Source organism: Drosophila guanche, unplaced genomic scaffold (genome assembly GCF_900245975.1).
Source record: "Drosophila guanche unplaced genomic scaffold, DGUA_6, whole genome shotgun sequence".
NCBI classification, from domain to species: Eukaryota; Metazoa; Arthropoda; class Insecta; order Diptera; family Drosophilidae; genus Drosophila; species Drosophila guanche.
Genome location: NW_022995745.1, coordinates 4155694 through 4225394, shown reverse-complemented (window position 1 = coordinate 4225394; position 69701 = coordinate 4155694). Strand labels below are relative to the sequence as shown.

Sequence of the window (69701 nt, the reverse complement as noted above, 5' to 3'; positions counted from 1 at the left end):
GACAGCCTTCTCAATGAATTCGGTGATGGTTTGGGACTTGAATTTTGCATAAGAGCCAAAGGAGAAGGTCCCTAAAAGCACAGTCATTAAAGGAAAAGGATAAGGATGCGCCCTAGCATATTTAGGTATAGGTGGACTCACCCTGATCCTGTTCAATGCGCACATGTCGCACACAATTGTTCAGCTTGAAGCTCAGCGAGAAGATGTAATGATCGTCGGAGCTATCGCGTACAATAAACGAACCATCCGGCTCATTTGAGAGCACTTTTTCGGCCGCTTCCCCAGACAAGGGACCCCAGTACCAGCCGTACTGCAAAGGCAACAAAGATTTCAAATAGATAAAGGTATAGAACGGCATCAAAGGGCAGTGGACAGTGTCCCTTGCTTACATCTTTGACTTTTTCAATGCTTGAGGTAAACTGCAATGCACGCGGCTCTGGGCCACCAGGTTGCTTCTTTTGCTGTTGATCTTCCTGTTCGGGCTGTTCGACAGCTTCATCTATGGCATAGGCGGCTGCTGCTTGAAAAAAAAGAGGAGGAACATGAGAGATTCTGTGGATGGCAGTAGAAGGTATCGACTTACCCTTCTTTGGTAATGGTGGCAGTGCACGCGACTGGAACTTCTTGAGTCCCTCGTCGGTTGACGACTCCCCTGGGGCGGCTGGTGTTGCTGTTGTTGCACCTGCTGCTGCTGGTGACGACTCCTGGTCCTGGCTCTCGGCCGTCAAAGCTGTTGCTTCCACAGCCAATGTGGCACTCGTGGCATTCGCATTTGCAGCCGCATTCGCTGCTGCCACAGAGGCGGCTGCGGCACGGCAACGACTATGATGATTCCGACGAAAGCGAAAGATGCTGCAGAATTTTTGCTTGAGATTGAGCGTAAACTGTGACTTCTTCTCCGAGTGCACCACATGCTTGTTGTTCGGATGTTGCTGTTGCTGCTGCTGCTGCTGGTGGTGTTGCATCTGTAGGTGCAATTGCAACTCTCCTGCGGGAGGCTTCTCCGATGACTGTTGCTGTTGCAGGTTCTGCTGCTGCTGCAGCTGCTGCTGTTGCTGTTGCGAGGGCGTCTGCTGGTTGTTGTTATTATTGTTGTTGTTGAGCTTATCATTGTCCAGATTGTGTTTGCTCTGTTTGCTGAGATACTTGCCACCATCGCTGGCAGATCCACCGCCACCAGCGCCCGCAGCATTTGTCGAACGATTTGAGGTGCCAACGCTGCTGCGCGTTCGCGCTGTGGTCGTTGTGGCATTCGTTGTGGCCGTGGACACACTCCAGATGGTCTCATTGCTGGACTTGACCAGCATCGGTTTGGGTCCACCCCCCGAGGATGCACAGGACTTTCCCGCATCCGAATAGAGTGTGTGATAGAATTGCTTCACCTCGTCCAGGGTCATGTGCAGCGGCTCCGATGATTCGCTCATTTGCCCCTGTCCCTGTCCCACTGGGGTGCGATATTTTCCATGTTTCCCAGACTTTTCTCCATCCCCATCGCTCGTCTCGGTCCCCGCTCCCGCGGCAGTCGTTCCTCCATGTCGCTGCTTGCGCTTGTTGCGTTTATTCCTTCTGCTGGCAGCCTTGTGGTATGGTGGGGCTCCAGATCCTGCCACTGTCACAGCCGCTGCCGTCACCAGCCGCTCTTTCTCCTTCTCCTTTTCCTTCTCTAGTTGCTGCTGCTGCTGCTCGATCATGTCCACGGGAAACGCATAAATATCCGAATCGATGGGTACATTATAAAAGTCTGAGATCTCGCGGGTAAACAGAGCATCGTGGGACATGGCCTGCGTTATGAAGATGGAGTCATCGGGCTTATTCGCCGACGAAACATTCAGGGAATTGTGCGAGCTGCTCAGGCGACTGTTCAACGAATTCCTCGAATTCGGACGCTGGCCGTGCCCATGGCTGGAGGCAGTTGTACCCCCGCTGTAGTGATGATGATGATGGTGATGCGGATGCGGATGGCTGTTGTACGGGTGGTTGTAGTGCCCCTGACTGCTACTATTGCTGTTGTTGTTGTTGTTGTGGTAGTGACAGTGACTCGTATGCCCACCCAATGGGCTGTAGAGGGTGGCCTGCCTCCGCTGCAGGCTCAAGCTGCTGTTGTCCGCTGGCGGCTGTCGTCGAGCCCCGTAATACAAATCGTAATCATGGATCTCCGAGAGACCGGCCGAATTGAAATTGAAACGCTGCTGAGAGGCAGCGGCTGCCGCCGCCTTGGCACTCGCAATGCTGTCCTGCTCCGTGGGTATGGCCTTGAAGTAGCGCGTATGATCCTGATAGTAGGGGCACAGTGTCTGCTTAATCTTGATGATGGAGACGGGCGGCGGCGGTGAGGGTAGTGGCGAGCAGCTGCTCTGATCGGAGCACCCCTCGTCCTCCAGCAGATCCACGCTGTTGCCCAACGAGCTACTGATGATGTTGTTGGGCTCATCGTAAATGTTATCCGTGTGGCTGTTCAGTATCGAATCACTCACATACAGATGCTTATTTATGGCATACGACTCCTTGAGACTCAGATGGGTGCTCTCTATTACCTCCATTTGGCAGATCTTTGCCTGGCTTTGCTCTGCTGGCTCTGCTCTGGCCATCACTGCCACTGCCACAGCCACAGCAGCAGCGCTCTTTGTTGGGGGCTCCACTGCCACTATGGTGCTGGCCGTCGTCGTCGTCGTCACATCATCTTTCAGATGCTCAAACGATGACTGCGATGAGGTCCAACGACGCAGGCTGTTGACAATGTTCTTAGAGATGGAACGCACCAGCGTTGTCTGTGGCGAGTCCTGGAACTCGGGCGGCGGATCAATGGGGGCCAATGGACCCTTTTTCAGTGTATTAAAGTTCTCGGCACTCATGCCACCCTCCGAGCAATTGTCCAGCGAATCGAATTGTGAGACCTCGCCATCGCTTTCCACCATCTAAAAAGGGAGCAGAGAGAAGGAAGGGTTTAGCATTCGATTGGAACGATCACCAACGAAATTTTCTCGGCTGCTGGCTCTTACCTCAATTTCGAATTTGCACATTCCGATGCGATAGGAATCACCGCTGGATATGGAGCTATTGGTAGTCAATGGTACACCGCTGTCATCGCTCAAGGAGGCGGCCGCATTCAGCTCGATGCTGTTGGCGCTAACCAGCTCATGATGTGGCGGTGGCATGATGCTGAAGCTATCGCTGCTGCAGATGCTGGACACACAGACGCCACCGCCACCGCTGCCACTGCCACAGCCACTACTGCCACCGCCTCCTCCTGCTGCTGTTGCTGCTCCTGCTCCATTGTTGCCATTCGAATTGCTGCTGGGATTGGAGTTGTTGTCCTTAAGCTTAATGGATGATTCCATTTTCTCAGAAGCGAGGCGATAGCTGTGCGGAAAGACAAGAGGATAGAGACGATGAGTAGGCGCCTAGAAATAGTTAAATTTTCGCACATCGCACATCCATCCGACACAGCGGACTGTGTGGCCAACTCTGGACTGTGGTGGACTGCAGGCGAGGCACAACCTATGACCTTTGGGTGCGGCGTCGTCGTAGTCGTCGTCGTCGCTTGCAACTTGCAACGAATGCAATTGAAGGTCAATGACAGTTGCGTGCGCCGTTTTTCGTCCTGCCACCCCCCACCCACAATTCACAGCCTCCCCCTGCCCCGCGAATGCTCCTTTACGTGCTGCACCCAACACCGCATCTCCATCATCGTCGTCGTCGTGCGGTGCGGCTCGTGTGCTGCTTGTGCGCAGAGAAAATTGATGGCAGGAATTTTTTGGGCGGAGATTCCCAATTTCGGATTTCGGCTTGAGGATTCTTCAAGGGAGAGGGGCCTTCTTCGAGCGATGGTACGGAAAGTGAGGGGGGGTGAAACACTCCCCCAACTAAAGGAAAAGCAGATTTCCAATTGGAAATTGAAGTGCGTAAAAAAGTACCGCTAGCCGCATGCAGCTTCCACAGAAAGACTCTCTCACACACACACACACACACTCTCTCTCTCGCTCACAAACTCACACATACGACTCAAAGAGGCGCCCAAAAGGAGTAGCCGGAAAAATCCAGCGCGCTGGTCGCCCCCACACACACACACACACACACACACACATGAAAGCGCGCACACACATCGTTATTGTCGTGTGCGTCGTCGTTTTCGTAGTACGTCGTTTGCTAGTATTTACCCCGCCTCTCCCACCTACCTCTGTGTAATAGCGCATTTTTATAGGTGTCGCTTTATGTATAATGCATTTGGCAAACACCAGAGAGAGTGGGAGCAAACGAGAGTGCAGCCACCGATAACATAAAAATTCTTATTAGAAATTTGTCACTGTGTATATACACATAAAGATACACAAGCCACCCACCCATTCACTCGCCGTGCTAATGCTTGTAGCACCTTTGCTTAATTTAATTATTGCTCTCCTGGCTCTCACGTACACAGACTCACAGCCACACACTCACGCCGGCCAGCCACTCACACACACACACACACACCACAAACGCACCTACAAAAATGCATTAGCATTCATTACAATTATCCTCCACTTCCATGGCATGGGGGCACACACCACACAATTTTTATACATATGTACGTATAATGCACTTGCCTGCCTCTGAGCTTTGGGCTGCGCCTTTTCCTATGGTTTGCACTTTTCACTTAGCATTAGCACATTGTTAACAACACACATATTGATTAATTGCACGCATTGCAATTGCTTTTCGGCTGCTGAGCTCAACAATTTCAGCTTTCTTCTTGTCTCTCTCTCACTCGCCTGCTCACTCGCTCTCTCGGGACTGCGGCCTTCCTGCTTGCTCTACCACGACATTTGCCTTCTTTCGCCTCCTACCACCCTACCAACACAACACACATACAAAAAATTACTTACATTTTCGGCAGCCACATCCCCACTCATTTTGCACGATTTCTGGTTGGCAGTGCGGCGCTCGGCTTCTTTAGTTGCAACTTCACTTTTCTGCTAATCTCACGTCAAGTTTATAGTTTTTACTCAATTTATGCTGACATGACATACATACAGTGTGACCGCGAAATTATCGATAAGATATGCCTTCAGACCCTTGTAGATATACCGAAATATACCCTTTTAATGGCAAAATATACCGTAAATCTTAAATAATTTTCCTCGACTTTGATGTTCTATGAAACGAACCTGTTTTGGCGTTGGGGCAAGGTCGGCTAGCCAGCATCCCAGGGCTGAGTTTTTCCCAAGCCCCTGGTCGCTCAACAAACCAACTGTTCAGACATCTCGAACAAATACCAAAACAAACGATAATTCAAAAAAAATACATCGGACTTTACTCTACATCTAACGGACAATCATCTCTTCGACACAGACGATGTTTATTTTCCCACTAAATGCATGCCCTATGCAGTCCCTCTCACTGCAGCTGATCCCATCTCTTCTATTGCCCTTGAACCAAGTTCAAGGGCATGGCATGGCATTTTTTTGAGGGTGTGGGTGAGATGGCTCGTGGATCCCGCAATGTTTTCGAGCCACTCTACTATTTTCCCCTTCTATCATTCTCCGGCACCATTTATCGCCTTGCCCCTTCGACTATCGACCTGCTAACCTCCAAAAAAATACTGCTAAATCCAGTATTTTGCCGATCTATTTCCTTCGAATGCAACATCTATTTAATATTACCAGCTAGTTAGGATTCTCAGCGCTTAAACTATAATTTCATCTGACTCATCAATCAATTTTCCACAAGAACGGCTGGCTTTCATGACTTATCATTATTGGATTGATTAAACAAAAGGCAAACAAGTTACGTGGGTGGGGACGGTATGTTACGACACTTGAAAGAATAAGAAATGCGGCGCGGACGATGTCTTCAAGGCAATTGGCAAAGCCAAAGATGTCCGCAGATGTCAACGACTTGGCCGCCACGCTGTGGTATTAAGTCGTAATTTTCGCAACGTTTTTCTTGCTTTGATTTTCATTACAAAATATTTTGAAAATGAGAAGGTATATTTCGCTTTCTTTTAGAGGTTTTGATAGTGTATTTAATAGATAAGTGCGCGGTCACACTGACTACAACTGATATTTGTCGCGAACGCCGCTTTATATTTTGTGTTTGATAAAATAGCTGTTTGTTGAACATAATGGCCTTTACAACCATCCGTGAATTCCAGTTTGTTGTGCAAAGATACAAGGTAGATATGGTGCTGTACCCACCTGCGATATTTATATAATTAACTATTCACTTGCAGTATAATGAGCAACGCATATTCTGCCACACCAAAGTGCTGCCGAGCCCGGTCACTACCGTTGGCAAGAAATCGTATAACTATCACTGGGTGACGCCTGCCAAGTGGAAATTGATTGCGGGGACCTGCTCGATATGGTGGGGGAGCAGCCTGTTCGGAAATTGCATGCATGTGGTCACATCCAAGTCCAAGTGGATTCCACCGAATATGAGGATTCCTATTCAGATGACCATTTGCCAGGTTTTACCCCATTGAAAAATGATTGCTATCTCAATATGCAGCTGGAATATATTGACGATATGGACAGCTCCAGCTCAAGCTCCAGCAGTCTAGAAATCTCAACATCCGAAAGGTGTGTGAATTACATACAAAACTCCACACGAGATGTGCACTCATTTCTTACATTTCTTACAGCGACCAAGTGACCCGTGACCTCTCCTGAATCCGAATTGGTATGCAGGAATGATGGAAAGTTCGTCCAAAGCTGGCTAAATTCTCTTCAATAGTATTTTTTCAAACACTTCCGAGTATATTGTCAACAGACTAATGGGACGGTATGATGTCAATTCCGTTTCTATTTTGTTTGGCTTTAGGACCACAATGATCTCTGCACATTTCCATTGACTTGGAAAGTGGTCTAGTCTGAGAATCGCGTTAAATACAAGAATGAGAAACCGAATGCGATTGTGGGATTCCAGAGAATACTACGAAATCAATTAAATCTGGAATTGTTGGCCAGTATGTGGGCACACCAGTTGACAAAGTTGTTATGTTATTGTTTCGTATGCATTTGTATAACTCCGATCCCTTCGGGTTAGTTAATCTGGATCCCCACCATGGATGTTTGGCATTGAAGCCGCCTCCCACGATTAACTTTGTTCCCAGTCCTTGGAAAACGTTTTTAAAATCGAGTTCTTTTATTGTGAATCTTGCGTTGGGGCAGCCTGCAAAGCGTTTTCCCTAGTACTGTCCATGATTTGAAATTTAAGGCCCTGCTTTACAATAATTGCAGCACCACCATGAGCTCTATCTGATGGATGGTCAGCTCCTACTGTGTCGTATCCAATAACTCCAAAAAAAGATTTGCTAGTGAAGTGTGTTTCTGAAATAAGCATAACGTCAATGGCATTCGTTTTTAAAAAGAAAGCTATTTCATTTACATGGTTGGAAAGCCCATTGGCGCCTCCACTCGGCTAGACGGGCACTTCTAACATCACATGTTATGTTAAACAGCGGCCTGTTCGCCACAACAGTGTGCTGTTAAGGAGCAGCGCAGCTTAACAGCTGCGAAAGGCGCTTTCTGATTTTTCAGTTCGCCTGGTAGCAAAAACATCGAAAAATATCATTTTTGCTTCGTTTCGAGGTTGAGAGTATTTTTTCGATGCCTTTGCTCGATGCTTCTGGAGTGGAAGTAAGATGAAAACAAAAACCGAAATTAATGGTAATGGTAATGGTAACCAAAATCTCTTCGACACCAGAATCTGAGTAACTCTATCTAAAAGTAGGATCAATTTGTGCACTCATTTATTACATTTCTTACAGCAACCACAAGGAGAGAGTTCCGCGTAAGGTGGTAATTCTGTAAGCTTTGGATAACTCTTTAGTGTCATGCATTTGCCAACAGCTAATTGATTGTTTTATCTCACAGTCGAATGGATCGAATGGAGAAAGAAGATGTATTGAAGACATTCTCGACGTACAAAAGCCGACTGGATCAATTCACTAACGATAATCACATACAAAGAACTGGCCACTTTATGGGTCTCTCTCGTGTAATCATGCTTCATAAACGGGAAATATGTTTCTAAAATTGGAAAATACGTATAGCATCATCCATGAGGACATCTTTGGCTGTGCCAAGTTTCTTGAAGACATCGTCTGAGCCGCTGCCCTTATTCTTGTCGGGATGTATCAGCCGGGCCAAACGCTTATAAGCCGCTTCGATCTGCACTTTGGTGGCATCCTGCGGCACTTCCAAAATTTCATAATAGTTTTCTCCACACAATTTGATTCTACGATTCCATTTTTCATTCGCAAAATAAATCAAAAAAAATATTTCAAATTTCGGTTGGTTTAGCTCGTATTATTCGAGTTTTAACTATGGATCCAGACTTAGTTGTACGATATATGTCGACAGATGTAGACGAATATGTCATGCACCATGGTAACTACAATTGACCTTTATTTATAGCACTAATGACATATTTGTCGAGACTTCGGCAGCATAAGTAGTGAGATCTCAGGTGATAGTGTCGTTTCTTCGCTCCTTTCATTCCAGTATTTGTTTAAATCATTTATCCCCAATTTCTCGATCATTTCCAATCGCTGTACTTATGTGAGCGTTAGAAGAATTGAAAACAAAAAAAAAACTATAAAATAAACAGAAAGCAATTATGAATAAGAGCTTATGGTATAATATTTATGTAAAATGTATGTTAAATGCAATATAGCAATATACATAGGTATGTATGTACATATGTATAGGACAATTGATTTTTGCTGATATAAGACTGCTGAGGCTACATTTTAGATTGCACGACAATTACTCAGTACCTACTTATGCACATACAGTGGCGGAAAAAATAATAGAAACGAAATGCGCATTCACCTTGAATCCAAATATTTTGTTTTTGGTGAAAGTTGTTTACATCAAAGCAAGTGGGCTTGGTTGCAGGATATTAGGGCTTTATATAGGACCCTCTTTTGGACATCTTTCGTAAGTTTTTTTAGCAGTGTATCCCGATTTGTATGAAGACCCCGCGTTCGTCTTGGAAAAAATAATAGAAACGAAGTCTAATCTTTTCATAACTTTTCTTAACACGTTTTTAAGCGAATTATATTGGTAACAATTCATAAACGAACGGCCAAAAAAAGATATAAAATAACTTTTCCTGTTGATCCGGTTGTGTTTTTTGTTGTTAGAGCTTCAGAATGGCTCGCGGAGGACATTGTGCGGATATTAAAAGAACAAATATCCTTACACCAGGATATGAAGGTCACACAACGTCAGATTGTGTTACGATTCTAAAATAGGTTTAATAAAAGCATTGAGATCGTTTTTCAAATTTTCCGAAGAAAGAAGGGATTTTGGATACTAATAGATATGGTCATTTCCTTCGAAATGGCGTATTTAGTTTTCTTTTTTTCTTCAAAATTGTAACTTTTGGAGGTTTTCGCTCATTTTTGAAATACACTGGTTTCAGTGCGAGCATATATAGCAGTCTGGATGCAAAATTTGGTGGCTCTAGCTCTTATAGTCTCTGAGAACTAGCCGACAAACAAGACAGACAGACATGGCTCTATCGACTCGTATATGGACCTTATGGGATCGGAAACGTTTCCTTCTGTGCGTTACACACAACCGTTATTATTTCTATATACTGTATGTATATATTTTTAATCTCATTCGCAATTGCTAAATATAATGCGGAATAATGTGATAAGAAAAAACCGTTACACACAACCGTTATTATTTCTATATACTGTATGTATATATTTTTAATCTCATTCGCAATTGCTAAATATAATGCGGAATAATGTGATAAGAAAAAATCCGCTGCATCAGCAGTCACGAACATATAAAAACATCGCCTTCGATTCGTCTCAATCAGTTTAATAAAATCGCGATGCTGGCTGTGTACACCGTTCTTTTGGGCCTCTCGGTCCTTTCTACACTAACTCAGAATGTTAATGGAGGCTGCTCAATGACTATAAACGATCCTGCCCCTCTAATCTTGACAAGTTTCGGATCGAAGCACCTTTTGTCGGCTGCCCCCAGCCAATTGTTACGGGAAAACTACGAATCGGTGCAGATGTATTGTGCAGGGGGGTTCGATGGTATCTATACCGACAGGTTTGTTTTACAAGTTGATTTAACATTAAACTCTCCGCTAAACTGCTTATGCACATGTCTCCAGAAATTATTATAATCATAGACAATTCAACTCTGAGAACACAACTAGAACTTTCTCTTGCGGTTCGGACAGCTTTGTGGTAAATATGGAAAATGAACCAGAATTGCTCGCACAAAGTGTTAGTTGCAGGGGAACGATGGTTTCCCAACTGTTTGAGAGTCGTAAAAGCCTACCAGACTGCGAAGACCACATGACCCTTGTGGTGGGCCAGGACTTCGGGGCCATTGGATCCATCAAGAGTGCTGGGATTTGCTATGACATTGTTGGATCTGAGCTCAAGTATGTCAGCTACACGGCATGTCCGTTAAAGAACAGGATTATTGAAAAGATGCAACCGGGAGAGTTGAATGGCCTGGGACTGGATATTAACGTGGCATACACCAAAAGTCTTTTCAAGGCCGTAAGGTGGGCATGAATAACATCAGATTAATGCATTTGAGATGCCAATACGAACTTTTTTCCAGTCCGACGACAATTGGCGCATACTTGGAGCACGACAAGCAACTCAAGCAGCTGCTGGGCGGAGTTACGTTCGAGCACACCAGCCTGGTGCAGGATGAGGCTATCAGGAGCCAGTTGGCCGGCTATGAGGATATGCTCAGTGTCGTTTGGCTGCGAACCCTGCGCACCGGCAACTGGCGGAACTGGCTCTACGCCCTGCACGCGGCCAGCCAGCCAGCCGGTTCCAAGTTCGACATTCGCCTGGGTGTCTCTGGTCAAGTTGCTTTGCCGCAGATGGGTGGGTGCAATGCCAGCCGCATTCTCAGCATCGATTTGGACAACGGCAGCACGCTGTCAGTGCCCGCACACATCTGGGCCCATGTGCGGGACCTGCACCCGACTGGCAATCCGCAGGACGAGCTCGTCGTCATCGGCCACAACTCCCCGTTTGTAAGTCGAAGCAGGAATCGGCATCTGTCCCAAAACTAACGCTTATCGATCGCTATATCGATCTTTCCCGCAGTTCAAGGGCGAAAAGATGAGCGACTTCTGTCCCACCATGTGCGACCAGGTGGCTTGGATGAAGAATAGTCTGTTCGGCAGTCTGCTCGACTATCCCGCGTATGGCTTGGTCCAATGCTGCCGCGTCCAGGATGTGGCCCACAAGTTGGATAACTTTCCCGGAGGAACCTCCGGTGGTGTTGTTGCTTCATCCACTGCCATACCCCCCCCTGGGGAATCCGGCAGTGTTGCGTCGGCTTAATCTTAACAAAGAGAAGGCGAACTAATTCCAGTTCCTTTTGGAGCATACAACAAATATTCAATTCAAAAAATGTAATCCAATTACTATTACAAATATTCGAATATTCGCATATTTAAAAGCTGTTCCAAATTATGGGTTGATTTAAATCTAAGGTCGAGAAGAGTCGATACACTTTCGTAGTATGCACTCGTAATTACATATGTACATACAGACATATGTACTTATGTATATGTACACTATGTAGATTAAATAGGTGACGATCAATGCGAGATTGAATGGTCCGACGCGTCGGTGCGAATTGAGCGTTGCCCATGCACATAAAGCAACTATATGAGGAGGTCTCGTCGGAAAAAATTATGGAAACGTGAGAGTGAAAAGTGCTAGTGAAAGGGGTCGACGCGGAAGGTTGGTTTTTCAAATTTTTTCAAAATGTTTATTTCTTCAGAACACAGACTACTATTATGTAGCAAACTATTAAAAATTAAATTATGAAACAATTATTATGTTTTTTCACATTGCCTTCAAATGATTAATCAGCACACTCCATTGTCGTTGCCCTTACACTTACAGCGAGAGCCCTTTCAGTCGCACTTTTCACTCGCACTAGTCCATAACTTTTTCCGACGAGACCTCCTTATATAGTTTCTTTATGTTTATGCCCATGCAGAACATCTTAGAGAGTGCGAGTAACGGTGATAGGCAGAGAGAGCAAGAGGAACAACATTATAACAGGTGGTGATTCACGCAACGCGCTGCGCTCTCTTGTCGTGCCTTTTGCTCGTGCAAGTGCAATTACAACAGTAAACAACGCTGTGATGTGAGATCTCTGGAACGAGAGATAAAGCGCGAGAGAAACAGCTTAAAGGCTGTAACTGCAGAAACGAAGAAGAGGGGCTAAAGAGACGAGAGTACGGCCGAAGAGCAGAGCGCGAGAGAAACAGCTTAAAGGCTGTAACTGCAGACACGAAGAAGAGTTTGCCGCTCTTATTTACAGTTGGCTGTTGAAATGTATGTACATACATGCGGGTAGAACAATAATGATGGTTTAATTTTGGTTGCTGCATCTACTCCAGTATCAGGCTGCGCAGCCCGACACCGAAGCTTGAATTTCATTGAACTGAGTTTCCGAATATTAAAAATTTTACTGAGAGCTGCAAGCCACAATGGTTACTCGTAAGTATAAACAAACATTCGAGTATATTCGTGTGTTTATGAATACAATACTGTAGGTCCACACTGTGGACCCTTTATTGGCACTTCCCTTCCTAGACGCCTCCAAGGCCAGGAGCATTAACACGGACCACCCAGACACTCCCATGAATGGAGGGGGACAGGCAAAAGGAATTTCTTGATTAAGTTATAAGAATGTTGGAATTTTTCTAGCGACCCGGGCAAAGAGCAGAAATGTCAGCGGGCATGGAAATGCCGTTTTATCCTCGTCTTTGACATTTTCCAAAATGCTGTGCGGCGTGCCTTCATGTCCATGTGCGTGTGTGTTTGTATGTGTGTGAGTGTGTGTGTGCGAGTGTGTGAACTCAACAAAGGACACCACTGAATAATGCCAATTTTTGGTTGGATATTTTGCATGAATTATTCAACTAAAAAACAAAGCAAGAAACAATTCCCACAATGCGCAATCGGTCCCCAAGGCTCGATCTCCAGTGGCATAATCGCGCTCGAGGTCTTCGCCTGCCCTCGCTTCCCAGCCAGAATTATCATGCCGGATTCCATCCCGTATGCCCAAATGGCGTTTAAGCCGCATTAAACCGCTTAATACTTACGCAGCCAGCGCCAGGCACAAAAAGCATTTCCTGTTATATGTAAATATGTACAATGTACATCCATACATACATATCTACATATGTCCGGGTGCATATACATATGTACATGATTTCCTCGAAGTTTATATAACGTTTATATAATTTATAACTCGTACAAGTAAGTATATACCAGTCCCTCAGGCTTTCCGACCCAATTAGAATCATCATCCGTTTTTCCATTATGATCAGCATTCAGGTCAGAATTGTGGGAAAATTTGTTGGAGTTTGTCGATCAATGACGCCACAGAGATATGAAAAACATCACCTTTTCTCATCTCTTTATTGTTGTTATTTTTTAAATTTTATTTTCTTCCTAATGCCAAAATATGCGGAAAAGCCTTCATAAAAGGGAATGAAATTACTGCATAATCGGGGCTGAGCTTTGGCTTCTGCTGCTCCAGAGAAAAAAATATAAAACATAAATAAAATAAAAGCATATATGAATGCTAAAGAAAATGCAACTAAACTTGTGGACATTGAAACATTTACATATGTTGAAAAATAATTTGTCTTGTTCTTTGATGAATAATAATGAAGGTCTAAGAAGAATTCATTTCGCACTTTAATTTGATTTGACGATCGATTCAAATGAGTTAAATATAATTATTATTTTTAAATATTTTTATATATTTTAGTTTAATTCATTGTTATGTTTTGGTCATATTTTGATCAGAGTATAACATTCTTATTGCTATCTTTTCGAATATCATCGGCAAAAACCTACTTGATTGTTTTGCTCAGTGTTAAATTAGGGAAAAATCAACCGCCACCACAAAAAATTTGAATCTGTGTATAAACTTAATTTACATTTTTTTCCTTCCTTCCTTTTTATTTGTTTTAACTCCACGCCATGCCGCCCCTTTCCACTGTTCTAAAAGCAGTAAGAAAATGTCACATAATCAAATTTTTAAACGCGAGCGATTTAAGAGTTGCCACGTGCTTGAGTCGCGTGGGGGTTTTTGAGGGGGCGAAGAGTGTCTTTCTGTGCAAGGTGTGCTTACAGAAGGTAAGGAGCTGCCGACAGTGTCATCAAATTCTACGTGATAAACTTACGATGATGTGATATGTTTAATGGATAAAAGGCATCACGAAATTCAAATATATTTCTTTTGAAATGAAATTTAATTTGCAGACCGTTTGTGCACAGCTATTTACTGTTTAGATATGAAGTGTATGTATTTTTCTAGACTAGTTCTAGTTCTTGTTTTCTAGAAAACTACCTAAAGTTTCCCTTCTAAACAGGTACACGCACCATGGGGCTCTCGAAAGAGCGTTCCTGCCTCACCTTACATGTACATATTTTACACATCTCACTTTTTTTTCTGTTGCCTGTGGATGAGTGTCGTTGCTGTTGCGGTCTGAGGCAGTGGCAGATGTGATGGTGGGGGCGGGTGGTGTTGCTGTTTCTTGCGATGACATATGAAATATTAACAAGTGCCGCGCTGCTCCCACGAATATTTCCAATGCATGGCAGCATGGAATATGTTTGTGTGTGTGTAAGTTCTTGGGTGTGTGGAGTGGGTGGCAGCGGGCAGCACGGGAAGATTAGGCAAGTCGCGCAATTTGCCATCAAGCGTAAAAACAAATTTGCTTTAACGAGTCATGGCCAGAGCAGACCTGGCGGACGAGAAGGGTCGTCCGTTCATGCTGTCGCCTCTCGCCTGTCGCCTGTCGCCTTCTGCGTCTCTCTGTCTCTCTGTCTGTCTGTCTGTCTGTCTGTTTGTACATATATAAATTAGAACACATCAAAAGTTTGTGACATTAAATTTTGTTTCTTCTTCTCCTTTTTTTCCCCCCAACAAACACACTCATGCGATTGGGCCACAGATAAATGTTTTAGCAAAATGAGTAAATGTTGGTGGTGGGGGGTCGGAGGGGAGTTGCGATGACAGTAATGATGGTACGCGAAGCATACTTACCCCCAGCAGCCCAAAAATGCTCAGACCTCGAACCTGTACCAGAACATCATGGCGGGGGGCTGGCGGTTGATTAAATGTGCTTCTGTATGGCTGTGTGTGTGCGCGAGCGTGAAAATGCAATGACAACGACCCGAAATGGCGATTACCCAGACACATACCAACAAACAAACGCACACGTATGTATGCCATTACGTTACGTTACGCATCCACATCCACATCCACATCCACACCGCGTTTATGTCGTCCAACCGCTTGACTTTTTCACAGTCACGAAATTTGCCTTTTGCCCTTGCCCTTACCCTTACCTTTGCTCTTGCTGCCACACACTGAGCGAAAAACGCCATTTGATTCTAGCTTTGAGCTACTTAATATTCTTTTGGGATGCAAATCCATGAGTAGGAGCGGAAAAGCACAAAAATAAATAATGCTAATTATGAGCAGAATGTTCGCCAAGTGTACGCATGCTTATCGTTGGAATTTCTGCTGCCAGTCGGAGCTGCTCAAGGTAGAAACCTTTCACTTTCACTTTGACTTTTGCTTTCTATACCGTTGGGCAGGAGTGTCCGTCGTGTGGGAATGGGTAGGAGGGTATAAGGCTGGCTTCTTTCTACATTTGATAAGGTAATGCTAATGGAATGAAAGTTGTCATACGTGAACACACACAATGTACATACGTATGTACATATTTGGTACCCGATTATGTTTGTACATAAATAAGAGTAGAAGCTATAGGGTCCAAGGGCGTGATAAAATCCTCAAAATGTATCCATTCCCCAAGCGTATGCTAACATTTCTCTTCAGCTTTTCCATGGTCTTCACTCGTTTTTCGTTTACTCCTTTTTTTTTGTCTTGCTTAATGTAGTTTGTCTCGTTCCCTCGCTGTCTTCGCTCTGTGTGTGTGCCCCCATGAATATTAAAATATTTTTTGTTTCGGTAAAAACTTTTAATTGGATTGCAAGCGTTTTTAATACTTTCATAACGGACCCTGCCCTACCGCCCTGCAGCTCTGCCACACGTTGGTCACAAAAAAAGCGCATAAAAGGGAAAAAATCAATTAAAAAAATGGCCACCGACAGTCAACGTGTTGAAGGATGAAATTCGCAATAATAATGCCAATAAGGGGCTGGCCATCACCCAGTGCAGGCACACGCAAACACATCATCGAATCAGGCAAATAATCCGGAATAATCCGAAGCGAACCACAAAGTATGCGACTTTTTCATTATCTCTGATAACTTGAACAAATGATCGAGTAAGATTTCTGCGTTAAGCAAACTGAACAATTTATTTACTTCATTTTGCTAGTCTTTATGGCCTACATAGTTAATTACTGAATATTTAATTGATACATAAAAAACGCTAATGGGTAACACTTTGAATCCACAAAGTCGATATTCAGGAAGATTTAGCTACTTTACTATTGAAAAGAACAAAAATTAAATGCATTCAAAACTGCAACTCTTTTCGGACCCCTGAATGTATTTTTTTCTTGCAACAATAAAAACTGCTAAAATGTTTGCGATAACTATTAATTTGTGGTACCATTTTGTAAAGTAATTCCCCCAGAAAAGAAGAAAATATATGTTCCAGTCTGGTATGGTGGTCAGTTTTTATTTGATAAATTATACAGTTTTTTTTTTTGCTTTTTTTTTGTTTTTTGTGGTTTTTGCTTGCAATATTTCTTGTATTTTTTTATAAATATTTCTTCTACATAGTTTAAATATTTGTTGTATATATATTTGTTTATAGCCATAGAACAATTATCACATCTTACATATGTTGGCTACTCCTAAATGTATCCATTACATGTTTACTCATATGTATGTTTGTGTGCGTGTGTCATCAGCATCATCATCATCATCATCATCATCAGTCACCAGTCAGCAATCAACAGTCAACAGTTTGTTGCATGTCATACAATTAGTCAGATTTCATCAAATAGAAAAAGACCAAAGGAAATTGTCAAATGTGCCATCGAATGTGCCTGTGCATATGACATCTTCTTTATGTTTTCATTTGAATGGCACATACATGAATACATAAGCTCCTGGCTGTTGGTAGCCCATGTCCCATATACAAAAACATTCTGTACGATCCATTTTCGACGACAAGCGACAGCTGACAGAAGGCAATATTCCTTTATGCTAAAAACTGTTCTACATTTTGTACGACTCTTCAAACCTGCAATTGGCACTCAAATCTGCAGCTGGCAATATTTATTCAATCTTCATGACTCAAATTTGCAAACTTGCAACTGCTCAAATTTCTTTACTTCTGGATAATTAGCGTCTGCCAGAAGACTGTGTCCTCTGTGTTCAAGTCTAGGTCCAAGTGCAAGTGTGAGTGAGCTGCTTGCTGCTTTGCCACGTCCGGAATGCATCAGAAGTTTGCTCATTTATATTGTATAAACAGAGCCGTTGGCTCATTCAAACGGCAAAGGACCGGACCGGGCCGGACCGGACCTAACCGACCAGATTCCAGTAGTTGGACTGAACTTGCTCTTACCCTGGTGGCCTTCCTCCGTCGTTCGTTCATTCAGTCATTCTTTCATTCATTTAGTCAGTTGCCCATTTAATTTCTGCAGCTGGTGCTGAAAAGTATGCTACAATTTTGGATTCGTTGCTGTGCACAGCTGTGGCCTGTACTTCTCTTGCGACCTCCTCTGTGTGTGTGTATATGTGTGGGGGTGTGGGTGTTTGTGCGTCTGTCTTTGCTGCTTGGTATTAAACGTTAAGCCTGGCGGCGCTGTCAGTCGGCAAATTTCAAAGGCCTGGCCCACAGCAGCAGGGGGCACGGGCACACCCAAACCCACACGAACAGCATAAACAACACAAACAAAACCGAGTGGCTGAGTGCAGAAGTGGTGGAGGAGTGTTGGAGGCAAGTGCATTAGTTATTCAAAGAGTGAAAACATTTCTTTTAGCCTATTGTCTTGAAGCCTTCAATCGGACGAAGGAAGGTTTGCTCGACGCCTGCCAGTGACCATGATGATGGCATCTGATGATGTCGATAAAGCAACAAAAAAAAACAACAATTAAAACGAACAAACTTAAATAAAATTCCCAAAATCCCAATGTAATCGTGTGTGTGTGTGTGTGTGTGTGTCTGTGTGTTTGTGCTGCCATGCCCATGCTCAATTCTTTGGGCTTACTCCACTCAGTAGATGCACTCGCCAAGCAAATCGCATTCACCCTTCTCCAGTGGCCTCAACCACAACGGATTATAGTTGGGACAGAGCTTCCGGTGTATGGGTATTTTGATCTGCACAGCCGTAGGTGCCACGCCCTCCCAGCTGCGGTCCGCGAAGCGCCCACCATCCGATTTGTTGCACTGCATGCTAAGCGGCTCCTGGATGTACATCGTATAGAGTTGGTCGACGCGCGGCTGGCTCCACTCGATGCTTCGATAATTCGCCGAACGTGCCCCATTCAGGTGTATGCCGCGCTGGTGCTCCGTGCTGTGGTGCAGAAAGAAAGCGAAAATCTGGTTTAAGTTTGCTTTTTGCAGTTTGCATTATGCATTTTGTGCTGCATGTGCTCTGGGATTAACTGAGAGAGAGAGAGAGAGAGAGTGTGTGTGTGTGTGTGTAGATTCTATTTTCTAATCAAATTTGTTGGGATCTACTCGACTTGGCATTGTCACAGCAATTCTAAGCACCTTCAGCCTCCGTGTACGCATTTCATAGACGCCTCATTGTGGCAGGCCCTAATCTAATGTAAACTTCGCCTTTATGCTCAAGTGCTTAAAGTTGGCAATTAGCGAACACCTTTTTGGGGAGCGGACAAAGAGCATTTCGCCGTTATGAATGCGCGAACAGCAACAAAAAATAAAACAACAAAAAATGAGAATGCCAAAAACTTTTGCCTTTGATGCACAAGGAGCAGGCGGCGGAGGAAGAAAACCCTAAATGAAAATCCACATTGCCAGAACCCAACATCCCAGCCACCACAGTCCCATTGCTACGGCGTCTGTCGTCGGTTTTGCTGCGTAGATTAAAAAATATTTCTTCCATTAACGCAGCAAACGCCCCCAGGGATGGATGGTTGGATGGATGGATGGATGGCTGGATGGCAGCAGGAATGTGTACGGGCGTCATAATTGTTGAATAAAGGAAGCAGCAAGAGCAAAGAAAAGAGAGAAATCAACAATAAAAATACCACTCGAGGATGTGCCTGCAAAAAGAACCCCATGGGTTGGGGGTTTCTGGTATTTCAAAGCCTTGGAAAGCCAAAGAAAAACCATAGAAAAAGGTTTGCAATAAATATTTGATATGCAAGGAACGCGTAGCTGATTGTTTGCCAAAATAAATAAATATAATTGAATGCAAGGAATGCTTCAAGTAGTTCGTAATAAATGATAACTTCAGCCATACACTTAGCTGCCATTAATCCTAGACTCAAGCTGTACGTGGAACTCACCGCTTCATGTAGATAAAGTAATTCTCGAGCGTCTCCTCGGACACGGAACTCTTGCAGACCTCCAGCTTGGTGGCCGGATAGTAGTGGATGTAGTTGACGCACATTTCGTCGCTGATGGAGAAGCCCCCCAGGGCAGTTCTCGTATCGTTCAGGGTGTTGTAGTAGCAAGTGGTCACCAGAGCATCGCCCTGCAAAGCAAATGTGAGATGCAGAAGGCAGTTCGACCTTGAATGCTTACGGGCAGCACACGTGGCTTGTAGTGCAGCGTGCGCATCTCCTGGAAGTGATTCGAGTAGTAGTCGTCACGGTTGACCTCTCGCAACTCCTGCTCGCCACGGAAGTGACGCGTGAGGACCCGCACGCCGCGCAGATGCGTGTGCAGCTGGGAGCCAAATATGATGATGCCCGTCGCCGGTAGGGCGGCCTTCGTGCAATCTGCCACGCAGTAGCCGCTCAATGGAAAGGCCGTCTGGCCCGGCGGTATGGCCATCTTGTCCGTGTACTCCAGCCCCAGTTCCATGACGCCTGCATCGAATTGTCGCAGACTCTTTGACATCTTGATGCGAAAGCCGGAGCTATCAATGAGCCCTGAAACGGTGGAACAGCCCCGAGTATTAATGATTGATATTTATGGAAGAGCCACCGGCTCCACCATTTTCACCCACTCACCGGCCTGTTTCTCGGGATTATTGAAGTGCACCTCGAGCCGGACATAGGGATTGTAGCCGGGGCCACCGATGGGCAGACCAGCCTCTGGCGGATACGTGAATGTGCTGGCGCCCATGGCCCAGAGGGCCATCACCTTTGAGCAGACCTTGGCCTTGGCCGGCAGATTTGTGCAGTCACCGTTATACAGCGGCATCTCCTCATGCTCCCCGGCCTCGCAATGAAATACCTCCATGTGGTGCACAATGCTCGGAGTCTTCACCACCGGCTCGAACTGCACAATGTGATGGCGCTGTTGAACGAACTCATCCAGACGCTGCACGTGGCACCAGTAGGTGGTCTCCTCGCTGGGTATGGGCGCCTTCGAGAGCGTGATCTCCACCATATCCAAATCGCTGGAAAATTATTTCCCATTGGATTCCCGCAATCATTTATGGCTTGATAGTTGTGTGTACTCACGTTTCGGGAATAAGTATCTTGTCGGCACGCAGAATTTGCAGCATCTTTATGCCCGCCTCGTGGGGTGACGTCACATTGGGCAGCGCGAACTGATGGTCCTCCAGGGCAAGCTCAGACTCGCCACGCGCCCACACCACATACATGGTGCCCTCCTGTACCGAATTCACACAAATTGGTGAGGGGTTTCAGGCTGTGTGATGGCAGGGTGCACTACTCACGTGTAGCCGCAAATCGAGGGGATCGCAAGTGTCGAACTTTCGCTTGAATGCCAGCGTAAACTCATCCATTTTGAAGACCTCGCAGTCCTGCTGGTAGTCCCTGCGCACCCAGCGCCCATCCGGACTAGTGTACGTGTCGGTGACCGCATTGAAGAAGCCGTTCTGATTCTCAAAGAAGCAAATATCCGCATCGGCGAGGCCGCCCCGCTTAGAGAAGCCCAAATAGAACCAGCGATGCTGCTCGTTGAACGCGTTTTGCAGGTGAAAGAGAACTTCCTGCTTGTACCAGTCCACCATCCAGCTGAGCTTGATTTCCTTGTCATCGAGATAGATCTCGTGCAGCTTCGTGTCCGACAGGCCTGAAAGCAGCGATAAAACATTTAAAAGTTATCCCGAAATGGTCGTCTATGGAGCACAGTGTGACCATGGCAGTGCACTGTCAGCTGATCGAGCTGATCGCGTTAGGCACAAGCGGGGGTGTCGCCACAACAATTATATAAAGTGCAAGTAAAGCTAAAATCTGTTCGTGAGGCTGTTCTAATTAAAGATTAAATTGATTTCGCTGCGCTCGCGGTTTCCTTTGTGTCATCCCTTTTGCCTGACACTCAGAATTATTGCCGGCCATTAAGCCGGCTTGACTGGTGGGGNGGGGGGGGGGGGGGGGGGGTAACCAATCCGAGTCCGTATCCGAATGCGAATCCGAATCCGAATCCAAGCCCCAACTCAATTTCGGAATGCGGTTTACGCTGCGGCCACTGCGGGGTAGATGGCGCGATAATCAAGTTGTTGTGTACTAATTACCCAAATAAAAGGAAGCCACGCGACTTCAATCTGTACTGTTCCAAGCCCCTTATCTCGCTGCCACAGATTCTCGGATACTCAGACAGTGAGTCCTTTGGTTGGCTGACTCGAGGACGAGGACGAGGACTCAATCCAGTGCAGTGTGGATTTATGTTGGCAGCAACTCGGACCCGCCGGCCGCACATCAGGCACATCAATTACAGTTACAGGCAACAATCGGCCAGCCAGCCAGTGGAGCGGCAGTAACGAGAGATGGCGAGGCGTGGCGAGGCGAGGCGAGGAGTGCAGAGTAGAGGAAAACCCAATAAAATGTCAAATCCAATTGGCAAACACACACACACACCGAAGGAGATCGAGGACGTAGTCATGGACGTGAAACTGGATGTGGCCTTTGCTGTGGCCATGGACCGCAGTTCGTAAAGTATATCCAACGGTTTGTCAGAAGGAGGTGGCATCGAAAGAGAGCGAGTGAGAGCGACAATAAAAACACTCGATTACAATCAAAAGTGACAGGAGGGTCCGTGGTTTTTCAGAGCGGGGATGGTGCTCCGGGCAACACCGGGTTCTGGGTTCTGGGTTCCTGGGTTCCCGATGTTCCGTGTTTCGTGTTCCGTTTTCCTGGCATTGGATGCGTTGATGAATTTTGCTTTCCTCTCGCCCTCTCGCTGTCTGGGGGCCAGAGTTCAGTTCAATCAAGTTCAGCGGAAGTAATATGCCCCAAACGAGTCTGCCACCCACAACCACAACCACACCCTACACCCTACACCCTACACCAACTCTCTCTCTCTCTTGTATGTTTGCCACTAAAATTGATTTGTTACTGTACATATGTCTCACTTCACTTTTACAAGCGTGGGCCCCGGGCGCGCACATGCCGATACATCAGAGGCAAACCGTAACTGTACCTTTTCCCCTGTCCCTGTCCAGCCGCCCCTCTGTTGTGCCCCTCTGTGGGTGCTGGCAAAACTTTGGTAATATCGAACAAATCGGTGTCCGTGGTTCAGCCTTCAACGTTCAACGTTCAACGCACGTTTCCAATTGTCCCGCAGCAGCCAGAGAGCACTGAGAGAACCCTGACAGAATGCCATAACTGGCTGATGATCGGAAGTGCATTTTGCACAGTCCACAGTCCACAGTCCACAGTCCACTGGCCTACAATCGGCCGGAGATCTAAGCTCCAATATCAGCTAAATAACTATATTAGAACTAACAAAAAATGGGCATCACATACCGAGCTCAACTAAAGTAATTCAATTTGTTTGGCCTTCATTAGAGGCGTTCTGTAGTTCTGTAGTTCATTGTGGATTCAGTGGAGAGAACAGCCCGAAATGATTTGATTTCGGATTGATTGAGGCTGCAGCTAAAGCGTTTTTCTTTCCGCTGCTCACATTTTACACTTTTGCTGGTAATTTGATTCCTGAACAACAATAACCGGAATGGATGTGTGTGAATGGAGGGGGGTGTGATGATTCGTAAACTCGTAAAATTTAATAAACTTGAAGTTTATTGCATTTGCTTGACTCGCTTTTCTTGCCCGCTTCATTCCTAATCGAAAAGTTCCTTTATCTGGCTTGAACTTGAAATTCCATTTTGACGCTCTGCAGGGGAAGGGCAAGGGGTGTACAACAGCCACAGCACAGAGCCCACTGGCACATAGTTTGGCGTCGCAACTGAATGAGAACGATGATGATGACGATGAGAATGATAAGGACGGGATGTTGCTTAGCCAAGATGCCAAGGCGCACAGGAATTTTCTTATTATTTACTGCAAGCGAGTCGAAGGAGCATGCCCGATTCCACCGCTCTGCCCGTGGCATCCACTTGCACTGAGGCAACGTCAAACTTCTCCCTCCGCTTTTGGATTGATGTCATTATAATAATGTTATATGCACAAATCGCCCATTGGTTTGTTCCCCCGGGGGAACACTTTGGCTTTGGCCACGTCTTGGCATTTCTTAGATTTCCAAGCAGCCATTTCCTATTCTCATTCCCATTCTCATTCGCCATTCCCATTCCGATGGCATTCACTCATTCAAATTGACGCAATGGCATCGCGGGAATGAATCCATCAGCCGGAGGGGACGAGCTTCCTGCCACCACTTAACACTTTATTGAATTCCTTTTTGCTGCTTTTAATTTTACTATTTTGCTTTGCTTGTTGAATAATTTCCATAGCGTAACTCTCAGTGGGTTCGTTTGTACCTTTAAGTTGGAATGAATGTCACTATCACTTGTTGTCACTGCTCTTATCATTGTCCATGTCCGTGTCCCTGTGCTGGACACTGGCTCATAATATAAATTGACTGTCTGTTCTGCTCGTTTGTTGGCCTGTCACTTTGAGCTTTGAAATGGCACCAGAAAGTGCGCCCTTTGTTCGCTCAGACCTGGTTGCTGCTTGACATGTGGGGACATGTGGCATGGGCCAAGTAAGCGAATAAATTGCATTACGCAGTGGCTCTCACTCTTCGAAGCGAATCTTTCGGCAGATTACCGGCAAATTACAGCGAGTGCGCTGCATTTCTACAGTTCACATTTCCACAGTAGCAAAATAAAAAAACACACACAAACCCCAAGCAAGAACCTCCCCATTCGCCCGTTCTCGCACTCAGAAACTCCTTCGACATTTTCTACATGAATTATTGAGTATTTATTGTGTGCACTGCTTACCCAAAGACAGAGACAAAGACACACACACACACACACACACAGACACCCTCCAATAGCAACCACAAATTGGCATTTTGATAGACTTTCTCCCGTGCGTCGCGATGCCACTTTTCACGTTTAGTTTATCGTGAGGCTTATTTATGGCAACCACTTTGGGCCCACCTGCCGATGCCAGCCCAACGATGATAATGATGAACAACGATCTCAGGACGGGCTGTCACCAGGGCGGGGCCAAAGGCGGGGATAAGGATTCTACATACATGCTGCATGAGGTGGGAGAGAGCAGCCATAACAACTGCCGTGACACATTGAGTAATGACATTCTCGAGTCGATAATCCATTAGGCCCTAAGCTCTATGAATCGTTAATGCCCGCCTAAAGGTGGCGAAAATTAAGAGAAATGCCCATTCGGAACATCCTGCAGTGAGGCCCTTAAAAGTTGATTCGAATAATTTGCCACATTTGATAGCAAACGAAGAGCCACACAGAATTATAATTGCAATTGTTCAGCATAATTGCATTTATTTATACATTTATTTATACAACAGCCATAATTCCTAAAGGTTTGCCAACGTTTTTTGTGTGTGTTTCATTTTCGATGACTCGTTTTTGGACCAACCTGTGCTCCCCCCTGTGAGTGGCCCCCAAGGCGACATTTGGCATCCAGCGGAGCGTGGATCTGCTGCAGGCTGTCCAGGGCCGTGTCCTGTGCAGCACGTGAACGGCGCAGTCTTTTGCATAAATAACAAAGCCGCCAAATTGCCGCGGCCGCAGTCCGGCGCCAAATGGCGCTACAACCACACAAAAAAAAACAAAATAAAATTACAAAAAAAAAAAGGAACTGAAACCCAAAAGCTGCGGCGGCGACTGACGCTGCAGCCCCTGATAAATAAATTAAAAGGCACACGCAAAACAGCGGGAACAGGCCGGCCGGCTGGCGGCACCAACTAGGAGAACCTGAACCTAATAAAGCTGACCACGCAGGACCCGCCAGGGATGTGGGATGTGGGATGCGGGTGCGGGTGCGCTGCCACATGGCACATGTGTGGCCACAGCGAGGCAAACCAGCAAACAAAATAAAATCGAAACAAAAAACCGCCAACGCGTGGCCACAGACAGCCGCAGGCCGAGCGAAGCTGCAAAGCCACAGCCCTAAACAAAATTGAGGAAAATGAAAAAAAGTGCACAAACTGACCGAAAATCAAGTCGAAGCAAAGCCACGAATACTCTTCCAAATACACAGAAATTGTGCACATTTATGCTTGATCCTTTGATCCTTTATCCGAGGCAGATCTGCTGTCTCTCAAAGCTGTGCAACTTTTAATCGCAATATCATTTTGAAAACATTTTTGTTTGTTCAATTTCCCCCTACCAAAAAACTGCACACCAAGAGGAATGCCCCTTGAAAGTGCAGCAAAAAAATAGAAAAAACAAACAAACGAAAATGTTGAACCAACTGCAGGCGGGCATGTGGATGTGGATGTGGATGTGGATGAGAGCGACAGGGACTAAAGGATAGAGCGGTTTTAAGCTCTTGGCTGTGTTTGCATTTGGATATTTGATGCCAGCGCCAAAAAGCGAATGAAAGGGGGGCCCAGACAAAAGTGATCGGCACTGCGAATGACATCAGTGGAGTCGAGATACAAGAAATGGCGTCATTGAATTACAAGTATATCGGATTACATGCGCTCTTTCCTATAGATTTAAGAGTGAGACTTTAGACTACGCTGTCATACCCTTGGCAAATAGGCAGGAAGCTTGTTGACAATTTTTAGCTGCCATTAAATGCGCCACAGAGTTAGCTGCCTTGTGGCTGCAGAGTTTTATGTGCATTCTCTCCCCTTTCATTCATTTGTGACCAGTTCCTGGTACAGTTCCGCTTTCTGATCTGTAGCCGGATATCGATTTGTTATCGATTACTTATCTAAACACATGCCGCAATGGCCTAGGCAACCACTTTCGTCCCGCAAATCTTTGGGCAACTTAATCTGTTTGCTGTGTGTCCACATTCCGTCCCTTTGATGCTACTTGGTCTTGCTTTTTCGGTCCAGAGAATGGTCAGTAAGTGGTGCGGGGGGTGGGGTGGGGGATGTATCTTATCAATGTGCTTGAGTATTAGCTTGTGTGTGTGTGTGTGTGTGCGTGTTTTTTTGGCTAAATTAGGTTCCATCTTTGGGCAATTTTCCCTTTTTGGGCAGTTTTGTTGCCTTTTTTGCACTCTGTTTGCCAACTAATTTACCGTTAGTTATTACTCTATGCGTGTATGTGTGTGTGTGTGTGTGTGTTTAGTAAGAGTGTCTATCTCAGCATGCATATGCCGGCCATTTGTCTGCCACGCCTTGACCATAAATAACACGTCCTTTAGCCCCACGTAGCAGCACACACACACAAACACACACTTAAGGAGGGGTCCAGCTACACGCACACTAAGACAGAGTTGTCACTTATAAATGTGTAGCCATTTCCATTAAGTTGTTGTCATCACTAACATTCCTGCGAGGCTCATTCTGACCAGAGGCAAAGGCACTTGGCCGGAACAAAATACACAGCCAATCCCCACCCCCCCCCCCCCCCCCCCGTCCAGTCCCATAGACTCTTTCCGTTGCAGGTTTGTTAAGTTTTCCACCCACCCAGAGACACAGAGAGACCATTTCGTAATCTGTGAACCATGCGAAAACCCCATGGCATTTGGTTTGCTACAAATTCAATCAATTTTTGCATTGGACTAATTTATGCCTTCAGGAAGTGTGGGCACACTTATCAAGCGGCACTCGATTCCTTTGATTCCTTGGATTCCTTTTATCCTTACTCTTAGTTGTTCCATTGCTGCAACTAATTCTTAGCAGGATATTCTTCAAAAGTTCACTTAGCAGAGTACAACATACATGTCCTGTGCATGACGAAGCACACATCATCCCCCCATGGATGAATCTTCTAGGGTATGCGAGCTTCCATTTTGAGTGCGTGTTTCGCTGAGCAAGAGGTCGTGAGAGCAAGCCGCTAGGTAATCTTTGACTTAAACGCAGAATGAGTGAGGGCTTGAGAGATGTGGGAGTGAGTAACCGACTTAATCACAAGAAAACGACGACACAGTCCCGCCTCACGCTGCCTCCCATCTGCAGCCACAACTTGCCTTCTCTTCTCTTTTTGCCTCTGCCATCTTGTAGACATTCAAATCTGCAGTGTCAGCCATTCATTTGGTTAATGACATTGTGGCGGTTGCTGCGGCAAAAGCCACACACACACACACACACACACACACATGTATCTGTGGAGGAGGCGCGAGAGAGGTTCTCCAAGCTACTTTTCAACTGACACACAAAGTTTTTGGCTGGCCTACCGCCCGTCAGTCTGTCTTGTTGCTCATGTTGCCGCTTCTCTGTGCCTCACATGGCCTAGTCCTGCTGCTGGTCTGAGGCTTTGGTTGAATTATTTTAGCAGCAACTGTTGTCTCTTGTTTGCTGCTGCTGCTGCTCTCGGTGTGGCTGTGGCTCTGGCTGTGGCTGTGGCTGTGGCCTCTGTGCTAATGCAGCATGCCCATTCACATCCACCGCCTGGATTGTGCCGCACATCTTCATCTCCTGTCTCCTGTCTCCTGTCTGCTGCTCATTGCCCGCTTGGGAGCTGGCGCAGCAAGTAAATGAAAATGGAATATAAATTAGAACAGAAAAAGAAATAACTGAAAATATACAAACAAAACCGGCAAGATGTATGCCACATTGTAACTGAATTAAATGAAATTAAATGCACAAAAAGGTAGCGACAGCATAACGGACTTTTACTCTATGATGACTCCGATCTCTGGTCTCTGCTGGCAGTCACTTATTCTTGAATATATTTTTAAAAGCACTGGCAGCACCACATTAGCCTCAAGCATGCACGCACACTTAAACTTCAACAAAGAAATGACCAATAAAGAAGTTGCTGCCTCTTAATGTGAATATTTTATAGTGCGGAAGCAGCATTTGGCATTTAAAAATGATGTCCATTAACCTTATGGACTGCAGTTACTTGTGACACTTGGGATTATGGAAATGGTTCTATAAACAAATGGTTCTTATGTTAACCAGCTCGAAAAGTTGTAAAATTAAAGAATAAAATGCGCTCGCATTACACAATTAGTGGCAAAAGTGCTAGAAATATAAGAATTCTCATCACATAATGTTAATTTTGCAAACATTTTCCACTGATTTAAGTCACAATTTCTGCTGCAAAAAGGAGAATATTATTTGGCGTTTGTTTCCTGTATGTTTCCACAGCGCACAATGTCTCTGATCGATCTTTAAGCTCGACTGAATGCATAGTTTATGCCATGGCAAATATATCTAATAGCCAGCCAGCACATTGATCTGCTAATTGGAATACCTGAGACTGAGATTGTAAGCCACGAGTAACCCTAGAGGGTCCGATACGAGTGGAGTGCCTTGAGAGCCACACACACACGTGCATGTGTGATGGCATTCTCGTATATGTGTGTGTGGCTGGCATGGAGAGGTTTGATTCAATTTGGCTCCAACGAAGACGCTGACACACTGACACGGCCACAGGACAGCTGCAAATAGTTGCAAATGCAAGCACTATCCGCACCGTTCTCTTACTCTTACTGCCTGAGTGTGTGCTTGGAGCACTTTCTAATGAGTTCCAAATGGAAAGTACTCAACGTTGCCCCTACGGTCTCTAGCTCGCCCATTTACCATACGGCTCTCGATCTGCATTCTACCTCGTGCTCGTGCGTGGGGCATATGCATTGAATCATTCCCTGCTGGGATCAATCACTGGACAAAAGGAACCGCTTTGTGAGGTATCTTTTAGTGCTATCTTTTATGGATACTCCCACGTGGGAGTAACGGATATCTTTTGGTCGACAACTTTTGGCTTTCTCCCATTTGGTTTTGCATTGAACTTCTGCCGGACTCTTTTGGGGCACTTGGCACTTGATGCATTGCACTCGAACGCTTTTGGCACGCTGATGAGATGGGAATAAGTGTGTGGAGTGTGGAGTGTGGAGCATAGAGCTTGGAGTGTAGAGCACTGAAAGCAGAGTGCATAGTGCAGAGGTTGATGGCTCACCATTCCGAATGGGCTTCCATTTTAATGTGCGCCACATAGTTGACCCGAATCTGAAATCTGTAAGAGCTCTCCCCCTCCCCCTCCCCCTCCCCCTTCACATGACAACGAAAAATGGATTTTCAATTTTTCATTTGAAAATTTTACGGCGAACTGGAAACGGAACCGAAAGCTACGCTGTGAAGCATCGCAAGTGCTGCCACTGCCACGCTGCCACACTGCCACACTGCCACTCACTCCTCCAGTCAGTGCCTTTAATGAGTTGCGAAATGCTTGTAGAGTGAAGCCCGGCAGCATTTTGTAATTGGCTGCTCGAACGTCAGAGCTGGTAGCAGGGGGGAGGAAGCTAAAATGAAATTATATACCGCATGGACGAGCCCAGGACAGGGGTTCGGGTTTGGGTTTGGGTTTGGGTTTGGGCTTGGGCTTGACATGGAGCTCGGCAAAGGCAGCTTGGCAACGTCGCACAGGCAAAACTCAATTTAATCGGCCAACGAAAATCAATTTAAAATAGATTTACTTCGCTACACTAATTGGGAGGCGCCGCTGCTGGCCGCTGGCTGCTGGCTGACACCAAAGATGGGACAGCGGCGGAATATCAACAAATATTTGCACCAAAAACTAAGCGAAAATGTATGGAGGAAGTCCGTTAATTAAACACTTTCATCCGTCATAATGGGAAACAACAACAAAAAGGCACTTTGAAGCAGGCAAATTGAGTAAATGGTGGGGCAGTATGGCATAGGCGATGCCCACTAGTCGATTTGTGCCCAAAATTAGTCATTGATGCAGTTTTTCTTGCAATTTAAACATCGAGCAATGCGTGTACAGAGGCACAATTCATGCCGCCTGTTCCACTCATAGTCCCTCTTGTTCCTACTTGCTAATAGCTATGCAAATAACTCCTTTTTATGCGTTTATACGTGGAAAACAGCACGAATATACCTCTCGATACCAGAGAGTAGCGAGCAAAGCTCCAGCAGCAACAATAAAAGTTGTTTAGACATAAGTAAATTACTTGGAAGCGCCATTTCGACACTTGGCTGGCGGCGGAAATTCTATAGTCTGTCTACAGACTCTGCTGAAGCATCAGAGAATAAGACAGTGGCTGGGGGGCCACGCTGCTTTGAGGGATTTAAGTTCCGGGGCGTAAACTGTAAACAAGCAGCGGCAACCAAGTGCCCGCAAATACATTCAAATTTAATTGAAATACAAATTGGCAGCTTTTGTTGCCAATCGTCCGCACAAAGCTTGAGCAGAGACGCAGACGCACAAGCAGTGGACGAGGCGCAAGCAGTGGCGCAGGGCGGCACAACAAGGCAAATAAACAAAAAGCAAAAGCAAAAAGAAAGAGAAAAGGAGAGGGAGAGGGAACGGGCAAAATCCTGGGTAAATTGTACAAGGGGAAAGCAATTTGAATTGAATCTAAATATTTATGCAGCAGTCCGAGCAACACAAATGAAAAGTTGATTATAAAAAGATTCGAAGGCTGAAAGCAGTGCCGGCAGTGCCGCAACTGCTTGACTTTGCATTCACAGTGCGGTGTGGAAACTGCACTTTTGCCTGTTCCGTTGGGCGCTTTGGCACAACTGACTATAAAAATTTATCCAAGGAAGCTACTTGCAGCGCCAACAATTTGATGTAAAATGTTATTTGCTGGCAAAAATGTGCACTTTTAGGCTTTTATTTTCTTTTAAATGTTTGCACATTTATTGATAGTTTTTGCTAATATAAATCAAACCATTAAGAAGAAATTGCCAAATATTGTGAGTACAATATTTTATTAACAAATAAAGAAAACTAAGCATCAAGCTTCAAGATTTCTTAGAAAGTTTCTTCTATCCCACTGTGCCGCAGTAGGAATGTATCCCAATGTTTCCACATCTAACAAAGCCTCCTGTGTGGGTAACAAAATCGAACAAAACCTTCGAAAACTCCCAAAATCCAAGTAGGCGATTTGTAAATTTCTAGAGGCTGAGCCATATTTTTCTCAGTCGAACGGAACTGCTCGTAGGAGCAACATCTAGGAAAAAAAAGTGAAAATATAATTTCGAAAATAAAAGTGAACTAAACGGGGAAACAAAAGCAAACGAACAAACAAACAAACAAACAAAAACAAAATGTGGAAACCTACCCGCGCTTTAAAACTTCGGTTTAAGAGGTCTCCCAGAGACCATCGAGTTCCGCCGGATAAAAATTAAAAAACCAAAAATTAAGAACTCAAACTTGTACACATTTTAGACGGTTAATTTCTTCTCTGTTCTTTTGTAAATTACACATTAATATTTTATTTTTTAAATTTTAATTTTTTTAACTGGAAAAAGAACGATCAAATACATGTAGAAAGCAAAGCAAAAGAAGTCTTCCAAGTGTACGCCAAGGTTGGGCTATCCTTGCTACACTTCCCGGACTCAGCTACCTGCTGAACCGAAATTCAAGCTACAACTTCCCCGGACAAGGATTGATACTGACAGTCGGCCAGTAAGTCTCATCCTCAACCCCTGGCCCATGCTGACTTAATGATAAGAACTTGCCCCCCTTCCAACGCATAAGATATAGTTTTGGTTTAGGTTTCAAACTGAATCAAAATTGTATCCAAATTTCATCGAAGGAAATATTTCCAACAATATTCCAATAACTAGGACAAAAGTGTACCGCAAGGTTGGGCTATCCTTGCTGCACTTCCCGGACTTACCCACCTGATAGAACAATTAAAAGTTGCTCCTGAGTTGCAACTTGCAGCTGACGATGCAACTTTCCCTGACTTACCACCAGCTGAACCGAAATTTGAACTACAACTTCCCCGGATATGGAATGTCTTGGGCACTTCCCATACTCCACAGTAAGTTGAATTTGATTCGAATTTCTAAACTTCAATGCTGATCGTTAGTCTCCTGCAGTCTCATAATAATGTAAAACAAAATATACACGTGTCCAGAAAAAGGCTGATACTGACAGACGGTAAGTAATCCTCAGCCTCAATCCATGGCCCATGCTGACTTACTGGCGTCTCCTTCCTAGCAGGAAAATGAAAACTGAAAACGCATCCGATATAGATTTTTTAGGTTTCAAAATTAATCAAAATGTTATCCAAATTGCATCGGTGTGATGTGCTGACACTTGAAGGAAATATTTCAAAATGAAACAAATGTAAAATCCATTTCGGAAAGCAAACTATTTCGCCAATAAAATTTAAAATAACGATGATGAAAATCTTGCTGTTGTTTTTTTTTATTGGGTGTAGCTTAAGACATTTATTTGCCAAGTTCTTCTTTTGGAACTACTCAAACCCTTTGGGTAGCTGCTGCTTATTCCACTGGCCGTATCTTGTACTATATTTAATCGTATTAGAGCCAGATGGCTGTGGCCAGCACTGAACGAAAACCCTTCAGGCAACAGCCACGTGCGCACATACGGCCAGACGAGAGTATCGGGTTTAAGCTGCATCAAATGATTTGTCCAATTTAAATTTCCAGACATTGTGCTCCCAGCCTGCTTTGGGGGGGGGGGGCAGGAAAACATTTCGATTTCGCCTCTAACTGGAGCAAAATTCAAAAGAAAAAGTCTCCCTCGCCCTGGGCCCCGCCTCAACAGCTTTAATCTGCTTGAGCGCACTTCAAGTGGCAAGCCAGCCAGGACGACATCCACACAAAGCGGCGATGCCTGGGGCCTGGCGGAAAGTGCAACAAAAACTGGCGACGCTTAATAAAGCCACACGGAGCGGAAATGAGCGTGTAATGTAAACGGAAATGCGTTGAATGACGCCATATTTGGTTTAGCTGCCAGCCAGGATGTACGAGTATGTTGTAGCATGGGTGGCCGGCGAGAGGGGGATCGCGTGTTCGTATCGACAACGCAATTGAAAATGTTCCCCTCCCCCAGCAAGCAGCGACATAGTGTTAAATTGTGTTCAAGAAAGAGCGACAAGATGCTGGTGGAGGAGAGAATAGAAATCGTGGGAATTTCCGCTCTCCACTTATGTCAATTGGGGCTTCAAGCTGCAGGCTGCAGGCACAGTGGAACGAGGGAAAAAACAAAAACAATAAAGTCACGTAAAAAATACACCAGAAAAGAGTAAAAGTTATCTTGCAGCCCGTGGGCCACTGTGCACACTGCACTCGAGGGACCCAGTTTTTCTGTGCTGTGCTAAGCTGAGAGTGTCTGTGCCCGTGGAGAGCGAGCGAGACATACATCATTGGTTATTTATTGGTTTCCACTAAATAAATCGAACCGAAATTGGCAAACGTCGCAGAATGGCCATCATTGGGCTCCTCCAGCCTCTCAGCCAGCCCATTCCCATTCCCATTCCCAGTGGCACTGCTCATGCACGTACTTCTCACGTAAGCCCGAACATATTAGGGCTGCCACAGTCACTGTCGTCGTTACAGGGACACAAGTTTTGCCCCCCCCGTATGGTAGGACCAATGTGGGCCAAAAACTTTTGCGCTGCCTTCGGTGGGGTCCAAGTTTATTATTTATTTAGTCAAGTTTTCACTTTGACACCAAATCCCATAAATACGTACATGGCCACAGCAGGTAGCCCAGACCCCATATATCTTCTCATTAGCTGCTTTTGGGGATGACCTGGCATTCTAGTTATCGAATGATTTTCTCGATTGTCGAGCTGACTTTGGGCTTTTGGACTTTTTTGTTGTGTTTTACTTGTTTTTGTTTGCTCGGCAAGGCCCAAAAAGGTGTCGGCTTTATTCTGTTATCCGAAAGTGAGCAGCAAATTTGCTGTCAAGGGACTCGCGTGTGACAAGGCAGGAGAAGAAGGCAAACGAAGGACCTACAATATACCTGACAGCGATGCAAGCGATAAGCAAGGTAATAACTTTTAAAATCGCTTCAGGCTAGACCCCAAAAACGGGGGAGAATAAGGCCAATGACGGTTCAGAGTTCAGAGCTTCTTTTGGGAATTTCCCATTTCCCATTATGCTTAAGCTAGATTAGATAACTGCAGCGTAATATTCAGCATCTTTAATGTTGACTCAAAGCGGATGTAATGGAAAATTACGCCCAGCCACAGCAGCAAAAGCGATTCTGAGAAATAATATTAAGTATTCCATAATTAAATATTAAATGAACTTTTGCAAACTAAAGCAAAAGCATTGTAGAGCTGTGGTTTGCATATGCATTTCTTCCCGTCAAACAAAGGAATGAATTTGTTTCTACAAGATTTAACAATAGTCTCTGCGAGCGTATAAGTGATTTGGTACTTTTCATAGCATACTTTTTAGGGCAAATACTTTAAATTAGCCCTTGGGCCATGTTTAAAATAAATGATAAACGAAATAATGTTTTCAAAGAGATTGCTGCGAAGGCAAACTGATGGGTTGTCTGACGTTTAGTAGACTCCATTATACATGTCTCCATGCCCTGTAATGGCAGAGGAAAAAGGGTGGACTGGCACTAATCTTGAGAGCAAGCAAATGCACTCTTTGCACTCATTATTGAGTGTCGGCTTGGATAGCTACAATTAGCTCGTTATCAGCTTAATGCAAGGAGAAATAAAACACACACACCCATTTGAGTATCGGGTATGTTGCCAGTCGACACTTCAAGTGCAGCATTTTCAGTTGTTTTCTTTGCCATTGTTGCGAGAAATCTCAGTACCCGTTCTTGTAGCCATCACCGTCAGTCCCCCAATTGGTGGGAGTGTCAGCTTAGTGCCAAGCAGTCGCCAAACAACAGTTCTAGCAATAACAGCAGCAGCAGCAGCCAATGCGAGAGAGCAAGAACGAAAGCACTTTGCACACACACACACACAAAAAACAACAAAAAACGAGTCCACAAACAATAGCAACAACTGAATCAACACTAAAAGAGAGCACAAGAGCAGCAACAAGAAAAACAAGAGCTGGAGTCAAGCACACAACAACAAACAAAGAAAACAGCAGCAGCAGCAGAAAGTGGGAGAATAAGAGAGAGAGAGAGAGAGAGAGAGAGAGGAGAAAGCAAGCAGTTGTGGGACTGCAAGCAGTAGCGGCACTGCAGCTGAGGGACATGCACATACAACCAAAACAATAGGTCAAAGAAATTAGATATAAAATTAAAAACAAGCAAGAAATGCTAGCTGCGAGCTGCGAAGTTTTTGATACCCTGGCACATCAATCTGCATTAAGGCTGCAGATTCCGTTGCAACAGTGAACCCATCCATCTAAGCAGAAGCAGGGCAAATCCACAGGCTTTACAGGTTAAGAACTAAACAAACTAGACCCGACATCTGCTGAACCCATTGTGCCCTCTGCAAGTGTAATAACAACATTAGAGTTAAGCTCTAACAAAGGCACATCCTGCGGTGAGAGAAAGACTCCGCGTGGGGTAGCAGCTAAACGCTCGTAAAGCTTTCAATTAAAATTAATAAAAATTTACGCGAATTAAATAAACACAGAACAGAACAGAACAGAGCAGAACAACCAGGTCAGGACGGGTCACAGAACGGGGTTGGACACGGGTCAGAGGGCAGGCCAGGTGCAAGTGAATGCAATAAAAACAGAGAAATGATGCACGTAGCAAACCATTAAATACCCTAGAAGGGTCGAGCGAATATACCTGATACGAGTGTATACAACCTCCGATTCAGACTAGAACTGAAACCACCAAAAAACCATAACTATAATCTGTTCAGATATTAATCTCGTCAAAGCTCCAAGGAGTCGAAACAGATGGAATAATCATCTGATTGGTGGACTATAATGATCAATTTTCAATGCATATTCCACACAAAACCCAAACCAATCTCTGAGTTGTTCTCTAAATTTTGCAAATGGTTTAGCTTCAAGCTGGAAAGCTGTCTATTCCGCTGTCCATTTGTTCTCCAGCCACAAACAAACATCTTAATGCTGTCTTGTGGAAGTGCGGCAAAAGCTGACAGTCTCGTCCACGGCATAAGAGGGAGGAGCACAGATATCCGAGTTCGAAATTCGGTATAACGGGAATATCGCATTTGGGATGTGGCTCAGGGTCGCACACGCACACGCACTCACACCCCACACCCCGCACTCAGCTATCTGTTGCGGTCCCGTGGAGTGCATGAAGCACATGAAGAACCAAGAAGAGCGGGCTGCCTGGAACTGTCCACTGGATTAAATAAATTGAATTGCTTGGTAAGACATGGCCCCGACCATTAAGCAGGAAACGGGAACTGAAACTGGAGCTGCCACACAGCGAGGGGAAAAGCCCACTTGAGCCCAGGGCCCTGAAAAACCGGAGAAGTGATTCTGTTCCGTTGCTCATTCTATTCGGGTTTGGTTAGTTCTTATGAATTTATGAGGTTCCCTCATCGAAGGTAAACAAGTTGAGGGGCCCTTGCACTAATCAGACACTTATTTTGGATTTGGGACTGCCCAACAGACGTATGGGAAGCAGAAGGCAGAAAAGAATGAAAAGGAAATGAAGAGAAGAGAAGAGAAACGAATGAGCAGCACAACAAAAGATGGCAAATTATTTGCCCTTCTTCGAATGTTTACGCTTGGCATTTAAATTTTAAATCCATGCCTAGCATATGTAAGTATTTGGTGGATAAATAAAATATAAAATGTTTGTCTTTGTGATGATTCTTAACGCATTAATCTGGACTTGTTGCCGTCATCGTGTGTGCCTGGCGCTGTCCCCATCGATTGCAAATTGTGACTTGACATCGTGACATCCTGCTCTGATCACCGCCAAGAATACCTTCAACAATAAGTGTGCTGCCGTCTTATGTTTCTGCTATGGTTAGACGATTTCTCAGAGTTTTTGTTTGCCATCTTGGCACATCCGCAGCCGATCACCCCTAACGACTGCAACTCAAAATGCTTAATGCTAGGCCGACACACGCACCTGCTGAGTAGTCCGCCGCCAGACGAGAACGAAGGAAGCAGTCAACCAGCCAACGAAGCAGTCAGCCAGATAGCCAGATAGCCAGACAGCCAAACAGTCAGTCAGCCTGTCAGCGCACAAATGGCGCCACAAATGTTTTGCCCTTTTTGTCGAATGGAAGGATACATTTGTAACTTCTATTGATTTTTAATGCACGCTTCTGCTGCCTCCCTGTCCTCCCTCGCACAGAGCTCTGTGCCTTTCCTTTCCTTTCCGTTCTGCTACGTTCTGTTCGGTTCTGTTGGCTGCCAAGGCGTCGTCCATGCTTAGGACAAGCCAGCAAGCCATGAACTTTACCCAGACCCAGAACCAAACCCAGACACAGACCATAAACTCAGGCTCCGTCTCGGTCTCCAGCTTACCCCCTTCACGAGGATTGTGGGTGCTTGTGCTGGTGCTGGTGTTCCTGCGAATTTTAATGCTTGTAGCAAGGAAACAAACAAACAAACATGTTACAGTCGATGGCAACTGCCCGCAAATCCATTGCTACACTTGATAACTTAATGCCCCACGCATGCGGCCACACACTAGACACAGACTCGATTACGCAGCAACAAAAATAAACACACATATGGATGGAAACCTAGATGCAGAGACAGATAGGCAGATAAACTTGTCGAAGATGCGGGAATGCCTATGCAAATGGCTCCGCATTTGCGTATACCAGATGGTGGCGTGAGGCTTGTGAGTATCGTGACTTCACTCTGAGGCAAAATAAATCCATGATGAGAGCCACAAGTGATTCTAAAAACTAATTGAGTGTACAGACATGATCGTTTGAAGTTTCCCCAGGCCCATCTTAATGGTACAAATCATTTCTGAAGTTCTGTTGTTCTACTTACGGTTCGAGAAGGCGCTCAGTGGCCGCGTTAGCAGCGTCAGCATTAGCAGCAGCAGCATCACTGGCACCATTGGCGGCGACTGTACTTGTTGCAGTTTGTAGTTTTGTTGCTCCTGTCGCGGCTCATGGGCGTGACGGTGGCGTCGACCACCCAGTTGCGGAGACATTTTCAAATGGATTACTTGTCAAGCTGAGCGGCTCTGGCCTATTGGTAATCGCTTGTTTGTGTCCTCAATCGCCTATCGTTTTTCGCACTGAAAGAGCACAAAGTAGCTGCTGTATTTGAGCATTATTGATGGACAAAACCAATTTGTTTGGTTAACAAATCATTGAAAAAAAACGAAAACGAAAACAGAAACAGAAACAGAACAGCAAACAAAACGGATTCCAAGTACAATTTACATTTAAATCAGACAATCAGCAACACAGTTTTAAGTACATAATAAATGTTTACACGTCCATTGTATTGACATGACAAATTTATTTTTTTGTCACAATTCGGGGTGTAAAAGAGGGCCGGGGGACTGTTGGCGGTGGGCGGTTGTTTTAACGGGAAGGACATGAATGGATATGGATACTGCAGCGAGATGGAAAAAGCCAATGGGGAGAGTTACATCAAAGTTTCATTGCCAGCCGTTGCCGTTGGCAAATTTTTCGACCTCTCCTGCATTAGGAATTTCGTGTGGCATACTTTGCAGCGTCGTCTCGTTTTACGACTTGCCACACCACACCACACCACACACGCAGGCCCGCCCGTCAACTTATGCCGAAAAAGTTTTCAACGTGCCAGCAACCGCCGCTACGTGTGACAATGACAGCCACAAAAACTCACTTTCGCTCCCTCGCTCCCAAGAAAGAAAGAGAGAGAAAGTCTTCCTTTTTTCGCTCAGTGGGTAGCGAGAGAGAGGGAGCTCGAAATTGGGGGTACATTACGGTAGATTTGTCAGGCATAAATTGCATTAATCAGTTGTGCGACTCTCTCCCCACACAACGAAGTTGAAAATGTTGCGGTGGGTAAATTACAATGAAATCACCATTTCATTTCGTTTATCCTCGTACCATCAATGAATGAAAACTTTTCCAAAAACTCACAATACCTAAGAAGTTGACAATTTGTCGGATCTTTTCAGATAACACAAAGACATGGCTCAACAAAGTAACTTCTGTTGATCGATCGAGTGCTGTGTGAAGGGAGCTCGAAGAGCAGGAGTTGTAATTATTAATGGGTTGTTTTTAACGCACAAAACTTATATAAGGAAATATTATGGGGAACTAAATTAGCTTCAAAACGATATGTGTGAGAATCAGAAACTAGCCAAAGATCCTTTTTAATAGCATCCCAATTTGTGTATTCAAGTGTGGCACACGCCAACAATTTGAAGTATTTTTCCTTGGATTTTTTTGCGATTTTCATCTACAAAGTGTTTTCAAAGAAATTTTGTGAGTTCCTCGCCACAAGCTTGTCGAGCATCATGGAAATACTTGGATCACTTGAAGTGCTTTTTGTTTGGGTGTTCCACAAAATGTTTCCTTTGTTAAAGTAACTTTTTCACATGAAAGCGCTACCACCATTCCCAACCACCAATGGTAGAGCCAAATCATTTTATTAGGGATCGGCAAAGTCCCGCACGCAATCCGACTGCTTGGGGCACGAGTTAAGCATTCCTCGTGGCATTAACTGTATCCACCTACAGCCAGCTGCCCTTGCGGCTGGTTAGACCAAATTGAAAACGAATTAAAATGAAATTTCAAACGCTTTGTGGCAAAAGTTTTCGCCCTGCCCCACACGAACGAATACTTTTGGAAAGTACTTCAATTTTTGTTGTATAAGAAAAACTTGGATATTTCTTCTCATTTTGGTTTTGTTTTTGTCATAGAGAATGCAATTTCCATTTTGATTAATTCGTTGCTAAGGGCAAACACTGTTTGCTTTTCAGTCAAATTATCGCATATTTTCCGGTGATATTTTGTTCGATATTTTGCTAGTCGTGATTTCTGTAGTGTTTGTGTTACATTTTTAAAGTCTTTCTGTCCGAAGTGACGCACCGAAAGACTCTTCTCACATGCATGGGAAGCGCAGGTGTCGCTTCTGTGGAATATAATGTAATCATTTTTGATGAGGGAATGGTGCCAAATGGGGGCAAAGTGTTGCTGATAATGACGTTTTTTATATTGATATCACGAACTGCACTAAATCATTAAGTAATTGATTTTATTATGCCATTTCCCTTAACGAGCGACACCCCCCTATTTGGGCACATCTGAATAAGGTTTCTACTCTTTTTTTTGCTCCCCCACTCCATAATGCGATTCGTGGAAGGGCAGTGTGTCGGCTGAAACACCTGAGACCATCAGAACACCAACTGTTTGTGGAGAGATACCAAAAGGAGAGTGAAAGGTAAACGGCGCCCGACTTGAGACTTGAGACTTGCGACGGAAATGCAACACTTTTCCCTTACACATCCGTTTTTGTAAATTTTGTTGTTTGTTTGTTTTGGGTATTTTTGTTCGTGTAACTTCTCCTTCGCTGACGTCTACTTTATGCACTGTTTGAACAACTAGAACAAAAAGGAGCAAAAAAAGAACGGAAGCACAGTGTGGGAGTGCTGTGGGAACACAGGAATTACCAACATCAACACAAACACAGGGAAAGCGCTCGCCGGATTTATAATGGCAAAGTAAACAGCTTACGAATCGCGCGCGACTTTTGTCGTTGGTTTTTTTTTTGTTCGCCTTCCTTCTGCCTTCGCGTTAGTTTTTGTTTTTGCGCGCGCTTTTTCAAACGACGCCTCTGACGGTGTGGAGGAGTGTGTGTGTGATGTGCGCCTCGGTATCCGCTATGGCAAGAGAATTGTGCGCGTCCTACGCCAGCCGAACGCAGAATGCTGGCGACAGCGGGCCAGGCAACGGCTTTTATACGCGAACAACCGACAGTCCGGAGCTTCGGGGGCTTCAGTTGGGAGCTCGGCTCGGCGTTCGTTTAGCATATGTCTGATGCCATCGAGACACAGGCATCATTGGGATGGCGTGCACATCCACGCTACGAGGTATGGCCAATCCTTTAGTATCTTTCGAGCAGTGTTCAGCTGGCGCACCCTTCCATTTAATATGACTTTGCCATTTGAGTATTGGGGAGGTGGGTGTGCGAGTGCGAGTGCCAGTGTGAGTGCTGGCATATTTGCTTTATGAATGTGTTTACCCGAAAACTTTAGCGGGGAGAGGGCCGGGGATGCTGCGTGCGAAAGTGCCAACACTCGCATTAATGACAGCAACAACAACACAACACAGGCAGAGGCAAAGGCACAGCCACACGGCAATGCCTACAATTTGAATTGTAAGCCAGGCCAACAGCTCAATTAACTGTCCGGGTGTGCACCGCCGCCCTCCCGTGTGCCCTGCGTCTGCGTCTGCGTCTGTGTGTGTGTTTGACTTTCTCGTACGAATATTTTCCATTATTTTGGCAATTACAAGGATACAACGGAGCAATTGCATATGCTTAATATTATTTAACCCGTAAGTGTGCCATGTCTGCTATTTGCAACACCCCCCTGTCAACCATAACCACAAGCTCCACCCTCCCCTTAATGCTTCCCCACCCGCCTCGAACTGCGTGTCAGGTAGATGCAAATATGAAAAATGCATTGCAATGCTTGCATTGCCATTGTCAGTGGCTCAATTATTCATGCAACCCAGCAAATGCATCCCGTACATGTGTACATGTGACTGTGTGTGTGTGTGTGTGTGTGTGTGCAACTGCATTGGTGTGTGTATGTGGAAAATACTCGTAAAGTGAGCAGCAACAGCAACAGAAGGTAATTTACATGTAAACAGGTTAAGGGATAATGTTCGTCACATGTAAATGGATATGTCTGATTAATGGCAAATAAATGCGCCACAAACATACGCCCGAAGAACATACATATGCACATATGTCATCTACTAGTATTACTGCTAGAGATGAGAGCAGGTCACACATTGCACTCACAGAGGGCACTGCAACAATAAACCTTTCTGCATTTTATCCTACAAAATGAGTAAATAAATATGCGCCTACACAAGGCCAACATTATCACTAAAGATCTATACTTAAACGCACTGAAGCTGACGAAGACTGTAGTTAATTTGGTGGTACGTCTGCTCGATGAGTCCATCCATCGATTGTGATGGAGGTGCTGCTGACAATTAAGTGTTGATTCAATTCATGCATAAATTTCACTTAATAGCTAGCCCTGAGGACAGTTCAAGTAAACGACTTCAAGCTGTTCCTGTAACACCTGCAGAGCGGCCTTTAAGAAATTTCGCAAGCTACACGTCGAACACTGCTTGGAGCAGCTATCCTGTGGGGTCCTATGCTGGCGGAGTGCGATCCTAACCATCGCCTCTGAGATTCACTAATAAATATATACATATGCACAAGTGCTCGTCCACAAATTTGTTCCTCGAGTTACTTTTAGTAAGTGCCAAAAAGTTCATTTTCTAATGGATAAATGTATTTGAAATGTATTTAAATGAAAAGCCTCGATCAAAGTATTTGCAATTGAACAGCCTCTCGCCAGTGTGCCCTGGCTGGAATAAGGCTGAGCGTTTTACTTTGTGTAGTGCAGGATCCAGCTTGAACTGCGTTTGCAATGGCCATTGGAGCAAATCATTTGTGGTTACTTTTCAGATTGAACTTACCGAGATCCCACTTATCCCACACATTCAGGTTCGCCAATTTTTGTGCATTCTGCTCACTGAAGAGGTTCTGGCCCGTGTTGAAGCAGATGGTACCCTCAAGAACTCGGCTTTAACAATAGCTCAACAGATCAAGATTGCTTAGTTGGGAAACACTTGATGTTCGTAACGACTAGTCTAGGGGATGCTTTTGAGTACACCTCTCAGCCGATACTTTGGCAAACATTTGAAAATGTTTCGAATCAAATATTTTGGTGTTAAATGAAGCACAGCAATGTTTGCAGACCTTTAATGTGGGATTTTCTTATGCACATTTATTGCTTAAGAGGTATAAAAATAAAAAAAATATACAAAATAAACTTATGATTATTTTCTGACCATTTGGTTTTTGTGTTCTACTGAAAATTGGAATTGCTTAACATTATTACATTTTGAACTTGCAATTAGTTTCCCCAAGTACATACATATGTATAATAATTCTTATTGAATAATTCATAGCCCCTGGGCTTTATTGAGCAGTTTGGGTAAGTCCAGGAAGCATGCTGTTTCTATCAGTTCGAGCAGTGTGCCCTGATCCACATCGAAGAACTCGGTGTACCACGAAGTGCTGTCGTCATCGTTTCTGGGCCCGGGATCATACTTATGGTAGAATGACCATGTCAGCAACTTTCGCAAAATAATAGATCGCGTATTCGGAAAGTACAGAAAATCATTCGCGCCCAGCAATTCTTTGAGTCGCTCAAATCGATTGGCCACTTCCCTGTCAATGGTTATGACCTCGCCCTCGGAGGACATCAGCTGGACTCTCTGCACCCGTTTATTTTGCTCCCTAACAAAAAAGAAACACATGAACAAAATGCAAACAAAATATTAAAAAGTGACTCGTCACTCGCCATCGTAAACAGAACCTTTTTTCTTGCATATTTGTTTGATTAATTGCAGTAATTTTTGCACACTTACATTTTGTTGTCGTTATTGTCGCAAAACCAAAAAAAAAGGATGAACATATGCGATGATCACAATTGGCTTTTATTTACTTAGTTTTTTTGTTTGTTGACATCAATTCATCCGAAACCATCACCACCGCTTGCAGTGGACCAGCTGTGACTGTATAATCACATCGAAAATCTTTTACGCTAACTTCTTTCCTAGAAATAAGATAAGAGGGAAAACATAAGAGAGAGAGATAGAGAGAGAGAGTGGGAGTGGGAGAGTGAGGAGTACATGTGCTCTTTTTGAGAGTCGCTCGCGAAAGCTCTCATGAAGAGAGATAAGCTTAAGCCAGACTTCGCTTCTGGCCATGAAGTAACTATAAGGAGGCCTCGTCGGTGGCAGAGTTATTCGTTGCTTTTCCTAATTTTCAGTGCTCGTTTGCTTGTCGACGCGGAAAGTTGGTCGCGGACAACATTTTTTTTCCATTTTGTTTAAAATGTTTATTTTTTTTTAAAACACAGACTACTATTATGCAGCAAACCATTACAAATTAAATTATGTTTTTTCACATTGCCTTCAAATGGTTAATCTGCACACTCCATTGTCGTTGCCCTCACACTTACACTTACACCTACTTACACTCGCCTGTTCTGCTTATTTTTGTCGACGAGACCTCCTTATAGTTTCTTCATGCGTGGATCTAGCGCGAATCTTCTGTGAAAGCTCGCCGTGAGCTTTATCCGAAATCGTATGATTACCCCGTTAGGTGTTGCAGCTACAGTTTCTAGCAGAACGAAAATTTCCATTCTTTTGTATACACATACATATGTACATGTGTATGCACATTTCTTGAGTGATGCAAGAAAAATAAATACTCAGCCGATCAGACATGAGAAGCACATAAACAATTCCTGAATACTGAATCACTTCTGCAGATTATTTACTTTCTTATTCAGTTTGTTCTGCAAGAAGGACGGGAGCACTTTCAAGAGACTGAAAATACTTGGACTTCAAGGTGTATTTAAAAGCATCCCCTAGACTAGTCGTTACGAACATCAATTGTTTTCCAACTTGATCTTAAAAACATTTTCATTATTTAGTTTGCGAATTCGGCGGCGATAATATCGTCATTTAGCTCCCACTCCAATCATCGATATGATCGGTGGGGGCTATCGATGTGTGTGGCACATCATCCATATTTTACGTGTGCTTCGCGCGAACGGGTAATTCTTTGAATTTAATTGTATTTCCAACGTGTTTCCAACAAGTTCATCAACTAAAATGCCGAACAATGAATGCCGAGTTCTCGAAGGTACCATCTGCTTCAACACGGGCAAGAACCTCTTCAGTGAGCAGAATGCACAAAAATTGGCGAACCTGAATGTGATAAGTGGGATCTCGGTAAGTTCAATCTGAAAAGTAACCACAAATGATTTGCTCCAATGGCCATTGCAAACGCAGTTCAAGCTGGATCCTGCACTATCCAGATGCGCTTGTGCCAAATGCGTACACAAAGTAATTTCCGGGAATGCTTCATATCTTCCAGAAAATAGAATCCGAAGTAATGCTTAAGGAAGAAATCTCCGGTGATGATGGGGCAGAGCCCAATGCGGATGCTGACGCTGACGCCCTTGATGCTCTGGCAAATGAGCTAGGAGGAAAAAGTGATTTCACCGAAAGTGATGCCTATGAGACGTCGCAGGTTGCTAATTTGCTGGCTGCAAGTCTGCAAAAGGATCTGGGGTACACCGACAAGGGCACTGATACCGAAAATATCAACAAGTCTCCAAAGGTCTTGAGCGAGACTACTATCAAAGTCCTCCCATCCATTCGTGTTATCAAAATTGATTAATTGGCAAACAAGCCTCTGCCAGTTGATGATGATAAAGTTAATTAACTGTAACTACGTATCCATAGAGCTTCCAAAATCCAGAACTCTTCCAGAACTCCCTGAACTCTCCTCTACGCCTCAAAAAAGGAGAACGATTTTTGATGTTTCAAATAAAAGCAACTCGAGGAACAAATTTGTGGACGAGCGAGCACTTGGTTGAGGCACAGCACAGGACCCCAAAGGATAGCTGCTCCAAGCCGTGTTCGATGTGTAGCTTGCGACATTTCCTGAAGGCCCCTCTGCAGGTGTTACAGGAACAGCTTGAAAGTCGTTTACTTGAGCTGTCCTCAGGGCGGACATAGGCTGATGGTACTCCATCCGGATGAGGCAGAAGACTTCTTCTCTGCAAGCACAGCAGATAAACCAAGCGACATATCGAGAATATATCAAGCGAGTTTGTTGAGAAACACAAAGATTTTCGATCATGTGTGATGTACAGTTCTGCTGCCATGAAACTGCTGCTGGTGGTGTCCGATTTCCAAAGGTATTTCTTAGCTTTTAGCTTGCTCTAAGATCACTTCGTCCATGCGCCAACAGTAGAGCAATGCCGCGAAGTAATATCCCAATGATTTGGCAGCTGGCAAAGCAAACCCCCTTCGACTCCAAGAGCTGCACAAGATAAGTCTGAAAATAAAGGGAGTTCAGCAAATAAATTCAGGTAGAATATTAAATTCCATAAAGAACTTGCTTCTAGTTACTATCTTAAATAGCAAAGAACTTTCTACTATCGTGGCACATTCTTTTGTTGCTGCATGAAAACTTGAATAATGCAAAAAGTAAGACAGAACAACTGAAATGACTTTAATGAAGTCGTGAAGGATGGAAAGTGTCATCTATTTGCTAACTTGGTGATGAGACGAGAGTGCGAAGTGGACCTTTTGTCGCACTAATTGATATTAAAGTGAGACAATCAATTCAGGACACTAATAAATTAGCGAACTTGACAATAAAGGGGATAATTAATCACTCACAATTGCGGAATTGCGGAATTGTGCTGTTGCTTGGGTACCCAAATTGATTTGGTGGGCACTTTTAATTGCTCCGAGGAGGTCAGAGTTGAAACGGGGAAGCGAAACATTCCAGAGGTACACAAAACTTGAGGACTTGCGTAAAGTTGAGTAAAGTTTTCGCTTCATGAATTAATTGAGATTGATCCCGTGCTGCTGTTGGACCACAACACATTATGCAGCTTGCGCGTGCGACATCCACCCGGCATACAGGACACACCTGACATTCCATTCCAAGCCCATAGCCCTGCCGTTCCTTCGATGCATCGGAATGTGTATTGTATGTGTATTGTATGTGTGTGTGTGTGTGGTTGGGTGGGTGGGTGTGAAGCAATTTGTGTGCCTTGTACTTGAGTCTCTCACTATGCAACATATTCGAACTATTACACCTATCCCTTGTCCGAAGATGTCAGAGAACCAGCCCAGTGGGGTACGCTGCAAATAGAAAATTCAACGAAAGTTATTCTCTTAATTGACAAGTCATTTAGTTCAAGTACAAACCCTGTTGCATAGTGTTTTATTCTGCATGAGCTGGCAGAACTTTTTGGGTTCAGTGACAATGGAGTCTCCGACAGACAACCTCCAGCATCCAGCATCCAGCAGCCAGCAGCCAGCAGGCAGCAGCCTCGAGGTACATGTCTCGCATTTCACTTTCACAATTTGCCAGCTGGAAGAAGAAAAAAGCACGAAGTAGCAGGATATGGATAAAGAATTCATGAAATCCCGCAAACGAAATCCAACAATTGTGAGCTGGTGAGGGGCGAACAATTTGTATTCAAATGATTTGAGAGCTCTCCGGGAAGTAACATCATTAAAAAATCCTTCGTCTTGAGTACCATTTGCCACGGGTAAAAATAGTACCCCAGGGGATACGCTTGAAATGTCAGGCACTGCTCCTGGGGGAACAATTCGGGTGCTCCATTCCAATGCAATATTTTCCAGAGAGCGTACACAAATATTGTACGACACAACAGCAACGGCAGCAGCTACCAGCAGCTACCAGCAGCTACCGTGGTACGTATTGTCATTGCCCCCCTTCAACCCGCAGGCTGTCAAATTGAAGTTTTCACGGGATATCGATACCTGGCAATCTGCAATCAAGTGCAGTGGGGAGTCAGGAATCAACCGACCTACCGGGGCACCGCAGCCGCTGCATTTCCATTGACTGGCAGCTCGGTCAGATTGGTTGAGCTGCTGGGTTACTGGGATCTGGGATACAAAATAGCTAAAAACATTTCTGCAAGGTAACTTTTTAATTAAAGCTGGAAACGCTTCATCTTGTTCTGCGTGGGATGGAGCAACAGCTTCTGCCTGCCATCGCCACAATAAAATGCTGATACAGCAGAAATAACCACAACAGCAATCAGCCAGCCAGCCAGCCAGTGCCCATCCTCAGTCGTTGCCTCTCTCTATGCTGTTTTTATCTCGATTATTATTTCATGACTCTTTCCCACTCTGTGTGTCTGTCTCTCTGTCTCCCCCTTTCTCTTTCCCCTTTGCGTTTAGTTGATTTTTGGTGTTGTTTTATTATTGTGATTTTTGCATATTATTGTTCATATACAAAAGAGCCAGGCATCAGGAATGGATTGAATTTCTGTAAAAACAATTTCCAATTTATACAAATAAAATCAATTTCATCTCTCCCTCTCTCTCTCTCTATCTCTCTCTCTCTCCCTTTCCCCTTCTTTGGCACATACAGATGCAGTAAGCAATTTTTAATTGATGCAGGCAATGCATGTTGGAAATCGATTTTATAGTATATAAAAACCATATGCCCAAATGACTAGAGAGATGAGTTAAAATTGAAGGCTATTCATAGATGTGTATGTGTGGCATTTTCAGTTCTTAAAGCTATACTGCCTCACCTGTCTGCTGCACTCACTGTGTATCCTTCTGCTGCTGCAGCTTAAAGGCTGTTTAGTGATCCTCTCACGAGCAGCCAACTGTCGTGGCACATCAGTAGCCTGAGCGTGCGCAGCGTGTTGGTTATGCCAGTTAACATATGAAAGGCCCTTGGGGATGTATGTACCCTGATGACCCAGTCTGACTCGACCACTGCGTAAAGCTTCAAATATTATCTGTTCTGCAAGCAGAATTTGGCCATTAAAATCGTAAACTAAATAATTGATTTGCATAAAATACCTTAGGAACCTTAACTTATGTCCCCTAGTCAGACATTTTGCTATTTAAGTAACATGGGAAATGAGAATTACACATAACACAAAGGTCCGACTGCCCATTTGGTTGCGAATTTAACATACTGAGTAGCCACCAGCCGTGAAAGTGTGCAGCAGAAATATATATAAATATATTTGATATGCAGCAACCCTCAAGCGTTGCTGCTGCTGCTGGCAGCAATAAAGCAACAACTAGCAGCGTGCTCCGCTCGTTGTAACGGTAAATGCAACAATGTTTCCGTGCACACAGCTTTGGAAGGGACTCAGCGGAGAGCAGGTAGCAGGTAGCAGGTAGTGCAGCAGCTAGCTGAACGTGCAAATAACTGGAAGGGTCGCGTTGGGGATATCGTAACGGTTTTCAGCTATGCGTAGAGAATTTTAGGCAAATAATTCACCGTTTTAGATGCACGTACGTACGTAATTCCATTAAGCGCAGCTAATCATCGCCTTTGCAATAACATTAAACATACGAAATAGAAGGTATGCCACGGTATATTATGTTTTAGTTATGTTTCAGCGTCTGTGAATCCTAGCGATGGTCCGCGCTGCACAGACTCCGTTCAAGGCAAGCCGCCGCTCGCTTTGCACTTTGATTTCCATACATTTCCAATGACAGATCAGCTGCTGTGGCTGCAAATCAAGAATATGCACATAAGCACACGTGTTTGTACATATTTACAATATTAATTTAGCGCAAAATGCTTCATATTCACTACTCACTAATTGTGCGCCGGCCATGCGCAGCTGAAGGTGATCCACTGAACTGCCACAAAACTGTGCCACGTGCCACGTGTGATCTCCATTGACATCGCTCACTGTCCTGTCCCACTCAATGTGTGTGCACTCCGTCTGGTTGGGCCGTTGAATTCTGAAGGGTCACAGGTTGGCGGCGCTTCGCCTGCTAGCAAAATAATCAAACTGCACAAACAAGTCGACCTCATAAATAGTTAAGACACACAAAGAGTACAACCAGAAGGACGAGCCAGAATAAATGCTGTTATTCCTAGTCCAGTGTCCAATGCTGGGGGTGGCAGAGGGTGAGGCGCAAGGGGGCCGGCCATCAGGTTGCTGGCACATCGGTGAGTGCTGCTGCTGTGTGCCAGTGTCCCGGATCGCTGCCTCATGCCAGCGCCATGTTGCTTCTGCTCTGTGTGTGTCCATTTTTATTGCCCGGCAGCCACATGCGAGTGGATGCTGCAATAGCTGGCTCCAGCCTCTTGTTTGCACAGTCCCAACTAATTGGATTGGCAGTTTCAATTCAACAACGGACAGGCAATTTATTACACATGTGTATTGTGTGTGTGTGTCTCTGCCAGGAGTTGCCACCCTGCTCGAAAATGCTCTCAACTCCACCACACCAACAACAGCAACAACAGCAACAACAGCTCGCTCATTACTAATTTCACCATGAACTCGCCGTTGCCCATCGATGGCTGATCGACGAGTGGCAGCGCTCTCTTCTCCCACTTCCTATTTGGTTCTAGTTGTCGAGCAGCGAGTTGTCGTTTTGCGCGCAGCCAGCACATTGTTTTGTAATTTGCATAAAGTTCAACTTGAAAGTAATTCAAATGGAGCACTACGATCGCAATTCAGCCCTAGCCGCACGTCGCAACCAGTTAATACGCGAGAAAATGTTCGGCGAAGCTATGTTGAAGGATTCTGCAATATTTCGCGGGGCGGTGCGTGCTCCATGTTGTGCTTTTGTTTTTGTGTCGTTTGAGGTTATGTTAATTGGCGCCTTTCATTTGCAGAATGTGCTCAATCTTTTCTGCGGCAATTGTGGAATTGCCATGCTTGCGATCGAGGCCGGCGCCCGCCACGTGGTGGCCATAGATACGATCTTGAATGCGAATGCAGCTCGTCGCATTGTTCGCGCAAGCGGATTGTCTCATCGCATTACCGTATTTGCTGTGGAAGCGCGCAACATGAGGTGGGCCGGCCTCCAGTTCGACATCTTACTTTGCGCCTGGATGGAGTAAGTACATTCGTACACCCGTACACTCATTGACTGCTCCACACTACAGTTCACCCATCGTCCTCCCCCTCACAGCGACATGGCTGTGTTTCAGGGCAGGGTCTCCGACCTGATTGTGGCCCGTGATCGCTTTCTTCGCATGGGCGGCATCATCTATCCCTACATCTTGCGCGTCTCAATTGGCGCCGTGCAGGACAGCGTGTCGTGGGAGACCACCCACAACTTGATAAAGGCCACAATGGGTAATAGGAATTTGCAGAAGATCGAGATGAAGCGCCCAGTGCTGGGCTACCTGGAGTCCAAGCACATTGTCACGACTTTCAAGGAGATCCTCCTGTTTGACTTGTACAAGATCACCTTGGCCGATCTCAATCGTGAACAATTCTTCACTCTAAAAGCAGTCAGAGACGCACCCATACACTCCCTCTGCACGGTGTTTGAGTCATTGGTGATGCGCCCAAATGGACCGGTACCCCTTACCCACTCGCACTTTACACTCGACCATCGTCACACCTTTTTCTATCTGGATACGCAGATGAAGGCCTGCGTAGGAGCCACCATCGTGGGCAAATTCACTCAGATGCGCTGCAATCAGCGCACTCGTATGCAGAAAGTGGAATTTACCCTCGAGTACGAAGGACCCAATGGAAATTACTCTGTGCAGGGCACCTACCACGCTCGCTAGAGCACCAACCGATTCGAATTTACAACAAAGAAACCTCTATTTTTTTTTGCACTTTTTTTCCATTAGAGTTTACTTTTTTGTACTACCATTTAGCGCTATTCAATTGAACATTTTCAATGTTTCATGCACACATTTATTCGAAAGAGAAACATTTCATTTCATTTCATTTAATTTAATTATTTAGCTACATTCGTATATTCTTGGTGCATCCATCAAGGAGCAAGCATTTACTTAATTAATTTTCCTACACACATGCACCCATGGAGTGCTTAAGTTGAGTTTGTGAGAACATAAATCATTTAATCCCAAGTACATATTAAATGCGGGCCGAGCTGGGCCGGTCCGAGTATATATTCTAATTAAGTGAAAATTGTGTAAATTGTTTTTGTTGTTGCTGTGGGAGTCGACGCCTCAGATGGCAATTTTGCAAATTAGACCATCCACATGCCCGGCCACCCATTACCGCTAACGAGCAGCATTAGGGTTAGGTCCATCCACTTGTTGGGCCACAGCCGATCCCCTCCTAAGTCGCGTCCGTCTTTCTGCACACATTTTGTTAAACAATAAAAATGCAAAAGGAAATTGAAAGCCTCGAGATGGCGGCTGCGGACCCGTGCGAAGTGCCATGCAGTGGAGTGCCGGAAGATGCCGGTCCGAAGCGATGGAGCCATAAAGTTTGTGACTTTGGCAAAACCGTTTGGCTGCTGCCCCGCTGCTGTTGGCAACTTTGTTGCAAAATGTGCAGCATCGTGGGAGGACGGACCCCACCCGGCCACGACTCCGTGGCCATTCGTTTCATCACAAACATTTCGCAACGTCGCTCCATTCGCTTCTTTTTAATGGCCGCCCAAGCCAAGCCAGCGCCTGGCCTGTACACAGATATGGAGCATGGAGCCTGGACCTGTGCACTTTTGTTGCTTAATTGGCGGCCGGCCGAGAGAGAACCAGCACTGCACTGGCACAAATTGGCGGGCGAGTTGTGGGCGCTCACGGCTCACGGCTCACGGCTCACGTTGATTGCATAAGTCCCTTACATTTTCGCGCCGTGTTGCCACAGCCACAGCCACATCTACGGCTACGTCGGTGTGCCATTTGCATTCCGGCATTGTCCTGGGCCAAGTCGTTTGAGCCCCAGCAAAATGACAGAGAGGAAGACATGGAAATGGCATCGTCGTGGGCGTGGGCGTGGGCGTGGGCGTGGGCTGCCCTACGTGTGTGCCATATAACTTGGCCAGCGTCATTGTCATCGTCGCTGTCCATTGTGCACCGAGTGCAATACGTAATCACAACAGCAATAACAATGCAGCACAGTGGTCGAAGAGGGCATTGAACTGCTTCAATATTTGCAATGGCATCGATGATTGTTGTTTACATGGAATATTCCAGGAATGTTCCATGTGCGCCATACACTTACAACTACACCCATGTGCATGCATGTGTGTGTGTGCGCATGCATGTGTGTTTACATTTTTTGACAGCTGCCACTTGCCGAGAGAGCGAGAGGGAACGATCGATCGAGCGCCTGTCAGCAGTGGATCCGCCGTGCTGCCAGATCTTCAGTTTTCAATCAATCTGGCGCTTTCCTGCTACATTTTTAGGCGCTTCGCTATAAATAGCTACAAACAGCGGGAATTCTGCTAGTACGCAAATTAATTGCTGTTCTGTGTGTTTTCTGTGATTTTAATAATACCAGCGTTGGTTCTACTGTTCAACGGAATTAAGAATGAAAATGACAGCAGCAAAACAATGTGGCAAATGTGGCACCGGCGATGCTGCCATGGCAATGGCCATGTGGTCTCATCAGGCCACATGCCTGGCTGGCACTCTCTCTCTCTCTCTCTCTCTCTCCCTGTCTCTTGAGGTGGTCCCCAGGTCGTGTACCGAGTCTGGGCGCCCATTACAGTTATGTCACATGGCCATGGCTGACTTAATTCATTCATTTAGACGACACTGACAATTGTAGGTGTCCAGGAGCAGGTCCAAGTCCGCGCCCTTTCTCATTTTGCTGTTGTCAACGAGAATGACGATGCGACGGCGTTGCAGTGCCAGCACACGGCAATGTCCACTGTGCTGAGGCCAGAGTCAGTTGAGGGCCATTATGCCACCGACATTGTCAATGACTGGCGAATTATTATTGCCCAACAGGGGCAGCTGGACGCCAACGAATGACTCGCCTTGCCTTGCCGTGCCACGTCAATCTATCCCCCACATGACTGGGGGGATCATCCGCTGTGTGTGTCCTTGTGTGTGCGGCTGAGCTCCATCTTGTTGTGACAGTTGGCACCATTCCTGTGTAAAGTGGCAGCTGCAGTTGTCGCACTGTCCTCGTTGCCTCTGAGGAAGCCAATCATTGGCCAGCTAGTCAGTCAATCAGGCGCTTGCAGCTGCTCTGCTTATTGCATGGCTTATTATGCATCGCAATGCTCGTTGAGTCACTGAGTGAATTGGAATTTTGATGGCACATCCCATGGGAGCACAGTAAAGTCATTGTTTGCTTTAATTAACATTACTTTCCCAAGCAATTAAAATGTATAGAAAATGTTTAAATTTGAATTGGTTATCGCGGTAATCGCGCGATCGAGTTCAAATCTATCGAGTGCAGGGCTGCATTTTTGTCAGTAATTCCCTGCAATTATAATTTGCGCTCAAATATTTTAGCAAATAATAATAATTGTTTGATGAACATGCTGTGAAAGTCTAGTACTCAGAAAAGGCAAACCGATCCCTAAAGGAATGCTTTACTTTCATATATAATTTGAATTTTCAACCGACATATGCAAACAAACAGCTGACTGTGCAGTGTTACCATAGCGCATGCATACCCGGTCTTACTCCGCAGCCAGCGGCATGTGACAAAGGCGCTATGGAAAAATGTATCGATATATATGTGGGCGAGAGTTCAAATCCAAGACGAAACAGAATTCGCAAGCCAATGCTTGATATTTAACTAGCTTTAAAGTCACACGCCTATTAATTAAATATAAGATAACGAATTTAACAAATGAATAAAGATATTTTTTTAGCTTTTAAAACGAGCCGCCAAATTGCTTCGATTTCGATTAACCGCAAGACGAAGCGCTATCACTAAATCCAAGACATTGGTCACACTGCTGAGCTGAGCGGCAAAATTGAAACTACCAGCAAACCCAGCAAAATGTTCTCTGTTGGATCCTGTATATAGTATGTATATATATGGTATGTATATATTTCATATGTATCATACATCATTTCCATTTTATGATTTAGCAACTAAATGGGGAATTCGTTTTCCATTTCAGAAACGTTTAAAGTGTGCAAAATAAATTAAGAAAAACATTACAAAATAGTTGACGCAAAAATAAATATCAAAATAAATATACAATATGCATATATGTAGTGTATGTATATGTGGGGTATATATTATTGATGCCTTTGCCAGAGTAATTGGAGATTTAATTGTAGAGTTTTTTTTGTTGTTTTTGTTGAATTGTTTCTTTGTTTTATTACAGATTAATTTTTGATGGACTGCTTAATGTCTACAAATTTTGTTTTGCATAATAAAATTGCTTGCTTGAGAAGTGTTTCGTGTGTGTATGGATGGGGTGGGACATGGGTTTAGGTTTTGGGTTGCAAGGTTGCTAGGTTGCTGGGATGTAGGGTTCCGGGTGTACGAGGGAGGGGTGGTGGGGGAGTGCTACTGCTCATATCAATATTGTATGTATAAATATATAAATAAATTTATAGGAATATGTGTTGATTTACTTTTTACCTTCCTTCCTTCCTCGCCCACTCTCTTCGGGGTATTTCTTCATTCTTCATTCCCTTTTTTATATTTTGTATTTTACTTTAAGCTTTTGACGAATCAAATATATCAATATATATATTTATATACTTATAGTTGTATATATGATGTGCTTGCGTAACCGTTATGAAAATGTCTTTTTAAACTTTTGATAATTTTTGTGTTTTTTTTTTTTTTTTGAATTTTTTTTCTCTTTTGAGTTTCAAATTTAGTGGCTGATATTTCGGTTAGAACGGAAGGATTCGCGACCAAAGTTTTTCTCTTTTCTTTTCTTTTTCTCTTCTCTTCTTTTCTTTTTTGTTTTGTTTACGCTTAAAATTTGTTATTGCTGTTTTGTTTTGTTTTTTTTGTTGTTGTTGTTTGTGTATAAAACGTATAAAAAGCTAAATAGATTGTTTAAAAAAAATCCCTCTCTCTATATATATATGTATATATGTACGTAGATCGTAAGTTATGTTCCTTCCACTCGCTCCATTCCCGTTCTCGTTCTCCTTTGAATCCAATTTGCAATCTTTTCTCTTTTTGGGATCCATTTCTTGTGCGACTTGGACTTTCTTTCGTTCAGCACATGGGTTTGGAAATGTGATACTGATGTTGCGTCTCCTGAATAGAACACGCCCTTGCTCTCGCTCTCGCTCTCCCTCCGCTTAGAACTCCCACTGGGTGGCCGAGTCGGTGCCGTCGTCGAGCAACTTGAATGCTCCGTTCTTGGTGGCGCCCAAATATTTGCCCTGCTGCGACCTGCGATTCGAAAAGACAAATTTAAAAGACAATTAGAAACGAACAGCAGCTGGAATGATGGTTGGCCTGACTGACCTTATGCAGATCCTGGTCGGCTCACGCAACTCCAGGAAGAAGCCATCGCTTGGCGCCTCGGCATCCACCGAGATGCTCTCGCCCTCGATGCGCCAGTACTTGCCGCTGTGCGCCTTCAAATGAACGAGCCCCTTCTGGGCGCGCTCCACCAGAATGGTCTCGTACGTGGCCTTATTGCACTCGAGCTTGAGGTTGCCGGGCGTGCGATAGCCGACGAATCCCTGCTCGCACTTCAGCACCAAAATGGGCCTGCAACAAATGAGAGCATGAATATGGGTCAGAGTCAGAATGGGGGGCAGAGTCTTGCTGTTGCTCACCGATTGATCAAGTAAAAGTAGAACTTGGCTATCTCCTCAATGGACTCGGAGGTGGCGAACAGATGGCCCGAACGCTTGGTGGCCAAAAATTTGCCATTGTTGGCCCGGAACGAGAGCGAGCCATCGCCGTGCCAAATCAGCTCGAACAAAGCATCGGCGCATCGACGATTGCCGGTGGCCTGGATGCCACCACCTGCGGAGAGGCACCAGTAGCGATCCTGTGTGGTGCGCAGGGCCCAGCGATGCGCCGACCAATCGTACTCCAGCTGGAATGTCTCATTCTCGCCGACCTCGTCCTGGTTGGCCGTCACATCGACGCCCTGCTTGACGCTCACATAGCGCAAGTTGAGGCCCGCAATGAACGAGGCCTGAGGCAGCGAGTCCTCCAGCGAGAAGAGCTCGTCGCGCGTCACCGTCGAGGAGCGTGACTTGAGCACAGCCTTCGAGCCGATGGGCGACAAGTACTGGCCCTGGCGGTCACGCAATGCCAAATGTCCGCCATGATATTCGGCACTGAACAGGCAATCATCGTTGCACAAAACCTGCAGCTTGCCATTGGCATTCAGATATCTGTGGAGGGGAAGTAGAGCATTGATAAGCAGATCCTTTCGGGATTGTGGATTGGCCACTCACTTATTGTTGCACGTGTGCAAGGCATAGCGGCCACCCTCATCGGCACGGAACTCGAGAGTAAAGAGCGTATCCTCGCCCCACGGTATATTGGCATCCACATGGATCTCGTCCTGCGACTCGGACAGATGTGCGAACCGCTTGCGTCCAATCGAGCGCAGATTCACCTGCGGCCGTGCGGCCAAATGGACCGTCCAGAACTCACCGCCACCGGGCGTCTTGGCCGTGCAGACAAGTTTGTCGGGCGTGCCGCCCAGAAAGTAGCCGCGCGACTCGTTCTTCAGCGCCCAACGGCCGCTGCCATCCTCACTGATGCTGATCTGGAAACGGCTGCCCGCATCCCGCTCCTCGCTCTCGCACAGCACATTGCCAAACTGATCGACCGATAGGTACTTGTTCAGATGAGATCGTAAGTAGATAATACCTGTCAAGGGATGAGGCAATATTATTTATTGAATCTATAAGAGATTGAACACAAAACAGAGTTCGCAGCTTTATAAATCAACAACTTTTCGCTGTCTAAATATATATTCTTTTTGCAGAAATCAACCTCTTGTGGCTTCCATAGGGGAGCTATGTACTGGGGGGTCAGGTCATATCGATTTGTTTCGCTGTAACTATTAAGCCATTTAGCCAATACCCAAACGTGGCAAAAGGAAAGATTTTCAATTTGTTTGGTTGCTTTTTTAATGGTTGTTGCTCACATGCATGCCGCCACAGCTGACTTATGGCTCTCTGGCATTATAGAAAATCTTTATTAATTGCCACGAACCAGCGGCGGCAGCCACAAAACCAGTTGCAATCCCGACTTTAATTGTAATTGCTGGCCACAGTCACAGGCCAAAGCTAAAGCTAAAGCCAAAGCTAAAGCCAAATGCAATTCCAAATCCAATTTCAAGAGCTGCTCTTCTGCCCCTGCTGACTTGATAAATGATGCCAAATTCGTGAGGCGCTTTGTTTTCTTTTGTTGCACGTCAAATTAGTTCAGCAACCGGAATTGTTTCTCCATGTGGCAGCCAATGATTTATGCTGCAAGCCACGGACAACATTCGAAATAATAAGTATACGGAGCGTGCCGAATTTTCTATACCCTCTGACCACAAATGCCACTCACTGTGGGCAGATGCTAGTGATTATGGCTAACAAATGATGCAAAGTGTGGCAGCTAATGAGGAGAGCTGCTAGCTAGCTGTGGCAGGTGGCAAATTGGCAACAAACTTGCTGCTTGCTGTAGGAAAAATTACTCCTTGCTGACTCATTTGTTGGATCGATAGATAAGCGACGCGCGTTCTTGGCCGATTGCCATCGATCAGGCAATTATCGATCGGTGATCGGGCAATGATTTTTTGTACTCACTTTCACCGGTGTTGGAGGGTTCGAGGGTCCACAGCTGCTTCTTCTTCAGACTGGCTCCATTCGCATTCAACTTGAAGCCAAAAGTCTCGGCAGTCATGTACTTGTGCTGGCCATTGATCAGACCGATGGTCCACCAGCCCTTCTGTTGATTCTGTGATATGATGTCCCCGTTGCTGTGTCCCAGCTCACAGACCTGACCCTGGACCAGGCTCTGGCCGTTCATGGTGCTTATTGGTGCCATGTGGTTAGGCCGCCGTCGTCGTCGTCGATGCCTGCAAGGAGACGCGAAGAGCGGAAAACATTGATTATGATATGTTTAATTATGTAAAAACTATACTACCACCCTCCACCCCTTTCCACTTGATTGATGACCATTTTTGGCCACAGAGAGAAGGAATGGAGGAATGGACTTTAGAGAGCGAGAGAGAGAGAGAGAGACAGGCTTGGCTCCACCGTAAGTTGTGTGCGTGCAAGATTTATGTGTTGTCTTGACTGGCTGTCAGGGGCTCTGTCTGCCATTTCCATGTGTGCTCCATGCATGCCAAATGGTCGGAGGCGACGACGACTGCGACGACTGCCAGTGCTGTCGAGATTTGCCTGCCTTTGCCTGTACAAATTCTGCCATTCATTTCAATGTCGATCCATGCTGCAGTGCAACAGGAAATGCAGATAACATTTGCATTACATGGCGACACATGTCGCTGATCCCCGCTTCAGCACCTCCTACTTCTTCTTCTTCATCATGCTTCATCGTGCTGTTGCTTCAACTTCTTTTCGTGCTTCAATAAATTCCAAATTGAATTCAAATTCAATCAACAGTCTATCGATAGACGCAATTACATTTGCATATCGAGAGAGAGAGAGAGAGAATACGCAGGTGTTTAGGAAGAAAGGAGATGACACGAGATCGTTGATTTTGAGTGCCTGAAGTGTGGGACAAAAGGAGATGGCACCACATGTCTTGGAGAGTGTCAAGAGACTCACAGGAGTGAGGCGACAAAAGATGCCATCAGATAATAATTGAGAGGAGTGTCTATCACAGGTGAGTGTGTGTGTGTGTGTGTGCAAAATGGCACGAGATGATTGCAGAGGTGCAGCAGCAGCACCACCAAAAGCAACAACTCATTAGCGTGACGCGGCAGCAGCACGCGTGCCTGCTAATCAGAGCTTATAAATCGCCACGGCGGATGAGTCAGCAGCCACAAGCGCCGGCGATAAAGCCACAAAAAGTAACGCTAAACATAAATTAAGAACAGAACAAACGAACAACAACAGCAACAAATACTACTACATACCATAAAAAGATGGCGGCCAAGGCAGGCGCAGGCAATAAATAAAATAAAAGGAGTGGAAAGGAGGGGAGTGGAATGGAGAAAAGGAAGAGCCTAACTAGGTGTGGAACGAGTGTGTGTGTGTGTGTGCGTTTGTTTGTGTGGGCGGAAGAACTGTTCTGTTGGATTTTGCATTCTAATTTCTCAAAAAGGGAGAGGATACAAAGCGTGACTGACAACGGCGACGGCGACTCCTCCATTTCTGTTTCCATTTTCTAGGCGTTGGCTCCTGGCATAAAAGCATACAAAATTAATAAACAAAATGGGACGGAATGGACATCCCACGGGGCGTTGGCACCTACAGAGGCAAATCGCAGATGCCAGATTACCATCAAAAAACGAAATGGTAAGCGAAAACGAAAATGAAAACGAAACAAAATGATTGTCGCATTACGAGTGTCGCCTACTCGTGTGTCTCTTGCTCCGCCACCCCACCCCACACTTTCCACTGTCCACTGCTGCGTCAGCTTTAACCCATCGATGAGCAGGTGCATGGGTCAGCTAACCTCCCAACAGCACCAACCCGTTCCCGACCCAACAACGTTTCATAATTCATTTTCATGTTAAATGCGATTTCGAACATGTTCGCTGGAAAATTAATTGTTAGACACTTAAGAGACGATTTCCACACAAATCACAATTAATTATGCATACAACTCCTTGGGGGCAGGGGGCGGGGTATGTAAAGAGTCAAAACGTCAGCTGTCAACAGAATCAGTTAGGCCCGAGACTACAGGCGTCCTCAAGCAATTAGGAGAGATACTTACTCAAATAGACAAACAGAGTGAGTAAGAGAAAGAGAGAAAGAATGAGCGAAAGAAGGAAAGACAAAACAAACAGTTAGCCCAGGCACCGTTGCACTAGCAGCAGCAAGCAGTGCCAATTACTGCAAATGGTCTGGCAGGCAAGCGGAACAAATGCAAGCAGTCCGTCCCCGGCAAGATGTCCCAATGCTTGGTCAAGAAGCTGTTACTCTGCCGTTGCTATTTCTTCCTCTGCGCTGCTCTGCTCTGCTCGCAAATCAATTAAATTACACTATCAATATCAGTCTCACACACACACACACACACACAAGCAAATATGATCACATATATATTTTTATCTCTTTCTTCTCTCTCTCCTCCTTTTTTTGTGGTGGCATTATTAAAACGCAATCTAATTAAATGAAATTGCACACGCACACATCACTACAACTGCGACTACATGTGCGTGAGATTGTGCTCAGGTATGCACGAGTGTGTGTGTGTGGTGTGTGCTTTTAGCAAATTACGAAAATGTAAAATATGATGGAAGCGCTTTATCGCATCCAGCGCACCTTTCACCAAATGCGCCGTTCCCCCCTCTTTCCCTCTTTCTCCACTCTCCACACTGACGGCAACGTACAACCTGATTTTATTTTGCGTGTGTTTCGCTCTCATGCGTGCGCGCTGCCGTCACTACCACAGACGCGGCGGCTGGCTTCTGGTGGCTTGTTAATGATAACGGTACCCACTGATAAACGCAGTCGCACTCGAAACAATGCGAACACAGATCACTAAGCTCAGAGCTGCAGCTGCAGACGCTCAACTTCTGCTCAAGATTTCGATTCGATTTATTATGATGCTCAACACACAGCTGAAAGTAGTTTACTATTTGCACCTCACAAGCAGACACAGTATGTACACACATACACACATATTTACATTTCTATGCATGCAGACAAACTTGCGGTTAAATCAGTCGGTGCTGCTCAATGGGACTCAAAAGGTCATGGTTTTAATTGAAAATTTCGATTTGAAGGCACAATTAAGAAGCGGTTAATTTTATTTCAGTTACTCCCTGACCAAAACAAAAATATGCATGAGATCTTTTAAAACGTTACGCTGCAAGCTTTGGCTGTCTTTTCTGGACGCCTGGATGACTGTTGTGGTGGGAGGATTCTTTTGTTTTTGGCCAATTTCAGCGGTGCACGCTGCTGATGTTGCAGCATTTTTACAAAGATATTCAGAGTCTGATTTTTCAAAACAGCATTGGCAACAACTGTGGAGGATTCAGAGGCACAAATATGTTGCAACATACGGTATATTTTACTGTAATGCAGCAAATGGAGCAGCACACACACACAGGCACACAAAAGCCTCAGCGTTCTTAAAATACACACACACTAGTGTACAATGGTCTAACAAGACATTAGTCGGCGGGGCCTCCTCTCTCGCTCACTCTCTACCGTCCGACTTGAAGCTTGAGCGAGCGAGCAGCTCCTCTGACAGCAGAATGGAAACATTTTGTGCAAAGTCCACAGTCCACAAGCACCTGCTGTATTTCTGTTCTCTGGCTGCCACTGCAACATCTCTGTTTTTGCAGATTTGCCTAGGAAGGAAACACTTTCGCAAAAAAAAAAAGCATATAACCATTGGCACACCTAACAGAAAAATGCCCCTAAATGTAAATAAAATTATAGGCGACACTATTGGCACGCTTGAACCGCAAGGGTATCCAAACTTCGGCAGGCATGGCCTTTGTCTTCTTTCTTTCTCGTTTTCTGCTTCTGACGCCGTCACCCCGTCACCGTCCCATGCCGCGCGTTCTGCCGCTGCCAACGAACGAACTAACGAACGCACGCGCGCACGCGCTCTCAAGCGTTGCATTGTGTGCATCGTGTTGAAGATTTTTTATGGATGTCAAGAATGCGGCGCAACAGACTGATGATGATGGAGAGATGCCAGAGAGCTGCAGATACTTGAGATGTGGCATAGTGAAATGTGAAATGCAAAGAGCATTTCCCCCCCTTACTACCCCAACCTCTCTTTGAGACGACAAGGCCTTGTCTCGAGCTCGTTATTTATAAAACATTTTGCGGTCGCAAAAATGTAAACAAAAGAAAACAACTTTCTTTGCGGTTTACGGAATTTACATACGAATTTCCATCGTGTGCTGTGGGGGGGCAAATACGGGTAGTAAGCGTAGTATCAAAAGTTTAGCGCCCTGTGGAATGAAGTCCGAGAGGAGGCCATGCAGGTTAAGATCGAACATGGCGCTATTACTTGGGTATTCCAGATCTCATTCTATGGCAATCGACCAGTTGTAACTGCAGCTAATGAAGCCTTAAAAGAGCTTCAACAACTGCTGCAGAAGCAGCTGCAACAGCAGCAGTAAATAGCCACAGAAACCGCACAACTCAATTAACAATAAAATCAACTGCCTTGCTGTGGCTTTAACTGGCGATCATTTGTCATCCAGCCATCTAGTCATCCATCCAATGGGGCGGGAGTCGCCTTTCCAATTGTTTTATAATTACCCCATCGTCGCCACGGCGGTAGAGAGCTTTTCTTTTGCATTTTAGAAAGCGCCAAAACAAGTGCAGTAATCAATTATTACGCGACCAATTTTTAGTCTGCCGCCAGCCCAGTGGCCAGCCAAAGCGAAACGAAGAGAGGCCGCAGACAGACAAATTCAGAGAAGCGGTGACAAAGACCGAAGTCAGCTTAAAAAGTAAAAGTTCGAGCGAGACACACACACACATATGTATGCACACCCACGGAGGAGACAACAAGGGAGATGAGATGATGGGAAAATTAGGGATGGACGCAGGCACAAAAATGAGCACGATATCACGATGGCCCAAGACATTGCTAAAAACTAAAACCAACTCAATTGCTAAGCTACGTCAATTAGTCGCTCTTTAGGTGTACAATTTTTTCAATGTGCAACAGTCGTGACATTTTGCCATCTCTAGCTCAAGATCTCTAGGGCGACAGCAGAGTGTAAGTTGGTGTTGTTGCTGTTTTGCTAATGCTTTGGAAGTTTGCCAAAAAAATAACCGTTAGAAGAGCTCTGGCTGGCTGTCGTTCGAGAGTATTCGCTGAAAGTTTTGCCTTCTTTTATTTCTGCTATTTGTCATGTAAATGTTGGCTGACGTTGATGAAGATGAGAAGCTGAAGACGAAGCTGGCTGGCTGCTGTTCAAACGGAATCCCCCCAAAATTTTACGATGTAGGCGCGATCGATCGCCGATCGCCGGTCACCGATCCGATCCCAGCCCCCCTCGTGCAATTTACAGTTGAGCGACGGGCAAAGCAATCAAAAAATAAAAATCAATAATGAAATGATTTCAAATAGAGAAATCAATGAAAGCCACGAAAAAAAAGAGACGAAACGAAACGAAAGAAGATGAGGAGACGGAGACAAAACGGTTTCGGGTTTTTCATTCCAATCGGGGATTATGGGGAGGAGGCGAGCTATGGGTGGGTTGGGATAGTCTACAATTAAGATGATGTTTGGTTTATTGAACGCACCACCACTCCGCCACAATACCGATGATCCGAACCATATAATAACCATCTGCGTATGGGTAGACATAGATATAAATGTATCTCAAGCACTGAAAACAGTTAACGGTCTTCGATCGCCCCGCTCGATCGCTCGCTGTTGTTGTGGCAACACTGAAATTACCGCTGCTCGGAGCAGTGTGCTCTGCTCTTGGCCAAAGCTGGTAAAATGATTTATGCGCCAATTATATGGACGCCAACAGCAGCAGCGGCAGCGGCCAGATAGCGCGGGAAAGTCAAATGGGGGAAAATGGTAACCATCCGCACGGTCATGGTGAGTCGTGTGCCCCAACCTCCCTCCCTGTACCACGAACGGAATGCACATTAATAATTTGTTCGCATTTTCAATACATAATAACAATGCGCATAAATATTGTGAGTGGTGGAGTGGACTCCACATTGGAGTCAAAGAAAATTGCATAGCAGCTGCCGCGCCGCCGCATAGATTTCTGAAAAAATGACCACAGGCGCGCAGCGCTCTGGAAAAACATAAGAAAAACGTAGGAGAATGTTTAGGAGGAGTATTGTGAAAGAGGCAGGCAGCATTGCTGTCAGATTGAATTAAGTTAAGCACAAGAAACGAAGCTCCCCAATTTAATTCAGAGAACACATCAGACAGTCAGTTCAGAATCAAACATGGATTGAGCTTTTGGTTCCCATTTCCATTTTGGATTTCTGCTGTACCCCTACCCCATTTCCATATTCTCGGAGAATTGCACATAATAACCATTCTCAAGAAATTCGCTCCACCAAAGAATGAAGAGAAAAAGTGCACGAAGAGCAATGGCCGATTAAATCGATTGAGTATTACGAAAATTGAGATTCATTTGGAGCCAAGCCTTAGAGAGCTAAGATATCAAAAATGTATAAGTACAAAAAACATAGCTTGAAAGTGTTTAATATGTATTAATAGGAATTTTCCTATATGATGGAAATATAATTTACATTTCTTTTAAATATATTTTTACCTAAGCTTTTTTTTTCTCATAGTGTACCCAGACTTCTCCACTTCCAACGTTAAGTTGTTCCCTCAAATTTTGTAGGATAGAAAAAAAGGAATTCCCCTTGGGCAGAATTCTGCCCATTCCACTCGTAAATTCGTGTCTTCAAAGAGGGAGGATACCCATTCCCAGTTACTCTCCGGAGGAAATTTGCCAGTTGTCTATCGTTTGCGAAAGTACGGCGTAGAGTTGGACGGTAGCGGCTCTCAAGACGATGTCCCAGGCCTGGCCTGGGCCTGTCTTTTATGGCGTTTATGTCTCACTTGACAACCAGCCGGACCAGTTGAATATCAAAAATACCAGAGTGGAGGTGCCACACACTCTGCTGTCCTGTGTCCCGAGGAGTCTCACTTCACCCAAAAGCATCTTTGGCATCTGGTTGCGGTTTGGCTGCTCCGCTGTGGCTGCAACAAGTTTATCAACCGAAACCAGCAATTGTCTGTGTGTGTGGCATGCGCCGCCTGCCTCCTAAATGCGTTTGCAGCAACACTCTCCCCTCACTAAACCCCTCCTCCAACTACAAAGGCCACTTAAAGCGCGCCTCTCGATATCTGTGGAAAAAAAAAGAGTTTTCCTGCCGCTTCTTTTATTTATATTTTTTTGTGATAATTTCTCAGTTTATTTCCATATACTTTATGGCTTGGCCTTTTTATCGGCGGTCGAACGGAAACGTTGATGATGATATGCTCTCCAAAAGAGCATTGAACCCACCACAGTCACGCTTCCAGTACCAGATTGGATGCCCCAACCCATGCCCAGATGAGAGCATATCAATTGTTTGTATATGTAAGAACCAAAAAGGAGGCAACTCCAACCCAGCAGCGACGAAAGTCAGTCGGCGCCACATATGTACATATGTAGGAGAAGTGCCACAATCTATACCCAATACCCAACTCATTTGCATTGATAATGCATTGATATATATATACATTCCCCATAAGTGTAAGTGTGTGTGCGTTTTGGTTGGCAGGAAACGCAGCAGCAGCAGCAGCAGCAACAGCAACAGCCACAGCAGGCATGAATCATGACGCAGCAAGTGAGGGCAGGGCAGGACACAACCGGACAGGGCCTGGTCCTGTTCGTTGAAAGCGAAACCCAGTCAAAAACCAAAAAAAAAGGAGCAACGCCTGAACGACTGTGACTCAGCCAAAGATACGAGAGAGGGCCAACATTTAAGTAGAAAAGAGCGATAGGACAACAACACTTGCAAACCAAACAAAAGGAATGTAAACTCTATTGTTGGGCAAATATAAATATAAATATAAAAGGAATATATTTTCATAGGCGGGATATAAATAGTTTGACTTGATAAACGGCATTCCATATAAATATATCGCACCAGACCGACGCATTATCCACATGAGGGGGAACTGCTGTGCATAAAGTGCGTTCAAGGACAGGAGACAGCAACAGCAGCAGCAGATGCAACCGACGACAGATATGTACATATGTATATACAATATGTACAATGTACATATGCTCCCACATATGTATGTAAGCAGACAAAGTGCCAGGGATGAGTGCTGACTGAAGACGGGGGTGTACTGCCACCATATGATGGCATATCACACAGCACTGCACTTACGGGAAAAATGTGAACCACAAAAACAACAAACATTTGTGGCTGTAAGTCTGGAACAAAATATAGCATAATACTGCAATATGCTGTAAATTGACAATTTACAATTAAATTATATATAAATCTCGAAACACGAGCAGATTGTTTGCAGTACTGTTGCCATTTTTGCGCTCAGTGTACTTGTCTTGAGCAGACGCTCTCGCAGCAAACAATGGCTTCAGCAGCAGGCAGCGGACAGCAGCAGCAAAATTTTGCGCACAGTTTTGGGGTGGAGTGCGGGTTGCATGGCAGCGAGCGAAGGTGGTGGAGAGATGAAGATGGTGGAGGGTGTAGGTGGTGGAACAAGGGCGGCTACGGGAGCGGGAGGTGTCATTGACAGTGTACCTGATTTCCGGCGATGCGCAACGGAAGCATTCGATTGCCCCATACCATACCACACCACACTCCTTCACCGCCCCCTGCCGCATAAGACGAATCACCGAGACCCAAAATAAAAAGAACCAACAGACAGGCAGAGTCGCAGGCAGAGACAAAGACGGGAAGAGGTAGATAAAGAGACGTGACTCAGTTGTCTGTATATGGCTGCATATTGTATTTGTATATGTGTGCACGGACGTATCATTCTCCCTCTTCAATGTGCATTCCGCTCCTGGCATACTAATTAATGCCGCCTGCGACCGGCGTAAAATGCAAAATCCTCATTGAAAATTATTGATTTGCCCATTCGATGGGTGGGGTAGGGCAGGGCTGGGCAGGGCCGCAAAGGACAGCGGGTAGGGGCGGGACACGACAGAAGAATGGGTGATGAAGCAGAAACACAAACGCACACAAAACAAAAGGAAAACACCATGGGCCTTTAGGCCGATTCGAAGGCAGAGGAGGGAGAGTTGGCAGACATATTTTCAGACAGATTTAATTGCATTTTCCCATATTGGCAAATATCGCAAACTGCTTCTACTCCCATGTCACTGCAAAAAGTTCAATAATTTATCAAAATATTTATACTCTTGGAACGCTTGTTTGGGTACACACAATAGACAAAATAGCAGGTTCTTATCAGCCATAAAATATTATTTTTATCAAAAACATTAACTACAATTTGTTTGGGTGGAGCAGCTGCACTGTTGAACTCAATTTGTTTTCTGCTCAGCATTTTGATCAGTTTGCCAGTCTCAAAATATAGCCCACTGTGCAGCAGCCACAGAGGTAAAATGCTGGGGCGTCGGCGTTGGCGTCAGCGTCGCTGCCCGCAGTCGGGGGACGATTCGCTCTGTTCTGTCTAATAAAGCACACGCCCTGCGCGCATCCAGGGACCGATTGACAGGAATAGCGGATACATACACACGCAGGCGAATTTCGTGTGCATAGAACAAAGAAATGAAAACAGGAGAAAACATAAACAAGAGCAACAACAACAGCCGCCGCGAAAGAAAGAAACTTAAGACGAAAATAACAGTTATAGAGAGAGGAGAAGAAGCAAGCATAGATTAAGACAACGGGGTGTAGCGGGACAGAAAGGGGGCTGGTGGCAAGGTGACTGCGTGTTTATGTCTGTTTATAGTTGGAACTTGAATGATTGAAACGAGTCTAGAGAGCAAGAGAGAGAGCCCAAAGAGCACGCAAAAAGAGTTGGAGGAGAGAGACAGAGACGGAAAGAGATAAAGAGGGAGCCAAAAGGCATTGAATGCCAATGTCAAGGCAATTAGCCAGCCAAAAGCCGGTTGGAAAAATAAGCGTGAGGAGGCAGTGGCAGAGCTGCCACAAGACAATGCCACAGCAGCAGCAGCACTAGCACCAGCCACAGCTAAAGCAAGGTGAAGCTTGCCTCTGGGGGAGCCACTAAAGCGTACAAACAGCAGTGAGCAGAGGGAGGGAGTTGGGAAACCGTAAAGCGAAGCAGGCGCAAAAAGAGGCGCAGAGAAGCAAACCGACGACTGCCATAGATTTTATGACTTTTAAGAGGCGCGCAGAGCGGAGCAGAGTAGATCAGGGCAAAGCAGTCCGAGAGACACACTGCTTACTGCCTACTCTGCTTACACCTGGAAATGGAGCAGTCTCGGCAGCGAAGCCTCTGCTGTCTAATTTACACAAGATGTCGACAGGGTGGAGCGGTGTGGAGTGGAGTGGAGTTGAGTGTGGTGGGGTGTGGTGTGGTGGGGGAAACACGACTGAGAGAGCGAGAGAGTAGTTTTGGCCATCTTTGGGCATGGCCCGCTGTTGAAAAGGAATTCCACTTACTTTCTTTGTGGCTCCTGGCTGGTCTCCTCCTGGCTGTTGATCTGATGATCTTGATTCCGGCTTAATTACCGACTTGTTACCGATTCGCTTGATTCGATTATCCTTGGGGGGAAAGAGCCGGCGCCGAGCGACCTTTTTCTATTTTTTGCACTCTCTTTGTCGTTTCTCTTTTTCGGCTGCTTTTTGCCGGTCGGTCTGCTTGCGCGTGTGTGTTCCGTGTGTATGTGTGTGTGGGACTTTTCGTGCGTTCCTGCGTTTGTGTCTGTCTGTCCACACCCTTCTTCTTATTTATTCACTTCCAGGCTGTTGTCTCTCCGGATTCGTGAGCTCACACTCGCACAATACAAAAAATCAAGAAAAAAAAACGTAAACAAATCACAGGCAGCGTTTATTTATTAATTTGCTTTTTCTTCGCAGTGACAGAATTGTCGATGCTGCGTATGTAAGTGTCTGCGCGTTTGTGTGCGTGTGTGTTGGTGGTATGGCAGAAGGATTTTTCACGATTTCAAATTGACTGAGAGAGAGGGACGCATGCGCGCAACACAATGGAAGCTCCGTATTGGAAACGCTCACGACTAGCTTTGAACTTGAAATGAAACCCGTTGCGAGCCAGTCCATGCTATTTGTAGTGGCCCACCAGTGCTGGCAGTGTTGCGGTTTCCCGCCAGAGGCCGCGCTCTTTGTTAGCAAGCCGATGGGCTGGAAATAGCCATTTACTGCCATGGTCCACCAAAATGTAGGAAATTTTTACATTTTTGTTTGGCATATTGCCTCGCCACTTTATCGCACTTTTACATTTTGGTAGGGATGCACTTTTACTTATAAACTATAAACACAACAGCCAAAATAACCAAAATGCTAACCCAATAAATAAGCTGAACATAATCCATAACACACCGAACCAATTAAATCGGAAAATTTCACTGCCAGCTGATTTCAATA

The 69701-nt window shown here is 45.1% G+C and overlaps 6 protein-coding genes and 3 long non-coding RNA genes across 14 annotated transcripts in view; 5 read left to right on the top strand and 4 right to left on the bottom strand.

The window, feature by feature from the left end:
* The window catches only part of LOC117580666, a 7211-nt gene extending 2195 nt beyond the window's left edge, over positions 1 to 5016 (bottom strand). Inside the window, exons 1-6 of the mRNA XM_034267278.1 lie at positions 4863 to 5016; positions 3000 to 3360; positions 584 to 2915; positions 390 to 517; positions 142 to 310; positions 1 to 71 (exon numbers count right to left, since the gene is read on the bottom strand). The exon at positions 1 to 71 is cut by the window's left edge and continues 20 nt beyond it. Of these exons, the coding sequence (XP_034123169.1) occupies positions 1 to 71; positions 142 to 310; positions 390 to 517; positions 584 to 2915; positions 3000 to 3360; positions 4863 to 4879 (3078 nt within the window). The 5' untranslated portion in view covers positions 4880 to 5016. The remainder of the gene's footprint in view (positions 72 to 141; positions 311 to 389; positions 518 to 583; positions 2916 to 2999; positions 3361 to 4862) is intronic.
* LOC117580669 overlaps positions 1 to 12825 on the top strand; it is a 19413-nt gene extending 6588 nt beyond the window's left edge. The window contains exon 3 of the long non-coding RNA XR_004573597.1: positions 12707 to 12825. This is a non-coding gene — a long non-coding RNA (uncharacterized LOC117580669). The remainder of the gene's footprint in view (positions 1 to 12706) is intronic.
* On the top strand, positions 6032 to 6688 carry LOC117580668. Its single transcript, XR_004573596.1, has 3 exons — positions 6032 to 6151; positions 6209 to 6557; positions 6620 to 6688. It is a non-coding gene; the product is annotated as an uncharacterized LOC117580668 (long non-coding RNA).
* On the top strand, positions 9817 to 11434 carry LOC117580667. The gene is made up of 4 exons (XM_034267279.1): positions 9817 to 10058; positions 10123 to 10524; positions 10584 to 11010; positions 11084 to 11434. Exons 1-4 carry the CDS (start codon positions 9832 to 9834, stop codon positions 11321 to 11323), a joined length of 1296 nt encoding a protein of 431 aa, XP_034123170.1. The 5' UTR covers positions 9817 to 9831; the 3' UTR covers positions 11324 to 11434.
* Positions 12826 to 16786: 3961 nt separating the features above from the next.
* On the bottom strand, positions 16787 to 40913 carry LOC117581222 (tyramine beta-hydroxylase). 2 transcript variants are annotated; one of them, XM_034268201.1, is made up of 8 exons: positions 40690 to 40913; positions 38064 to 38316; positions 20824 to 21182; positions 20606 to 20757; positions 20150 to 20541; positions 19719 to 20068; positions 19481 to 19668; positions 16787 to 18519 (listed from the first exon to the last, which is right to left on the bottom strand). In XM_034268201.1, exons 2-8 carry the CDS (start codon positions 38227 to 38229, stop codon positions 18219 to 18221), a joined length of 1908 nt encoding a protein of 635 aa, XP_034124092.1. In that variant the 5' UTR covers positions 38230 to 38316; positions 40690 to 40913; the 3' UTR covers positions 16787 to 18218. The 2 variants fall into 2 exon arrangements, with proteins under 2 accessions (XP_034124092.1, XP_034124093.1); XM_034268202.1 differs by having other exon boundaries at positions 40694 to 40913.
* On the top strand, positions 31432 to 32537 carry LOC117581223. 4 transcript variants are annotated; one of them, XR_004573642.1, is made up of 4 exons: positions 31432 to 31839; positions 32001 to 32200; positions 32259 to 32319; positions 32380 to 32537. It is a non-coding gene; the product is annotated as an uncharacterized LOC117581223 (long non-coding RNA). The 4 variants fall into 4 exon arrangements; XR_004573640.1 differs by having other exon boundaries at positions 31912 to 32200; positions 32383 to 32537; XR_004573639.1 differs by having other exon boundaries at positions 31912 to 32200.
* Positions 40914 to 43213: 2300 nt separating the features above from the next.
* LOC117580995 (S-phase kinase-associated protein 1-like) lies at positions 43214 to 43554 on the bottom strand. The gene has a single exon (XM_034267800.1). The coding sequence runs from the start codon at positions 43529 to 43531 to the stop codon at positions 43229 to 43231; it is 303 nt and encodes a 100-aa protein (XP_034123691.1). The 5' UTR covers positions 43532 to 43554; the 3' UTR covers positions 43214 to 43228.
* Positions 43555 to 50532: 6978 nt separating this feature from the next.
* On the top strand, positions 50533 to 51486 carry LOC117581149 (protein arginine N-methyltransferase 1-like). The gene is made up of 2 exons (XM_034268081.1): positions 50533 to 50719; positions 50795 to 51486. The coding sequence occupies exons 1-2, from the start codon at positions 50535 to 50537 to the stop codon at positions 51402 to 51404; spliced, it is 795 nt and encodes a 264-aa protein (XP_034123972.1). The 5' UTR covers positions 50533 to 50534; the 3' UTR covers positions 51405 to 51486.
* Positions 51487 to 53228: 1742 nt separating this feature from the next.
* Positions 53229 to 69360, bottom strand: LOC117581122 (protein singed). 2 transcript variants are annotated; one of them, XM_034268048.1, is made up of 7 exons: positions 68760 to 69360; positions 58305 to 58576; positions 56952 to 57372; positions 56319 to 56888; positions 56002 to 56250; positions 55833 to 55926; positions 53229 to 53253 (listed from the first exon to the last, which is right to left on the bottom strand). In XM_034268048.1, exons 2-6 carry the CDS (start codon positions 58543 to 58545, stop codon positions 55833 to 55835), a joined length of 1575 nt encoding a protein of 524 aa, XP_034123939.1. In that variant the 5' UTR covers positions 58546 to 58576; positions 68760 to 69360; the 3' UTR covers positions 53229 to 53253. The 2 variants fall into 2 exon arrangements, with proteins under 2 accessions (XP_034123939.1, XP_034123938.1); XM_034268047.1 differs by lacking the exon at positions 53229 to 53253 and having other exon boundaries at positions 54866 to 55926.
* Between the last annotated feature and the right edge of the window lie 341 nt (positions 69361 to 69701).

Bases quoted from the DNA above. Each gene is read 5' to 3' on its own strand.
- LOC117580667 (XM_034267279.1), top strand. From the start codon at position 9,832: ATGCTGGCTGTGTACACCGTTCTTTTGGGCCTCTCGGTCCTTTCTACA. The intron at 10,059-10,122 runs GTTTGTTTTACA...ACATGTCTCCAG, and splicing joins GATGGTATCTATACCGACAG to AAATTATTATAATCATAGAC. The intron at 11,011-11,083 runs GTAAGTCGAAGC...TCTTTCCCGCAG, and splicing joins TCGGCCACAACTCCCCGTTT to TTCAAGGGCGAAAAGATGAG.
- LOC117581222 (XM_034268201.1), bottom strand. From the start codon at position 38,229: ATGTCTCCGCAACTGGGTGGTCGACGCCACCGTCACGCCCATGAGCCG. The intron at 20,542-20,605 runs GTGAGTACACAC...ATAATTTTCCAG, and splicing joins AAGATACTTATTCCCGAAAC to CGATTTGGATATGGTGGAGA. The intron at 20,069-20,149 runs GTGAGTGGGTGA...CCACCGTTTCAG, and splicing joins TAATCCCGAGAAACAGGCCG to GGCTCATTGATAGCTCCGGC.
- LOC117580995 (XM_034267800.1), bottom strand. From the start codon at position 43,531: ATGTCCTCCGAGGGCGAGGTCATAACCATTGACAGGGAAGTGGCCAAT.
- LOC117581149 (XM_034268081.1), top strand. From the start codon at position 50,535: ATGCTTGCGATCGAGGCCGGCGCCCGCCACGTGGTGGCCATAGATACG. The intron at 50,720-50,794 runs GTAAGTACATTC...TCCCCCTCACAG, and splicing joins TTACTTTGCGCCTGGATGGA to CGACATGGCTGTGTTTCAGG.
- LOC117581122 (XM_034268048.1), bottom strand. From the start codon at position 58,545: ATGGCACCAATAAGCACCATGAACGGCCAGAGCCTGGTCCAGGGTCAG. The intron at 56,251-56,318 runs GTGAGCAACAGC...CATTTGTTGCAG, and splicing joins TACTTTTACTTGATCAATCG to GCCCATTTTGGTGCTGAAGT. The intron at 55,927-56,001 runs GTCAGTCAGGCC...TTCGAATCGCAG, and splicing joins CCGACCAGGATCTGCATAAG to GTCGCAGCAGGGCAAATATT.